The sequence below is a fragment of the Petromyzon marinus genome, unplaced genomic scaffold (genome assembly GCF_048934315.1).
Source record: "Petromyzon marinus isolate PM22_M1 ecotype Great Lakes invasive population unplaced genomic scaffold, UKy_Petmar_22M1.pri1.0 PM_G_Scaffold_39, whole genome shotgun sequence".
NCBI lineage: Eukaryota > Metazoa > Chordata > Hyperoartia > Petromyzontiformes > Petromyzontidae > Petromyzon > Petromyzon marinus.
Window position 1 is genome coordinate 317,529 of NW_027422972.1, and position 72,089 is coordinate 389,617.

Consider the following 72,089-nt stretch of genomic DNA (forward strand, 5'->3'; position numbering starts at 1 on the left):
GCTGGGCGGTCACGTGGTATAGCAGAGCTCTCGAGGAGCCTTCGGGAAAGAGCCGGAGAGATCTGGAAGGTGGGCGGGGCGAGGGGCGGAGCCAACCCCAGCCCAGGCCGATATAACGGGGGCCCCGGGAGGGGCTCGGGGTTCTTCGTGTTACTGGTGATGAAGATCCACGTCGGGTTGAAGAAGCCTCTAGCCACGTGGTCCGGGACCCAGCTTGTGGTCTGGGCCGGGATAGCGAACCGTGTCTAGTTCTGCCGTAGCGTGGCTAGATGAGCATTCAACACCCAAGTGTAGGTTGTGTTATGTTACGTTGAGTTTCTGAATAAAGTGTTGCTCCCAAGACAACGTCTGCGACTCAGTTGAACTCGTTACACTTGGACCTGGCATGCATCCATGATGTTGTGTGGATGTGCCGATGCCGGAACAGCGTGTTGATAATTACAAGCCCATGGGCTGCACAAAAATCTATCAGCCTCTTACCGTTGTTATTGAGCTGATCTGGCCCATGCCCTCCAATCACTCCAGACCAGGTGCTAGCATCATGACCAACTCGGGCATTGAAGTCACCCAACAAGATGACTCTATCCCGAGGGGCCACTTTAGCCAGTATCTTTGACAGGAGGTCATAGAAGCCATCTGACTCATCGGCCTTGCCTGCATCCTTCCAGATGTTCGTCTTCAGTGGGGGCATACATAACCACGACCACCACTCCTTGCCTCTGGTTGATGGGAAGGCGAGCCCAAAGTAGCCTGGGGATTACAGCATCCCACACCTGACCGCCACACTCCCACGCCCCCTTCATTCTTTTGTTCAGAAGAAGAGCCACTCCCTGTTGTTTGGCAGTCTCCTGCCCCGAGTAAAGGACTGTCCACCCCTCATGGTGGCAGGAGCCAGAGCCGGTCCCCTGGACCTCCTGAATACCATAGAGATGCAGGCGGTACCGGTCCAGCTCCCAACAAAAGAATGGAAGCCTCTCCTCCGCAATGAGCGTTCAAACATTCCACGTGGCCATCCGTAGAGGCTTTTTGTTGTTTCTGAAGAAGCCCCGAGGATAAAGATTCAATCTCCTCGCTCCGCCAAATGGGGTTTGGCCAGGAGACGTCATAGACGCCCGTACCCCTGGTGCCTCCGGCACAAACTTAATAAATGCATTACCTCGTATTTTAGTGGTAGTTAATTGAAAGTGGAGGGGTTACCAGTCCCTCGCACCGGTCCAAAGCCCCCTTTTGGCCATTGTGGTGGTAACAAATGCCATGAAGGGAAAGGCCAATCTAAATTGGCCCTCCCCCCACGGCACTGCCCACCACAATTTTGCCGTCCGGCACCTCGAGGAGGTAGGGGGTTGTTTTTGCCGGACAATACACACACACGGACATACATACACATACACATACATCCACACACGTGTACATACATACACATACATAAACAAAGACCCTCCATATAGCCTCAACAGACTGTAGGGGCAAGTGCTGTTAGCGAGCACCTATGAAGAGACCGGAATGGCACATGAGGGGGTTGGTGGCAAGCACAACGCCCGACCACCTTTGTCTGCTCAGTGGCGATGTTTACACACCACACCAGGTACTCAATTGAGGCTGAGTACACCTAGGGGAGGCCCAGGACCATTTCAGATAATCTTCACCGGTGTTGGCCACGAGCGGGAATTGAACCCGGGTCGCCGGGTTCGTAGCGCTAACCACTACTTTACCACTACCCATCTTGGTGTGGGGGTCACCTGAGTCTCGATGTTGTGCCCTTTGAGTGCCGTGCGGATGAAGTGCAGCACGCAGTCCACCAGCCCCTCGCACTGCCGCATGCTCAGCCGCCTGTCCGGGTCTGCCAAGCTCAACTCCCTGCAACGTCACCGCCGTGACGTGAACCCTGACGTCCCCGTCACGTCAACCACGACATTCCCGTCGCGTCCACCGCAACGTCCCCGTCACGTCTGTCTCGGCGCGCCTTACCGCAGGCACGCCAAGGCGTTGCAGAACGCCGCGGAAGGCGAGGCGGGCGAGCTGAGTGAGGAGGGTGAGACGGGCGAGCTGGGTGAGGACGGTGAGGAGGGTTTGTCTCCAACGTTGCTCCTCCAGCCGCTCTCTGGCACCAGCACGAGCTCCACCAGCGCCGGGAGGCAGAGCTCCACCAGCGCAGCCCTCAGAGGCTCGTGGCACGACAGGTTCCACAGCGTGCCTGGGGTAGGGGTGGCGAGGGTGGGTGGGTGGTGAGTGTGAGTGGTGAGTGTGGGTGGTGAGCATGGCGAGAGTGGTGAGCCTGGTGAGAGTAGTGAGCGTGGTGAGAGTGGTGAGCGTGACGAGCGTGGCGAGCATGGGTGGTGAGTGTGGGTGGTGAGTGTGGGTGGTGAGCGTGGGTGGTGAGTGTGGGTGGCGAGAGTGGGTGGTGAGTGGTGAGTGTGGGTGGCGAGAGTGGGTGGTGAGTGTGGGTGGGTTGCTACCGGTGATCTTCTCCAGGGTGTGAGGGTTGTGAGTGCGTCCCAGCAGGCTGGCGAAGGCCGCGATGCCTCCATTGTTGCAGAGGGCCAATGCGCCAACATGGTTGGAGCTGAGGACTTGCAACACCTCACATGCATATGCACGCACCTGTGGGGGCACGGGGAGATGAGGAGATGCACAAACAACAACCGCCATACGCCACCAAGTGGCGGTGATGTCACCACGACGCTTGTGCCAGGCTATGTGCACCTTGAGGCCACGTGAAGTGTCGAACGCCCGCTGGCAGAAGGTCAAGGGACAGACCCAGGTGCCACGGGTCGACTGACTGAGATGACTGGCTGATGCACCGCCTGTGCCCCCTCCTGTGCCAACCTGCTGTGCTTTAGCCACCCGGCGCTCCGCTCGTTGTTCTGAGCGTCGCTCCTCCGCCCTCCGTTGTTGTTGGAGGGCGACTGCCTCCAACTGCCCAGTAGCGTCCTTCACGAGCCTCCTCCACAGAGGCCGATTTTTACACCGCTGGTACCAGTCATCGGGAAGTCGACTCAGCTCCACATCCTCTTGTACCACGTCACTCCATCTCTTCTCTAGCCCGTCCCGCGCACAGACAAAGATACCCCGTATAGCCTTAACAGACTGTAGGGGCAAGTGCTGTTAGCGAGCGCCTTTAAAGGCCGGCACAGCACACGAGGGGGTGGGTGGCCAGCACCATGCCCGGCCGCCTTTGTCTCCCTAGCGGCGATGTTTACACATCCCTCCAGGTACTCATTTGAGGCTGAGTCGACCTACACACACACAGACACATATCCTTGTGCGCCCCACCCGTGGTCTCACCTGGTCGTCGTCCTCACGGTCAGTGAGCAGCGTGAGGAGTGAGCGCGGCGTCCCAGCCGCCCTCACCACTGCCACCGCCCACTCCTCGGGTTGCTCGCAACCACCACTGCCACCACGGCCACCACCCCCACCAACACCACCACCACCGCCACCACCACCAACACCACCACCCCCACCACCACCAACACCACCACCGCCACCAACACCACCACCGACAACACCACCACCACCAACACCACCGCCACCAACACCACCACCAATAACACCACCACCAACACCACCACCAACACCACAGCCAGCGGCGGTGGTGTTGGTGGTGGTGCAGCAGCAGCAGCAGCGTCTGAGAGCGCCCAGGAAGCCGAGCCACCAGCGGCACAGCGGGGAGCCAAGCGGCAGTGCGGCAGTAGCAGCAGGGACAGCAGCAGGAGCAGCAGCAGGGACAGCAGGGGCAGCGGCGGCAGGGGCAGCAGGGGCAGCGGCGGCAGGGGCAGCAGCAGCAGGGACAGCAGCAGCAGGGGCAGCAACAGCAGGGGCAGCAGCAGCAGGGACAGCAGCAGGGACAGCAGGGACAGCAGCAGCAGGGACAGCAACAGCAGGGACAGCGGGGGCAGCAGGGGCAGCAGCAGCAGCAGGGACAGCAGCAGGGGCAGCAGGGACAGCAGGGACAGCAGGGACAGCAGCAGCAGGGGCAGCAGCAGCAGGGACAGCAGGGGCAGCAACAGGGGCAGCAGGGACAGCGGGGGCAGCAGGGACAGCAGGGGCAGCAGGGACAGCAGGGGCAGCAACAGCAGCAGGGACAGCAGAAGGGTCAGGGCGCAGAGCGTGAGACAGGAAGGCCGCGTTGGCCATGGTGGTGACAAAGTCCTCGTCCTGGGGGGGAGGGAGGGGGAGTGGGGGAGTGGTGAGTGTACTAGTGGTGAGTGTACTAGTGGTGAGTGGTGAGTGTACTAGTGGTGAGTAGTGGTGAGTGTACTAGTGGTGAGTGTACTAGTGGTGAGTGGTGAGTGTACTAGTGGTGAGTAGTGGTGAGTGGTGAGTGTACTAGTGGTCAGTGTACTAGTGGTGAGTGGTGGGTGTACTAGTGGTGAGTAGTGGTGAGTGGTGAGTGTACTAGTGGTGAGTGTACTAGTGGTGAGTGTACTAGTGGTGAGTGGTGAGTGTACTAGTGGTGAGTGTACTAGTGGTGAGTGGTGAGTGTACTAGTGGTAAGTGTACTAGTGGTGAGTAGTGGTGAGTGGTGAGAGTACTAGTGGTGAGTGTACTAGTGGTGAGTAGTGGTGAGTGGTGAGTGTACTAGTGGTGAGTGTACTAGTGGTGAGTGGTGAGTAGTGGTGAGTGGTGGGTGTACTAGTGGTGAGTATACTAGTGGTGAGTGTACTAGTGGTGAGTAGTGGTGAGTGGTGAGTGTACTAGTGGTGAGTAGTGGTGAGTGTACTAGTGGTGAGTGGTGAGTAGTGGTGAGTGTTGAGTAGTGGTGAGTGTACTAGTGGTGAGTGTACTAGTGGTGAGTGGTGAGTGTACTAGTGGTGAGTGTACTAGTGGTGAGTAGTGGTGAGTGGTGAGTAGTGGTGAGTAGTGGTGAGTGTACTAGTGGTGAGTGTACTAGTGGTGAGTGTACTAGTGGTGAGTAGTGGTGAATGTATTAGTGGTGAGTGTACTAGTGGTGAGTGGTGAGTAGTGGTGAGTAGTGGTGAGTGTACTAGTGGTGAGTGGTGAGTAGTGGTGAGTGTTGAGTGTACTAGTGGTGAGTGTACTAGTGGTGGGTAGTGGTGAGTGGAGAGTAGTGGTGAGTGTACTAGTGGTGAGTGTACTAGTGGTGAGTGGTGAGTAGTGGTGAGTGTACTAGTGGTGAGTAGTGGTGAGTGTACTAGTGGTGAGTGGTGAGTGTACTAGTGGTGAGTAGTGGTGAGTGTACTAGTGGTGAGTGGTGAGTGTACTAGTGGTGAGTGTACTAGTGGTGAGTGTACTAGTGGTGAGTAGTGGTGAGTGGTGAGTAGTGGTGAGTGGTGAGTGTACTAGTGGTGAGTGGTGAGTGTACTAGTGGTGAGTGTACTAGTGGTGAGTAGTGGTGAGTGGTGAGTGTACTAGTGGTGAGTAGTGGTGAGTGTACTAGTGGTGAGTGGTGAGTAGTGGTGAGTGTACTAGTGGTGAGTGTACTAGTGGTGAGTGTACTAGTGGTGAGTAGTGGTGAGTGTTGAGTGTAAACTCACCAGGCGATGCTGAACCCCCCCAAACCCGGATCCAACTCCACACGACGAACCGGTTCCAAACACAAGTCGACAAGGTATTGATTCAGACTCTAAGTCGATTCCTCATGCAATTCAATGAGCAATCGAATTCTAATACAACTCTTCAATCCGATTCCCCGTGCAAGTCAATAGGAGTCGATTCTTAATGCGTTTAAAAAGGAGTCGACTCCTCACGAAACAATGTTGAGAATCAATTTATACGGTGGCGTCACGGAGGTAAAATAAAATAAAACAAAAGAAAACAATTAAATCACGACGTTTTGGAGGCAACACAAGTCTCCTTCTTCAGGTGGAACAGACACAGCGGTGTACTAGTGGTGAGTGGTGAGTAGTGGTGAGTGGTGAGTAGTGGTGAGTGGTGAGTGTACTAGTGGTGAGTGTACTAGTGGTGAGTGTACTAGTGGTGAGTAGTGGTGAGTGGTGAGTAGTGGTGAGTGGTGAGTGTACTAATGGTGAGTGGTGAGTGTACTAGTGGTGAGTGTACTAGTGGTGAGTGGTGAGTGTACTAGTGGTGAGTGTACTAGTGGTGAGTAGTGGTGAGTGGTGGGTGTACTAGTGGTGAGTGTACTAGTGGTGTACTAGTGGTGAGTAGTGGTGAGTGTACTAGTGGTGAGTGTACTAGTGGTGAGTAGTGGTGAGTGGTGAGTAGTGGTGAGTGTACTAGTGGTGAGTGTACTAGTGGTGAGTAGTGGTGAGTGGTGAGTAGTGGTGAGTGGTGAGTAGTGGTGAGTAGTGGTGAGTGTACTAGTGGTGAGTGTACTAGTGGTGAGTGGTGAGTGTACTAGTGGTGAGTAGTGGTGAGTGGTGAGTGTACTAGTGGTGAGTGTACTAGTGGTGAGTGGTGGGTGTACTAGTGGTGAGTGTACTAGTGGTGAGTGGTGAGTGTACTAGTGGTAAGTGTACTAGTGGTGAGTAGTGGTGAGTGTACTAGTGGTGAGTGTACTAGTGGTGAGTAGTGGTGAGTGTACTAGTGGTGAGTGTACTAGTGGTGAGTGGTGAGTAGTGGTGAGTGGTGGGTGTACTAGTGGTGAGTGTACTAGTGGTGAGTGTACTAGTGGTGAGTAGTGGTGAGTGGTGAGTGTACTAGTGGTGAGTAGTGGTGAGTGTACTAGTGGTGAGTGGTGGGTGTACTAGTGGTGAGTGTACTAGTGGTGAGTGCACTAGTGGTGAGTAGTGGTGAGTGTACTAGTGGTGAGTGGTGAGTAGTGGTGAGTGTACTAGTGGTGAGTGGTGAGTAGTGGTGAGTGTACTAGTAGTGAGTGTACTAGTGGTGAGTGTACTAGTGGTGAGTGGTGAGTGTACTAGTGGTAAGTAGTGGTGAGTGTACTAGTGGTGAGTGGTGAGTAGTGGTGAGTGGTGAGTAGTGGTGAGTGTACTAGTGGTGAGTAGTGGTGAGTGGTGAGTAGTGGTGAGTGGTGAGTAGTGGTGAGTGTACTAGTGGTGAGTGTACTAGTGGTGAGTGTACTAGTGGTGAGTAGTGGTGAATGTATTAGTGGTGAGTGTACTAGTGGTGAGTGGTGAGTAGTGGTGAGTAGTGGTGAGTGTACTAGTGGTGAGTGGTGAGTAGTGGTGAGTGTACTAGTGGTGAGTAGTGGTGAGTGTACTAGTGGTGAGTTGTGAGTGTACTAGTGGTGAGTAGTGATGAGTGTACTAGTGGTGAGTGTACTAGTGGTGAGTGTACTAGTGGTGAGTAGTGGTGAGTGGTGAGTAGTGGTGAGTGGTGAGTGTACTAGTGGTGAGTGGTGAGTGTCCTAGTGGTGAGTGTACTAGTGGTGAGTAGTGGTGAGTGGTGAGTGTACTAGTGGTGAGTGGTGAGTAGTGGTGAGTGTACTAGTGGTGAGTGTACTAGTGGTGAGTGTACTAGTGGTGAGTAGTGGTGAGTGTTGAGTGTAAACTCACCAGGCGATGCTGAACCCCCCAAACCCGGATCCAACTCCACACGACGAACCGGTTCCAAACACAAGTCGACAAGGTATTGATTCAGACTCTAAGTCGATTCCTCATGCAATTCAATGAGCAATCGAATTCTAATACAACTCTTCAATCCGATTCCCCGTGCAAGTCAATAAGAGTCGATTCTTAATGCGTTTAAAAAGGAGTCGACTCCTCACGAAACAATGTTGAGAATCAATTTATACGGTGGCGTCACAGAGGTAAAATAAAACAAAATAAAAGAAAACAATTAAATCACGACGTTTCGGAGGCAACACAAGTCTCCTTCTTCAGGTGGAACAGACACAGCGGTGTACTAGTGGTGAGTGGTGAGTAGTGGTGAGTGTACTAGTGGTGAGTGTACTAGTGGTGAGTGTTGAGTGTACTAGTGGTGAGTGTACTAGTGGTGAGTGTACTAGTGGTGAGTGTTGAGTGTACTAGTGGTGAGTAGTGGTGAGTGGTGAGTGTACTAGTGGTGAGTAGTGGTGAGTGGTGAGTAGTGGTGAGTGGTGAGTGTACTAGTGGTGAGTGGTGGTGAGTGGTGAGTGTACTAGTGGTGAGTGTACTAGTGGTGAGTAGTGGTGAGTGGTGGGTGTACTAGTGGTGAGTGTACTAGTGGTGAGTGTACTAGTGGTGAGTAGTGGTGAGTGTACTAGTGGTGAGTGTACTAGTGGTGAGTAGTGGTGAGTGGTGAGCAGTGGTGAGTGGTGAGTGTACTAGTGGTGAGTGGTGAGTGTACTAGTGGTGAGTGTACTAGTGGTGAGTGTACTAGTGGTGAGTGTTGAGTAGTGGTGAGTAGTGGTGAGTGTACTAGTGGTGAGTAGTGGTGAGTGGTGAGTGTACTAGTGGTGAGTGGTGAGTAGTGGTGAGTGGTGAGTAGTGGTGAGTGTACTAGTGGTGAGTGTACTAGTGGTGAGTGGTGAGTAGTGGTGAGTGGTGAGTAGTGGTGAGTGTACTAGTGGTGAGTGTACTAGTGGTGAGTAGTGGTGAGTGTACTAGTGGGGGAGTGGTGAGTGTACTAGTGGTGAGTGGTGGTGAGTAGTGGTGAGTGTACTAGTGGTGAGTAGTGGTGAGTGTACTAGTGGTGAGTGGTGAGTGTGCTAGTGGTGAGTGTACTAGTGGTGAGTGGTGAGTGTACTAGTGGTGAGTGTACTAGTGGTGAGTGTATTAGTGGTGAGTGTACTAGTGGTGAGTGGTGGTGAGTGGTGAGTAGTGGTGAGTGTACTAGTGGTGAGTGTACTAGTGGTGAGTAGTGGTGAGTAGTGGTGAGTGTACTAGTGGTGAGTGTTGAGTAGTGGTGAGTGTACTAGTGGTGAGTGTACTAGTGGTGAGTGGTGAGTGTACTAGTGGTGAGTGTGCTAGTGGTGAGTAGTGGTGAGTGTACTAGTGGTGAGTGGTGAGTGTACTAGTGGTGAGTGTACTAGTGGTGAGTAGTGGTGAGTAGTGGTGAGTGTACTAGTGGTGAGTGTACTAGTGGTGAGTGTACTAGTGGTGAGTGGTGGGTGTACTAGTGGTGAGTGTACTAGTGGTGAGTGGTGAGTAGTGGTGAGTGTACTAGTGGTGAATGTACTAGTGGTGAGTGGTGAGTAGTGGTGAGTGGTGAGTGTACTAGTGGTGAGTAGTGGTGAGTGTACTAGTGAGTAGTGGTGAGTGTACTAGTGGTGAGTGTACTAGTGGTGAGTGTACTAGTGGTGAGTGGTGGGTGTACTAGTGGTGAGTGTACTAGTGGTGAGTGGTGAGTAGTGGTGAGTGTACTAGTGGTGAGTGGTGAGTAGTGGTAAGTGGTGAGTGTACTAGTGGTGAGTGTACTAGTGGTAAGTGGTGAGTAGTGGTAAGTGGTGAGTGTACTAGTGGTGAGTGTACTAGTGGTGAGTAGTGGTGAGTGTACTAGTGGTGAGTAGTGGTGAGTGTACTAGTGGTGCGTAGTGGTGAGTGTACTAGTGGTGAGTGTATTAGTGGTGAGTAGTGGTGAGTGTACTAGTGGTGAGTGTACTAGTGGTGAGTAGTGGTGAGTGTACTAGTGGTGAGTGTACTAGTGGTGAGTGTACTAGTGGTGAGTGGTGAGTAGTGGTGAGTGTACTAGTGGTGAGTGTACTAGTGGTGAGTGGTGAGTGTACTAGTGGTGAGTGTACTAGTGGTGAGTGTACTAGTGGTGAGTAGTGGTGAGTGTACTAGTGATGAGTAGTGGTGAGTGTACTAGTGGTGAGTAGTGGTGAGTGTTGAGTGTAATCTCACCAGGCGATGCTGAACCCCCCGGACCCGGATCCAACTCCACACGACGAACCGGTTCCAAACACAAGTCGACAAGGAATTGATTCAGACGCTAAGTCGATTCCTCATGCAATTCAATGAGCAATCGATTTCTAAGACAATCTACAATCCGATTCCCTGTGCAAGTCAATGGGAGTCGATTCTTATGCGATTAAAAAGGAGTCGACTCCTCACGAAACAATGAGAATCAATTTGTACGGTGGAGTCACGGAGGTAAAATAAAATAAAACAAAAGAAAATTAAATCACGACGTTTCGGAGGCAACACAAGTCTCCTTCTTCAGGTGGAACAGACACACCGGAACATCAGTGTCAAGTGGACAGCTCAGTGACACAGAATTAGTAAAGTTGGACTACATGTTTATTTCTCGAAAGCATTTTGGCTGTAGACCAGTGTAACAAGTCAAAAATTTAACTGGAGGCTTTATTTCTTCCAGCACAAGACGCATGATATGGTAGCTGCAGTAAGCCACCCACCGCCGACACACACACACCCACGTGTATTTGTGGATGCACTAAGCCGACACACAAACACACACCTGTACTTGTGGATGCACTAAGTCCGACACACACACCGACCCATCTGTACTGGTGGATGCACTAAGTCCGACACACACACACACACCGACCCACTGTACTGGTGGATGCACTAAGTCCGACACACACACACCTGTACTTGTGGATGCGTTAAGTCCGACACACACACCGACCCACCTGTACTGGTGGGTGCACTAAGTCCGATACACACACACACCTGTACTTGTGGATGCACTAAGTCTGACACACACACACACCTGTACTTGTGGATGCACTAAGTCCGACACACACACACCTGTACTTGTGGATGCACTTAGTCCGACACACACACACCTGTACTTGTGGATGCACTAAGTCCGACACACACACCTGTACTTGTGGATGCACTAAGTCCGACACACACACACCTGTACTGGTGGATTCACTAAGTCCGACACACTCACACCGACCCACCTGTACTTGTGGATGCACTAAGTCCGACACACATCCACCTGTACTTGTGGATGCGTTAAGTCCGACACACACACACCGACCCACCTGTACTGGTGGATGTCCTCGAAGGACTTGGAGTTGTTGATGGCGAAGACGCAGAGGAAGCGCTGGCGGTCGGAGACTGAAATGGTGGCGGCTGAGGAGCTTGTTCACTAGCTCACTCCTTGTTTAAAAAATGTTGCTTTGAAGGTCTCGCTCTCAAAATAACGCTCCCAAATAATCAACAGATATTGGTAGTGTGCTGCTATCGACCGCCTAGTGGGAAGGATGTTGAAGCTGCGTCTGCACTGAGAGAGCTTTTTGGGCGCCTCCCTAAAGGTGAAATAGTTTTAGTGGGTGATCTAAATTGGAATTGGCTAAACCCGCCGGCCGTGGCCACACATTTTGCAGATGAATTTAATCTGTTTCAATTAATAAATGTCCCCGCAAGACCCAACCTAAAATATTCGGGACAGTCAACTCTGCTTGACGTCTTATTGACATATGCCCCTCACAATTTCACACTGACTGGTGTTCTGGGTAATAACCTTAGTGATCACTCCTTCATTTTTGGAGTGAGATCATCAGCCAGACCCAAAGCCCCCCTAAATTGGTTGAGAAGCACTCTATGAGACACTTCAGCACTCAGGCATTTGCTAATGATGTGCTTCACTCGGATATTGACAAGGTCTGTGATATCCCCAACCTGATTACGGCTTGGGAGACTTTCAGGTACACGTTTCTCCAAATTCTTAACAAACATGCTCCGTTGGTTAGATTTAAAACTAAATGCAACCGCCCACCATGGTTTGATCATTTGATTACAAAGCTAATGAAAACTAGGGACAAGGCTTGGGCATGTGCTGAGAAAAGTAATTTGGTCAATGACTGGCTAGAATACAGGATTTTAAGGAATAGATGCGTCAAAAAAATACGGCATGCAAAAAATGCCTACTTTTCCTCCACTCTCCTGGAATCACATGGAAATGCCAGGATTTTCTTGAAAACAAATATATCGAAAAGGCATCCAAAACAGACAATCTGCCCGTTGAGCTTAACCGAAATGGGGAATATTTTTCAGATCCCAAAAAAATAGTTGACAATTTTAACCTTCATTTTTCTGAAGCTGGTAATCTTTTTTTATAATGTATTGGGAGTCACCTCTGCTCATGCAAATTCCTACACCCCTGTCCAAACATTAAACGAATTTAGTTTCCAGACAATCCACGAAAGTATTCACAGATGGTTGGAGGTCAAACAGTGTTAAGATAACAAAAGGGGTTCCACAGGGTTCCATCCTCGGCCCCCTTTTCTTCTATCTTTATGTCAATGACTTGGGCACTGACCTGGATCATTCCAGGGTAAATCTTTTTGCAGATGACACAATAGTGATTACTGCTGGCCGCTCTCCGGATGACGTGATTGCTAAGCTACAGGGTGATTTCATCAAACTACAACATCAGCTAGTTGCTCTTAAACTAGTCCTGAATACCTACAAAACCAAGGTGCTATGCTTCTCACCAGGACTAAAGCAGGAAGTCATGTTTCCCCAATTACATTCCTTAAATAATTATAAAATAGAGCAAGTCAAGATCTATAAGTATCTTGGGGTCATCCTGGATTCAAAACTGAATTTTGAAGATCACATTGATTATATTGGTAAAAAGACAAAAATAAAAATTGGTTTTCTGTATCGACACAAGCACTGCTTCCCCCCAATGTTCCGTTTGGAATTGATAAAAGCTACCATACTGCCTCTACTTGACTACTGTGACATCGTGTATAAATCAGCCCCAAGTACTGTACTGAAGAAGCTTGATTCCATCTATCACTCGGCTTTAAAATTTACATTGAACTGCACATATAGGACTCACCACTGTGATCTCTACATTGGGTCAAACTTAACGTCTCTTAATGTTCGACGGCTTGTGCACCAGATCTTATTTATTCACGATGTACTTACAAAAAAATCCACAGACTACTTGCTGGATCTCCACTCTATTTCAAATAACAAATTTGACCTCAGGTCTTCGCTCATTTACCAGCTTCACATTCCCTATTGCCGTAGGAAGGGCCTTTGCTATTGATGCCCCCAGAGTCTGGAATGCTATTGCCAATAAACTGCAACTTGAATCGCTACCAATGAGATCTTCTCTCAAAACTGCTCTCGAGGAGTTGTACACCCCTAGCTGCCACTGCTATTCATTGGCGTAACATAAAATAAAATGTTTCGCTCCGGATGACGCTGCAAAGTATTATCTGTATTTTGATTTAGCGTGCTGATCTTAAAGGTACATTGAGTAATTTGATACTCAGACCGATGCATCTGTTGTTGTGGAGTAACTCATGCAGCCAACTATGGCTCTAGGATTTGGTGTTACATGTTATTTATGTAGTTAATTGTAAAAAATCGGTCACAGTCCCTGTGATCACTGTTACGCTGCAATTATGGCTTTATTTTTTGGTGATTTGGAAAACGTTTTTAGGTTTGGACATTCATAATAAAGGTTTTTGGGTTAGATCGCGTTTATTTATAAATGTGTCGTAACCCTCCACCACCCGACACGGCCAATCAGCAAAGAAAAGTGTCACGTTGACAAAAGACAAATAATTCACTACTTCAGCCCACCGGTGTGTTGAAGAGTTAATCCACATTTACAGTTTGAGTACGACGTTTCGCTGGTAAATACTTCCAGCATCATCGGGCAATTCGCCAGAATGGTAAAGCCCTCGCTTGCTCCCGGTTTTATATAGAGCAGAAGAGTGACGTCATCACTTAACTCATCAGGTGCAGTGATTAGAGGCGGAGGGGGGGGGGTAATGTAATTATATAATCGATTAGTAATCAGTCATTGGTTATGATTAGTAATGAGTTGTAGATTAGTAATTCTTTAAATCAAAATGTAATGTGTATTATTTAATAATACGCTTCCAGGCCGCACTGAGCCGGTAGCTGTCAGAGCGATTAAAGTTATTCTTGTTCCTCTCAATTTCAATGGATTCTCTAATTAGTCTTTGCCAGTAATAATTAGTTTTACACACCACTGCAACATTGTCAAAATCAATTGAGTGTCCTTGTTGACAAGCATGTTCTGCCACTGCCGACAGTTGTGTTTGAGATAATTTAATATTTCTCTGATGTTCTTTTAGTCTTACGCTGATGTTACGTCCCGTCTGCCCAATGTAGCAGCTGCCACATGAACAATTAATCCGATATACACCTTCTGTTGATAGTTTAGGTAATGCGTCTTTAGTGCAAGATACTAGTTTTTGAATTTTGTGTACTGTACCAAATCTTACTGTAATGTTTTGCTTTTGCAAAACGCGGGCTAATTTGTCAGTTACTCCTGAGATATATGGAATTTTTATTGTTTTAACAATCTGGTCGCTTTCAGTAGTATTGCTTTGCGATCGTGATTTGGCATTCAGTGCTCTGTTAATTTGAGCATTATTGTAGCCATTCTGTCGTAGTGCGTCTTTAACGTGTTTAATCTCTCTCACTAGACTCTCACCATCTGACACTGTTTTCGCCCGATGCACGAGCGTCTTAATAAGAGAGGATTTTTGAGCTGGATGATGATGTGATTCTGCATTCAGATAGGCATCAGTGTGCGTTTGCTTTCTGTAAACGCTGTGTGTTATTTTACCGTTTAGGCCATGTCCAAGCAAAATATCTAGGAATGGGAGTGTATTATTCACCTCCATTTCCATGGTGAACTGGATGGCCGGGTTTTGTGCATTGAGATGATTTAGAAAATCATTAAGTGTATCTTTACCATGTGGCCAGACAACCAAAGTGTCATCCACATACCTAAACCAAAAGGATGGTTTTAATGTGCTCGAGGCAAGTGCTCTTATTTCAAAGTTTTCCATGTACAAATTTGCTATAGCAGGGGATAAAGGAGAACCCATTGCTGCTCCTTCCTTTTGTTTAAAGAAATCCCCTCTCCATAAGAAGTAAGTGTTATTTAAGCAATGGCCAGCAAGTTTCGGAATATCTTTTTGTAAACCGGTATTCTTTACTAGTGTATCAAGTAATTTAAGCGATTCGTCCACTGGAACCTTAGTGAATAGAGAAATCACATCAAAGCTTACCAGAATATCATCAGGAGTAAGTTTAATGTCTTTAATCACATTCACAAGATGTTCTGAATTTTTTATGAATGAAGATGTCTTACCGATGTAGGGCTGTATTTGTTTGGTTATATATTTTGCTAATTGATATGTGGCAGAGCCAATTGTACTGACTATGGGTCGTAATGGGATGCCGATTTTATGAATCTTTGGTAGCCCATAGAGTCTAGGTGGTTTTGAGGCCCTTGGCTTAATTAGGTATTGCTCATTTTTAGGGATTAATGAATTTGCAATTATTGCAGTGGTCTTACGTTCTAAAGTATTAGTTGGATCTCGTTTAATTTTAATGTAGGTACTTTCCTCTAGTAAATTTCTAATTTTATTATCATAATCGGCTCGTGACATCAGTACAGTAGTGCGGCCTTTATCAGCTGCTAGGATTTGGATATCCTTATTTACACGCAGCTCTCTTAAGGCTTTTGCCTCGTTAGAGCTAATATTTACTTTTGGAACTTTGCTATTCTCAATTATTTTAGCAACCTCATGTCTAGTCATCTCTGCCTCATTATGTGGAAGGAGTCTAACTGCTGATTCTACCTCAGCAATTATCTCATCCACTGGAATTGTGCGTGGGGTAACGGCAAAGTTAAGGCCTTTAGAAAGGATAGAGACCATGTCACCGGTTAATACAGTGTTGGTCAAGTTCAGTACAGTTTTGTTTTTACATTTTTGGTTTTCAGTAGGGATTTGTTTATTATGTAGTCTAGAAAATTTATTAATTTGGTTAGTTTTTGTTAGTTTAAACACATTATCAGCCGATTGTTGTGTTATGTTATCGATTATATTCCAATAATGCATAGATATACTATTGCTTATATCTAAGTGTAACTGCTTTAGCGATTCCGAAATGTAAGATAATTCACTCCTATTGTGCTGTATTCTCTCTATTAATAATAATTCGCTAGCTTTGTGTAGTATTTGGTTAGCTTTAGAAGACTTTATGTGATGTGTTATTTTAACTGCGTTTGGTATTACCTTTGAATCTCTGCACCTTTTGAGGAACGCCAGTGAAGATATCAATTTCATCCGCTTAATGCGAAGCTTCTCCAATTTTCTGGTTTTAAGAAAAGTATCCTCCCCATAGAGGTTAGTCAGTTTAACACGTAGGCTTTCGCGACCAATATTATTCATAATAAAGGTTTTTGGGTTAGATCGCGTTTATTTATAAATGTGTCGTAACCCTCCACCACCCGACACGGCCAATCAGCAAAGAAAAGTGTCACGTTGACAAAAGACAAATAATTCACTACTTCAGCCCACCGGTGTGTTGAAGAGTTAATCCACATTTACAGTTTGAGTACGACGTTTCGCTGGTAAATACTTCCAGCATCATCGGGCAATTCGCCAGAATGGTAAAGCCCTCGCTTGCTCCCGGTTTTATATAGAGCAGAAGAGTGACGTCATCACTTAACTCATCAGGTGCAGTGATTAGAGGCGGAGGGGGGGGGTAATGTAATTATATAATCGATTAGTAATCAGTCATTGGTTATGATTAGTAATGAGTTGTAGATTAGTAATTCTTTAAATCAAAATGTAATGTGTATTATTTAATAATACGCTTCCAGGCCGCACTGAGCCGGTAGCTGTCAGAGCGATTAAAGTTATTCTTGTTCCTCTCAATTTCAATGGATTCTCTAATTAGTCTTTGCCAGTAATAATTAGTTTTACACACCACTGCAACATTGTCAAAATCAATTGAGTGTCCTTGTTGACAAGCATGTTCTGCCACTGCCGACAGTTGTGTTTGAGATAATTTAATATTTCTCTGATGTTCTTTTAGTCTTACGCTGATGTTACATCCCGTCTGCCCAATGTAGCAGCTGCCACATGAACAATTAATCCGATATACACCTTCTGTTGATAGTTTAGGTAATGCGTCTTTAGTGCAAGATACTAGTTTTTGAATTTTGTGTACTGTACCAAATCTTACTGTAATGTTTTGCTTTTGCAAAACGCGGGCTAATTTGTCAGTTACTCCTGAGATATATGGAATTTTTATTGTTTTAACAATCTGGTCGCTTTCAGTAGTATTGCTTTGCGATCGTGATTTGGCATTCAGTGCTCTGTTAATTTGAGCATTATTGTAGCCATTCTGTCGTAGTGCGTCTTTAACGTGTTTAATCTCTCTCACTAGACTCTCACCATCTGACACTGTTTTCGCCCGATGCACGAGCGTCTTAATAAGAGAGGATTTTTGAGCTGGATGATGATGTGATTCTGCATTCAGATAGGCATCAGTGTGCGTTTGCTTTCTGTAAACGCTGTGTGTTATTTTACCGTTTAGGCCATGTCCAAGCAAAATATCTAGGAATGGGAGTGTATTATTCACCTCCATTTCCATGGTGTTTATTATTACATAATAAACAAATCCCTACTGAAAACCAAAAATGTAAAAACAAAACTGTACTGAACTTGACCAACACTGTATTAACCGGTGACATGGTCTCTATCCTTTCTAAAGGCCTTAACTTTGCCGTTACCCCACGCACAATTCCAGTGGATGAGATAATTGCTGAGGTAGAATCAGCAGTTAGACTCCTTCCACATAATGAGGCAGAGATGACTAGACATGAGGTTGCTAAAATAATTGAGAATAGCAAAGTTCCAAAAGTAAATATTAGCTCTAACGAGGCAAAAGCCTTAAGAGAGCTGCGTGTAAATAAGGATATCCAAATCCTAGCAGCTGATAAAGGCCGCACTACTGTACTGATGTCACGAGCCGATTATGATAATAAAATTAGAAATTTACTAGAGGAAAGTACCTACATTAAAATTAAACGAGATCCAACTAATACTTTAGAACGTAAGACCACTGCAATAATTGCAAATTCATTAATCCCTAAAAATGAGCAATACCTAATTAAGCCAAGGGCCTCAAAACCACCTAGACTCTATGGGCTACCAAAGATTCATAAAATCGGCATCCCATTACGACCCATAGTCAGTACAATTGGCTCTGCCACATATCAATTAGCAAAATATATAACCAAACAAATACAGCCTTACATCGGTAAGACATCTTCATTCATAAAAAATTCAGAACATCTTGTGAATGTGATTAAAGACATTAAACTTACTCCTGATGATATTCTGGTAAGCTTTGATGTGATTTCTCTATTCACTAAGGTTCCAGTGGACGAATCGCTTAAATTACTTGATACACTAGTAAAGAATACCGGTTTACAAAAAGATATTCCGAAACTTGCTGGCCATTGCTTAAATAACACTTACTTCTTATGGAGAGGGGATTTCTTTAAACAAAAGGAAGGAGCAGCAATGGGTTCTCCTTTATCCCCTGCTATAGCAAATTTGTACATGGAAAACTTTGAAATAAGAGCACTTGCCTCGAGCACATTAAAACCATCCTTTTGGTTTAGGTATGTGGATGACACTTTGGTTGTCTGGCCACATGGTAAAGATACACTTAATGATTTTCTAAATCATCTCAATGCACAAAACCCGGCCATCCAGTTCACCATGGAAATGGAGGTGAATAATACACTCCCATTCCTAGATATTTTGCTTGGACATGGCCTAAACGGTAAAATAACACACAGCGTTTACAGAAAGCAAACGCACACTGATGCCTATCTGAATGCAGAATCACATCATCATCCAGCTCAAAAATCCTCTCTTATTAAGACGCTCGTGCATCGGGCGAAAACAGTGTCAGATGGTGAGAGTCTAGTGAGAGAGATTAAACACGTTAAAGACGCACTACGACAGAATGGCTACAATAATGCTCAAATTAACAGAGCACTGAATGCCAAATCACGATCGCAAAGCAATACTACTGAAAGCGACCAGATTGTTAAAACAATAAAAATTCCATATATCTCAGGAGTAACTGACAAATTAGCCCGCGTTTTGCAAAAGCAAAACATTACAGTAAGATTTGGTACAGTACACAAAATTCAAAAACTAGTATCTTGCACTAAAGACGCATTACCTAAACTATCAACAGAAGGTGTATATCGGATTAATTGTTCATGTGGCAGCTGCTACATTGGGCAGACGGGACGTAACATCAGCGTAAGACTAAAAGAACATCAGAGAAATATTAAATTATCTCAAACACAACTGTCGGCAGTGGCAGAACATGCTTGTCAACAAGGACACTCAATTGATTTTGACAATGTTGCAGTGGTGTGTAAAACTAATTATTACTGGCAAAGACTAATTAGAGAATCCATTGAAATTGAGAGGAACAAGAATAACTTTAATCGCTCTGACAGCTACCGGCTCAGTGCGGCCTGGAAGCGTATTATTAAATAATACACATTACATTTTGATTTAAAGAATTACTAATCTACAACTCATTACTAATCATAACCAATGACTGATTACTAATCGATTATATAATTACATTACCCCCCCCCTCCGCCTCTAATCACTGCACCTGATGAGTTAAGTGATGACGTCACTCTTCTGCTCTATATAAAACCGGGAGCAAGCGAGGGCTTTACCATTCTGGCGAATTGCCCGATGATGCTGGAAGTATTTACCAGCGAAACGTCGTACTCAAACTGTAAATGTGGATTAACTCTTCAACACACCGGTGGGCTGAAGTAGTGAATTATTTGTCTTTTGTCAACGTGACACTTTTCTTTGCTGATTGGCCGTGTCGGGTGGTGGAGGGTTACGACACATTTATAAATAAACGCGATCTAACCCAAAAACCTTTATTATGAATAATATTGGTCGCGAAAGCCTACGTGTTAAACTGACTAACCTCTATGGGGAGGATACTTTTCTTAAAACCAGAAAATTGGAGAAGCTTCGCATTAAGCGGATGAAATTGATATCTTCACTGGCGTTCCTCAAAAGGTGCAGAGATTCAAAGGTAATACCAAACGCAGTTAAAATAACACATCACATAAAGTCTTCTAAAGCTAACCAAATACTACACAAAGCTAGCGAATTATTATTAATAGAGAGAATACAGCACAATAGGAGTGAATTATCTTACATTTCGGAATCGCTAAAGCAGTTACACTTAGATATAAGCAATAGTATATCTATGCATTATTGGAATATAATCGATAACATAACACAACAATCGGCTGATAATGTGTTTAAACTAACAAAAACTAACCAAATTAATAAATTTTCTAGACTACATAATAAACAAATCCCTACTGAAAACCAAAAATGTAAAAACAAAACTGTACTGAACTTGACCAACACTGTATTAACCGGTGACATGGTCTCTATCCTTTCTAAAGGCCTTAACTTTGCCGTTACCCCACGCACAATTCCAGCGGATGAGATAATTGCTGAGGTAGAATCAGCAGTTAGACTCCTTCCACATAATGAGGCAGAGATGACTAGACATGAGGTTGCTAAAATAATTGAGAATAGCAAAGTTCCAAAAGTAAATATTAGCTCTAACGAGGCAAAAGCCTTAAGAGAGCTGCGTGTAAATAAGGATATCCAAATCCTAGCAGCTGATAAAGGCCGCACTACTGTACTGATGTCACGAGCCGATTATGATAATAAAATTAGAAATTTACTAGAGGAAAGTACCTACATTAAAATTAAACGAGATCCAACTAATACTTTAGAACGTAAGACCACTGCAATAATTGCAAATTCATTAATCCCTAAAAATGAGCAATACCTAATTAAGCCAAGGGCCTCAAAACCACCTAGACTCTATGGGCTACCAAAGATTCATAAAATCGGCATCCCATTACGACCCATAGTCAGTACAATTGGCTCTGCCACATATCAATTAGCAAAATATATAACCAAACAAATACAGCCTTACATCGGTAAGACATCTTCATTCATAAAAAATTCAGAACATCTTGTGAATGTGATTAAAGACATTAAACTTACTCCTGATGATATTCTGGTAAGCTTTGATGTGATTTCTCTATTCACTAAGGTTCCAGTGGACGAATCGCTTAAATTACTTGATACACTAGTAAAGAATACCGGTTTACAAAAAGATATTCCGAAACTTGCTGGCCATTGCTTAAATAACACTTACTTCTTATGGAGAGGGGATTTCTTTAAACAAAAGGAAGGAGCAGCAATGGGTTCTCCTTTATCCCCTGCTATAGCAAATTTGTACATGGAAAACTTTGAAATAAGAGCACTTGCCTCGAGCACATTAAAACCATCCTTTTGGTTTAGGTATGTGGATGACACTTTGGTTGTCTGGCCACATGGTAAAGATACACTTAATGATTTTCTAAATCATCTCAATGCACAAAACCCGGCCATCCAGTTCACCATGGAAATGGAGGTGAATAATACACTCCCATTCCTAGATATTTTGCTTGGACATGGCCTAAACGGTAAAATAACACACAGCGTTTACAGAAAGCAAACGCACACTGATGCCTATCTGAATGCAGAATCACATCATCATCCAGCTCAAAAATCCTCTCTTATTAAGACGCTCGTGCATCGGGCGAAAACAGTGTCAGATGGTGAGAGTCTAGTGAGAGAGATTAAACACGTTAAAGACGCACTACGACAGAATGGCTACAATAATGCTCAAATTAACAGAGCACTGAATGCCAAATCACGATCGCAAAGCAATACTACTGAAAGCGACCAGATTGTTAAAACAATAAAAATTCCATATATCTCAGGAGTAACTGACAAATTAGCCCGCGTTTTGCAAAAGCAAAACATTACAGTAAGATTTGGTACAGTACACAAAATTCAAAAACTAGTATCTTGCACTAAAGACGCATTACCTAAACTATCAACAGAAGGTGTATATCGGATTAATTGTTCATGTGGCAGCTGCTACATTGGGCAGACGGGACGTAACATCAGCGTAAGACTAAAAGAACATCAGAGAAATATTAAATTATCTCAAACACAACTGTCGGCAGTGGCAGAACATGCTTGTCAACAAGGACACTCAATTGATTTTGACAATGTTGCAGTGGTGTGTAAAACTAATTATTACTGGCAAAGACTAATTAGAGAATCCATTGAAATTGAGAGGAACAAGAATAACTTTAATCGCTCTGACAGCTACCGGCTCAGTGCGGCCTGGAAGCGTATTATTAAATAATACACATTACATTTTGATTTAAAGAATTACTAATCTACAACTCATTACTAATCATAACCAATGACTGATTACTAATCGATTATATAATTACATTACCCCCCCCCTCCGCCTCTAATCACTGCACCTGATGAGTTAAGTGATGACGTCACTCTTCTGCTCTATATAAAACCGGGAGCAAGCGAGGGCTTTACCATTCTGGCGAATTGCCCGATGATGCTGGAAGTATTTACCAGCGAAACGTCGTACTCAAACTGTAAATGTGGATTAACTCTTCAACACACCGGTGGGCTGAAGTAGTGAATTATTTGTCTTTTGTCAACGTGACACTTTTCTTTGCTGATTGGCCGTGTCGGGTGGTGGAGGGTTACGACACATTTATAAATAAACGCGATCTAACCCAAAAACCTTTATTATGAATAATATTGGTCGCGAAAGCCTACGTGTTAAACTGACTAACCTCTATGGGGAGGATACTTTTCTTAAAACCAGAAAATTGGAGAAGCTTCGCATTAAGCGGATGAAATTGATATCTTCACTGGCGTTCCTCAAAAGGTGCAGAGATTCAAAGGTAATACCAAACGCAGTTAAAATAACACATCACATAAAGTCTTCTAAAGCTAACCAAATACTACACAAAGCTAGCGAATTATTATTAATAGAGAGAATACAGCACAATAGGAGTGAATTATCTTACATTTCGGAATCGCTAAAGCAGTTACACTTAGATATAAGCAATAGTATATCTATGCATTATTGGAATATAATCGATAACATAACACAACAATCGGCTGATAATGTGTTTAAACTAACAAAAACTAACCAAATTAATAAATTTTCTAGACTACATAATAAACAAATCCCTACTGAAAACCAAAAATGTAAAAACAAAACTGTACTGAACTTGACCAACACTGTATTAACCGGTGACATGGTCTCTATCCTTTCTAAAGGCCTTAACTTTGCCGTTACCCCACGCACAATTCCAGCGGATGAGATAATTGCTGAGGTAGAATCAGCAGTTAGACTCCTTCCACATAATGAGGCAGAGATGACTAGACATGAGGTTGCTAAAATAATTGAGAATAGCAAAGTTCCAAAAGTAAATATTAGCTCTAACGAGGCAAAAGCCTTAAGAGAGCTGCGTGTAAATAAGGATATCCAAATCCTAGCAGCTGATAAAGGCCGCACTACTGTACTGATGTCACGAGCCGATTATGATAATAAAATTAGAAATTTACTAGAGGAAAGTACCTACATTAAAATTAAACGAGATCCAACTAATACTTTAGAACGTAAGACCACTGCAATAATTGCAAATTCATTAATCCCTAAAAATGAGCAATACCTAATTAAGCCAAGGGCCTCAAAACCACCTAGACTCTATGGGCTACCAAAGATTCATAAAATCGGCATCCCATTACGACCCATAGTCAGTACAATTGGCTCTGCCACATATCAATTAGCAAAATATATAACCAAACAAATACAGCCTTACATCGGTAAGACATCTTCATTCATAAAAAATTCAGAACATCTTGTGAATGTGATTAAAGACATTAAACTTACTCCTGATGATATTCTGGTAAGCTTTGATGTGATTTCTCTATTCACTAAGGTTCCAGTGGACGAATCGCTTAAATTACTTGATACACTAGTAAAGAATACCGGTTTACAAAAAGATATTCCGAAACTTGCTGGCCATTGCTTAAATAACACTTACTTCTTATGGAGAGGGGATTTCTTTAAACAAAAGGAAGGAGCAGCAATGGGTTCTCCTTTATCCCCTGCTATAGCAAATTTGTACATGGAAAACTTTGAAATAAGAGCACTTGCCTCGAGCACATTAAAACCATCCTTTTGGTTTAGGTATGTGGATGACACTTTGGTTGTCTGGCCACATGGTAAAGATACACTTAATGATTTTCTAAATCATCTCAATGCACAAAACCCGGCCATCCAGTTCACCATGGAAATGGAGGTGAATAATACACTCCCATTCCTAGATATTTTGCTTGGACATGGCCTAAACGGTAAAATAACACACAGCGTTTACAGAAAGCAAACGCACACTGATGCCTATCTGAATGCAGAATCACATCATCATCCAGCTCAAAAATCCTCTCTTATTAAGACGCTCGTGCATCGGGCGAAAACAGTGTCAGATGGTGAGAGTCTAGTGAGAGAGATTAAACACGTTAAAGACGCACTACGACAGAATGGCTACAATAATGCTCAAATTAACAGAGCACTGAATGCCAAATCACGATCGCAAAGCAATACTACTGAAAGCGACCAGATTGTTAAAACAATAAAAATTCCATATATCTCAGGAGTAACTGACAAATTAGCCCGCGTTTTGCAAAAGCAAAACATTACAGTAAGATTTGGTACAGTACACAAAATTCAAAAACTAGTATCTTGCACTAAAGACGCATTACCTAAACTATCAACAGAAGGTGTATATCGGATTAATTGTTCATGTGGCAGCTGCTACATTGGGCAGACGGGACGTAACATCAGCGTAAGACTAAAAGAACATCAGAGAAATATTAAATTATCTCAAACACAACTGTCGGCAGTGGCAGAACATGCTTGTCAACAAGGACACTCAATTGATTTTGACAATGTTGCAGTGGTGTGTAAAACTAATTATTACTGGCAAAGACTAATTAGAGAATCCATTGAAATTGAGAGGAACAAGAATAACTTTAATCGCTCTGACAGCTACCGGCTCAGTGCGGCCTGGAAGCGTATTATTAAATAATACACATTACATTTTGATTTAAAGAATTACTAATCTACAACTCATTACTAATCATAACCAATGACTGATTACTAATCGATTATATAATTACATTACCCCCCCCCTCCGCCTCTAATCACTGCACCTGATGAGTTAAGTGATGACGTCACTCTTCTGCTCTATATAAAACCGGGAGCAAGCGAGGGCTTTACCATTCTGGCGAATTGCCCGATGATGCTGGAAGTATTTACCAGCGAAACGTCGTACTCAAACTGTAAATGTGGATTAACTCTTCAACACACCGGTGGGCTGAAGTAGTGAATTATTTGTCTTTTGTCAACGTGACACTTTTCTTTGCTGATTGGCCGTGTCGGGTGGTGGAGGGTTACGACACATTTATAAATAAACGCGATCTAACCCAAAAACCTTTATTATGAATAATATTGGTCGCGAAAGCCTACGTGTTAAACTGACTAACCTCTATGGGGAGGATACTTTTCTTAAAACCAGAAAATTGGAGAAGCTTCGCATTAAGCGGATGAAATTGATATCTTCACTGGCGTTCCTCAAAAGGTGCAGAGATTCAAAGGTAATACCAAACGCAGTTAAAATAACACATCACATAAAGTCTTCTAAAGCTAACCAAATACTACACAAAGCTAGCGAATTATTATTAATAGAGAGAATACAGCACAATAGGAGTGAATTATCTTACATTTCGGAATCGCTAAAGCAGTTACACTTAGATATAAGCAATAGTATATCTATGCATTATTGGAATATAATCGATAACATAACACAACAATCGGCTGATAATGTGTTTAAACTAACAAAAACTAACCAAATTAATAAATTTTCTAGACTACATAATAAACAAATCCCTACTGAAAACCAAAAATGTAAAAACAAAACTGTACTGAACTTGACCAACACTGTATTAACCGGTGACATGGTCTCTATCCTTTCTAAAGGCCTTAACTTTGCCGTTACCCCACGCACAATTCCAGTGGATGAGATAATTGCTGAGGTAGAATCAGCAGTTAGACTCCTTCCACATAATGAGGCAGAGATGACTAGACATGAGGTTGCTAAAATAATTGAGAATAGCAAAGTTCCAAAAGTAAATATTAGCTCTAACGAGGCAAAAGCCTTAAGAGAGCTGCGTGTAAATAAGGATATCCAAATCCTAGCAGCTGATAAAGGCCGCACTACTGTACTGATGTCACGAGCCGATTATGATAATAAAATTAGAAATTTACTAGAGGAAAGTACCTACATTAAAATTAAACGAGATCCAACTAATACTTTAGAACGTAAGACCACTGCAATAATTGCAAATTCATTAATCCCTAAAAATGAGCAATACCTAATTAAGCCAAGGGCCTCAAAACCACCTAGACTCTATGGGCTACCAAAGATTCATAAAATCGGCATCCCATTACGACCCATAGTCAGTACAATTGGCTCTGCCACATATCAATTAGCAAAATATATAACCAAACAAATACAGCCCTACATCGGTAAGACATCTTCATTCATAAAAAAATTCAGAACATCTTGTGAATGTGATTAAAGACATTAAACTTACTCCTGATGATATTCTGGTAAGCTTTGATGTGATTTCTCTATTCACTAAGGTTCCAGTGGACGAATCGCTTAAATTACTTGATACACTAGTAAAGAATACCGGTTTACAAAAAGATATTCCGAAACTTGCTGGCCATTGCTTAAATAACACTTACTTCTTATGGAGAGGGGATTTCTTTAAACAAAAGGAAGGAGCAGCAATGGGTTCTCCTTTATCCCCTGCTATAGCAAATTTGTACATGGAAAACTTTGAAATAAGAGCACTTGCCTCGAGCACATTAAAACCATCCTTTTGGTTTAGGTATGTGGATGACACTTTGGTTGTCTGGCCACATGGTAAAGATACACTTAATGATTTTCTAAATCATCTCAATGCACAAAACCCGGCCATCCAGTTCACCATGGAAATGGAGGTGAATAATACACTCCCATTCCTAGATATTTTGCTTGGACATGGCCTAAACGGTAAAATAACACACAGCGTTTACAGAAAGCAAACGCACACTGATGCCTATCTGAATGCAGAATCACATCATCATCCAGCTCAAAAATCCTCTCTTATTAAGACGCTCGTGCATCGGGCGAAAACAGTGTCAGATGGTGAGAGTCTAGTGAGAGAGATTAAACACGTTAAAGACGCACTACGACAGAATGGCTACAATAATGCTCAAATTAACAGAGCACTGAATGCCAAATCACGATCGCAAAGCAATACTACTGAAAGCGACCAGATTGTTAAAACAATAAAAATTCCATATATCTCAGGAGTAACTGACAAATTAGCCCGCGTTTTGCAAAAGCAAAACATTACAGTAAGATTTGGTACAGTACACAAAATTCAAAAACTAGTATCTTGCACTAAAGACGCATTACCTAAACTATCAACAGAAGGTGTATATCGGATTAATTGTTCATGTGGCAGCTGCTACATTGGGCAGACGGGACGTAACATCAGCGTAAGACTAAAAGAACATCAGAGAAATATTAAATTATCTCAAACACAACTGTCGGCAGTGGCAGAACATGCTTGTCAACAAGGACACTCAATTGATTTTGACAATGTTGCAGTGGTGTGTAAAACTAATTATTACTGGCAAAGACTAATTAGAGAATCCATTGAAATTGAGAGGAACAAGAATAACTTTAGTCGCTCTGACAGCTACCGGCTCAGTGCGGCCTGGAAGCGTATTATTAAATAATACACATTACATTTTGATTTAAAGAATTACTAATCTACAACTCATTACTAATCATAACCAATGACTGATTACTAATCGATTATATAATAACATTACCCCCCCCCTCCGCCTCTAATCACTGCACCTGATGAGTTAAGTGATGACGTCACTCTTCTGCTCTATATAAAACCGGGAGCAAGCGAGGGCTTTACCATTCTGGCGAATTGCCCGATGATGCTGGAAGTATTTACCAGCGAAACGTCGTACTCAAACTGTAAATGTGGATTAACTCTTCAACACACCGGTGGGCTGAAGTAGTGAATTATTTGTCTTTTGTCAACGTGACACTTTTCTTTGCTGATTGGCCGTGTCGGGTGGTGGAGGGTTACGACACATTTATAAATAAACGCGATCTAACCCAAAAACCTTTATTATGAATAATATTGGTCGCGAAAGCCTACGTGTTAAACTGAGGTTTGGACATGTTTGTTTTGTTGTAGTACGGAGTTAAACTGATGGCCTTAATCTAAGTTTTTGTGGTTGTTGTTTGACTTGCATCCCACTGGGATTTTTTGCACACAGCGTTGGTGTACGGCTACTTTTTTCAGGAATATTTTGCTGTTTTTTTCATGGATTTTCTGTTTGCACAGTCACATAGTCACTTTAAGATGTTTTTCTTGTTCGTGTTTTTGTTTTTTTTGTTTGTTGTGGTTGCACCCGATTCAAGAGCCGAATCGCTCACAGGGCTAAAATAAACTGAAAACTGAACTGGGCCTTCAAACCGTCACGGAGAGACGTGGGTGGAGGAGGGGCGGGGTTTGAAGGGGGCGTGGTGGAAGGAGGCGGGGCGGGGTGGAAGAGGGCGGGGCGGTGCAAGGGGGCGGGGTGTAAGGGGGCGGGGTGGGGGTGTAAGGGGCGGGGTGGACGGGGGGCAGGGTGGGCGGGGTGGGGAAATGCCCCTCGGTTTAAAAAAACGCCGCGTATTTCTATTGGTCGAGAGGCATGCACGTGACCCGCTTTATATTTCATGCAGTTCACATTCCTGGTTCTTTCGGTAAAGTCACGTAGATAGAAAATAAAAATTAAATAAAAAATGACTAAAATGAAACACAAAGCAAAAAACCCACGACGTTGAGCGGAAGAGAAACAAATCCCCCTCCCCCCACAATCCCGCCCACTTGGCGCTACCCAGAGTGCATTGCAGTGCCAGTGGCGTGTCCGTGAACACGTGGGGGATACGCCGTGAGTTGTTGCCATCATCATCAACACCATCATCATCATCAACAACACCACCATCATCATCAACATCACCATCATCATCAACACCATCCTCATCAACACCATCAACATCATCAACACCACCATCATCAACAACAACACCATCATCATCATAAACACCACCATCATTAACACCATCATCAACAACACCACCACCATCATCATCAACACCATCATCATCATCAACATCACCATCATCAACACCATCATCATCAACACCATCATCATCATCAACATCATCAACACCACCATCATCATCAACATCACCATCATCATCAACACCATCATCATCAACACCATCATCATCAACATCATCAACACCACCATCATCATCAACATCACCATCAACAACAACACCATCATCATAAACACCACCATCATTAACACCATCATCACCATCATCAACAACACCACCATCATCATCAACACCATCAACATCACCATCAACAACAACACCATCATCATAAACACCACCATCATCATCAACACCACCATCATCAACACCACCATCAACACCACCACCATCAACACCACCATCAACACCACCACCATCAACAAGACCATCATCATCAACACCACCAACATCATCAACACCATCAACAACACCACCACCATCAACACCACCACCATCAACACCACCATCAACAACACCACCATCATCACCATCATCAACACCACCACCAACACCATCATCATCATCGTCGTCGTCTCACGATCCGGGCCAAGTTCCCCCCTCCTCCTGCCCGGCCCCACCAAGGCGGCCCCACCAGCCCCTCTCGTCGCCCGTAGCCAGAGCCGGCGACCATGGCCACTTGGGCGGCCTGCATGGGCGTCAGGATGAGCTTGCTCTCCATGGCGGGCATCCGCTACGAGGGCATCCTCTGTGACATCAACACGGACGACTCCACCGTCGTCTTGGCGAAAGGTTACGCACTGGGGGGTGGGGGTGGGTGGTTCACGGGATGACTGTGGACACCGCGAAGCTGCGGGTTAGGGGTTTAATGAAGCCGCTTGAGTCGTCCTAACAGGCGACTCGCTCGGGCAGCAGCAGCAGCAGGAGGAGGAGGAGGCCTTGGGACTGGGGAAAGTTTGCCAGGAGGAGGTGAACGTGTCGGCGACGTTGTCGCCTTCTGGACAGATTGGTGTGGGTGTCGTGGGGTCAATGTGTGGGGGGGGTATTAAAGAGGGGTTTGACCCTTTTCAGGGCAATCAAACAGGAGGTGTTAAGATGCTCAAACGACAAATAAGATAGTCTTTGGTTTTTTTCGGTAAAGTCACGTAGGTGAAAAAAATCAATAAAATAAATGAAAAGAAATAAATGAAATCATGATTGTATTGGATTGCTGTATGTACTTTTGCGTTTTCAATTAACCTGGATTTGTAAGAGAGTCCTTAATCTCAGTGGGAATTGCCCAGAAATGTTTAAAATAACAGCCATTGATACGTCACGTGGGGGTCAGACATTTGTGACGATGTGTGACGAGGGGCGGTGGGGAGTTGAGAAATGTGACGTCACATCAAAATTCGCAACTTTAAATATAGACAACACGTTCTACTTATCTTGGTTATTTCGGTAAAGTCACGTAGAATGGAAATAAAATAATAAAAATAAAGCAATAACATTTAATTTTCAATAAAATTTTATTATGTTTTATTATTTACTTTATTTGATTTTTTAATAAAATGTTATTTTATTATGTTTTATTTTATTTCCATTCTACGTGACTTTACCGAAAGAACCAATAAGATGGATCCCTGCAGTCACGAAAGCTTTAAATCAAAACGTTCTACTTAATTAAATAGACTTTTTAATAAATGTTTTCACCTACAACATCAGAGTGCAGCGCCACATTAAATACGCGCTACAATGATAATAGTTTAAAGAGATTTGAAGCATGTTTTATATTTTTTTTTGGGGGGGGGGTGGCAAAAATCGTCCAAAATCGCGCGACGTCATTTATGGCCGGCGCCTCTAGCTGTACTGGGGCAAAGTTCTTCAACTCGTCACCCGCTTAATCACGAATGTTCTGAGGTTGTTGTTCTTGCTGGTTCTGGGTCGCAGTGGTTTCAAGTATTTTTCAACGAAGGTTATTGGGTGCACAGCCGTTTCAATACGGGCACACATTGTTTCGTCCATCTGTTTGCGTTTCTCCCTTGGCAACGGGACCTCGTTGGCTAAACGTTGATGTTTATAAGGGCAGGGGGTGACCAATAAGGGTTTGAATCGATCTGTAACAATCTAGGGGCACTGATAAGGGGTTGACAGCTATGCCAACACGAACGCGCGATTAACCCCGTTGACCTGAAAAAGTTCGTGGTTTCGGTGCGTGCGCGTGTTCAAGTTTCAAGTTTCATTTATTAGGTATACCCCTGTGAGCCATGCGGCTCTTAAGTCGGGTGCAACCGCAACAAACAACATTTGAACACAGAACATCTTAAAGCGACAACGCGTAACAGAAACATTCTGGAATAAACCAGCAAATATTCCACACAAAAAAAACTTATTAAAACGCTGTGTGCAAAAATCAAGTGTTGAAGCCGGGTCGGTAGTCACAGGGCAATGAGACGCGGCTGGTCATAGACGGCGCGTGACCCGGCCAAAGAGCCCGGCGGTGCCACATAAGGGGCCGTCCATAAATGACGTCACGTGATTCTGAACGATTTTTTTGACCCCCCCCGCCCTCAAATATGACGTCACAAAGCTCTGCCCCCTCCCCCCTCACCCCCCCCCCCCCCCGCAAAAAAAAAACACGCTTCAAATCGCTTTAAACTATTGTTGTCATTGTAGTGCGTATTTAATGTGCCGCTGCACTCTGATCTTGTAGGAGAAAACATTAAAAAGTCTAATTAAGTGGAACGTGTTGTCTATATTTAAAGTTGCGCATTTTGATGTGACGTCACATTTATCAAACTCCCCCCCCCCCCCCAGTCGTCACACATCGTCACAAATGTCTGACCCCCCCCCCCCCCAGGTGCGTGACGTCATTTCTGGACGGCCCCAAAACAGTTAATTTGGAAATGTTCCAGATTCATTTTTGCCTTCATTCACAGATTTGGGCCAACGGCACCTGTCGGGATTAAATTGGCACAATGGAGAACTTCTTCTTTGCGACGGTGATGATAGCGATTTGTGATGTTGATACCCATAAACATTCAATACCTGCAGGCATATGGCTAATGGATGACAGGCTATTGGTTTTAATACAGCTAAGACGTAATAAAATAAAATACATATAAAATAAATTTCATTTATATTTTATTTAAATAAAAATAAAATAAATTTCATTTTGAGTTTATGTTTTATTTTTATTATTTTATTATTTCCCTTCTATGTGACTTTACCGAAAGAAACCAGAATATTTAATACAGCTTGTTGCAGGAAATAAATGAATCTCAATTTTTGGCTTGCAGAGTTGAGAAATGTGTGCAGCTCGAAACCCCGCGAGCTAGATTTGATTCCTGGCTACAGACAACGTCGTCGGTGGTGGCTTTGTATCCCAACACATTCTGGGCTTCGCGTAGGTAGACTGCCTTCAAGTGAAGTTACCTGGTGCGGTGTGTAAGTGAAAAAGATGATTAAATCAGCACTGGGGAGAATGAAGGTAGCTGAACCAGCTAGAAACTATTTTAAAGAATTGTTTAGGTTGCGGGTAAGGCCCACTTACTATATCGCTCTTTCAGAAGCGACCTGCCCACAAATGGTAGGTAGCGCAACGAAGTGGCTTAGCGCGTGGGAACGTTTAGCCGCCAAATACTCTAAACGGATTCACAGATTTGGGCCAACGGCACCTGTCGGGATTAAATTGGCACAATGGAGAACTTCTTCTTTGCGACAGTGATGATAGGGATTTGTGATGTTGATACCCATAAACATTCAATACCTGCAGGCATATGGCTTATGGATGATGGGCTATTGGTTTTAATACAGCTAAGACATAATAAAATAAAATACATATAAAATAAATTTCATTTTAATTTTATTTAAATAAAAATAAAATACATTTCATTTTTATTTTATTATGTTTTATTTTTATTATTTCCCTTTTACGTGACTTTACCGAAAGAAACAAGAATATTTAATATAGCTTGTTACAGGAAATAAATGAATCTCAATTTTTGGCTTGCATGGCTTGCAGAGTTGAGAAATGTGTGCAGCTCGGAACCCCGCGAGCTAGATTTGATTCCTGGCTACAGACAACGTCGTCGGTGGTGGCCTTGTATCCCAACACATTCTGGTTTTCGCGTAGGTAGACTGCCTTCAAGTGAAGTTACCTGGTGTGGTGTGTAAGTAAAAAAGATGATTAAATCAGCACTGGGGAGGATGAAGGTAGCTGAACCAGCTAGAAACTATTTTAAAGAATTGTTTAAGTTGCGGGTAAGGCCCACTTACTATATCGCTCTTTCAGAAGCGACCTGCCCACAAATGGTAGGTAACGCAACGAAGTGGCTTATCGAAGGACCTGGAGGGGGGGGGGGATCCGCTCGACCCATGGGAAGAGAAAACCTCGCTGACTCCAAATATACAGCAGGTGTTGTCAGGGTTGGGATGAAACGCATGACCTTCGATATATACCAGGCGAGGTAGTTAACGTCTCACCACAGTGGCGCCCAAAACCCACAACCACGCACCTGCTCCGACCTGCATAGGTGCTCTCGACCGTAACAACGCTTGACCAAACGGGTACGTGGAGGTCTGTACCGGCGGCGGGCGTCTTTGTGCGCGCGCAATGCGCTTGCGCGGGACGGAGGGGCGCCCCGCCGACCGTCCCATTGCCCCTCGCGAGGAGGTCTTCGAACACATCGTCTTTCGCATCAGCGAGATCAAGGACTTGACCCCGTGCGAGTACATGCTGTCCGCTCTGCACCACGACGTGGCCATGGTGCAGGTGAGAGGTGCAGCCGCTCTTTACCATTAAACTCTTTATTTATTGTACCATGTGAGGCCCACCGAGCTACTTAACTCTCTTTTCAGAAGCGACCCGGCCACAAATGATTTGCTCAACGAAGCGGTTTATCGCGTGGACATTTCCAGCAGCCAAATACTCCAAATGCACGTCGGTTCTAAAACGTGGAGGTAGAAACTGGATGACCCAGAGAAATCCACGTGACCACGGGGGAGGACGTTGAAAACTCCAAAAATATGCAGGCGTCGGGGGTCTGGATCAAACCCCACGACCTATTGTACTCCAGGCGAGGTAGTTAACATCTTGCCACTGCAGCGGTGCCATGGTTTAGGGGAGCGGTGGCACAGTGGTTGATGCGCTGCACCACAAACCCGCCTACGACCCACCGGGGTTTGATTCCCACTTACGGCCAACGCCAGGTGACGATTATCTGAAACGGTCCCGGGCTTTTCCTCAGGTCTATCCAATGAGCACCTGGTGCGATGTATAAACATCGCCACTGGGGAGAAGGCGGTCGGGCGTGGTGCTGGCTTCCCCACCTCCTCCGTGTGCTTTGCCGGCCTCGTAGTTGCTCGCACTGCACTTGCCCCGAACGTCCGTTAAGCCTTTAAGGGACATCTTTGGCAACATGTTGACAAAATGTGGAAAAAAAAGTCAACGCTGATCGGCCGCATTTCGGGCAAATTTTCCCTTCACGGCACTGGAATCGAGGAAGCCAGAGATGGTGGAGAATACGAGGTTGGAGACTGCACTTCACACTCGGGGGGCTTGATGAAAGTTGCATTTGAGAGTTACAATAGTTAGCTAACAGTGGTAGCTGTGGATGGTTTTTACAGGTTGAGGAGGAGGAGATGGAAGAGGCTACCAAGATCCGAGCCTGGGTGCCAGCGTGCCAGTGGCTGAATTGCACAACCCTTGGCACCTGATTGGCTCTCGGGTGATGACATCGCAATTATCCCTCCTCCTAAGACCGAAACGGGAGAATCTCTCATGGTAGCCTGATGGCTTACAGAGGTTCTCTGTAAGCCATCTGGCTACCATGAGAGATTCGTTCATGAGGCTATCCACATATACAAACACAGAGACAATTTCAACCGAGAGGAAGGAATTCTGGCTTAGCAATCATTGGAAGGATTTGATAAACCATTCCGGGTCTTAATTGATTGTTCACGCTTACGGTGGCTTTCAGACCGCATCCATCATTTTCGTCTCCCCCCTCCTCTTTTCCGAACATAGATGGACTCGTCCATCTGAATAACTGCCAAATCGCTCTCCGTGGTGCTAACGTTAAAAAAAAACCCGCCACTTTTTAAAAAAAAATGTCTTGCTGTGGTTTTTACACCTGATGATGATTGCTTGTCTTGCAGTCGAAACGTCGTGAGAATTTTAAAGTTTTATATTTTTATTATTTTATTGTTTCCCTTCTACGTGGTGGTGACTTTACCGAAAGAACCAAGAAGGTGCATAAGAAGTTTGACATGCGTACGTCGTCCGTCGTGATTTGTTCTAATCGCTGCCTAACCCACCCTCACCCCCCGTCCAGTCCTCGCCGGGCACCCCGGGGGGGGCCGCCGCTCGCTGCCACACGTGCGGTATCGGAGCGGCGGCGAGCTGCCACTCCGCGCCGGGCACGCCGACCGGACCCCCCCGCGGTGCCACGGGCGGCCACCCGGGCCACGCGCGGCACGACGCCTGGGCCACAGCGGTCGGGCACCGTCCCTTCGTGCAGCCTGCGTACGGAGGAGCTGCGGGTACGGGAGGGGGGGGGTGCGGTGTGCGGTAAACATCGGCACTGCAGGGCTGCACCTTTGCCCTCTTAATGCCATGTGGTTTCCGTTGCCCAGTGGCCTTGCCTCGGGTCGTTTTCGCCTTTTGCTCGTTTAGAGGCAACTGCGTGATTTCAATGCGATCTTAATTGAACGCAGTTGAGTTGCAGCTATCTTCATGGAATTATTTCCGTAAGCGCATGCAGGAAAATAAAAGGCTCTGTGTATAACAGCTCGATGATGATGATAATGCGTAGTGCATGCGGACGAGCATTTTTGTTTTTACTTTGCGCTTGATGGTGATACCCAGTGATTGTATTTTAAATTGTCGCCTTTTCAAAATAACCCGTCATTTAAAGCGTTATTATTTGGTGCCCTGTCAATGAACTGCTCGGCGAAGGCCGCGCTGTCTTGTCATGCGGGGTGGGGTGGTTATTTCACCTGCCACGCTTCACTTGTGCGGTTGTGGTGAATGGGAAGGTGGGGAGCCAGCCACCGATTTGGATATAATTCGCTCGTGATGTGGCTGAGAATCGAGTTATTTTTTGCGTTGTTGGGTTCGTAGTTGTGCGAGAGCCACTCTTCTACCACGAGATAATACAAATGTGGTGCTAAATGGGTTTTGTTGTTTGCAATAACGGCGTTTATCAAGAAAGCCGCTTTATTCAACGATCATTTGTGGTAAAGTGGCTTCTGAAAAAGTGCAAATATAGCTCGGTGTCTTGCCTGATAAAAAATAAAAACGTTTTAAAATTACCCCTCTTCCACAACTTAACCCAATTAAGATTTGCACCAACAAAATTTAATTGCGGCTTCAAGGTCCTGCACGATGCATTTCTCCATGGCGATGATGAACGAAGACTTTCTTTTTTAAAATCTGTGGTTTTGTGAGAAACGAGGTTGCCAGAGGCAACTTGCTATATTGATCTCAACGAGGTGCTATCGTGGTGCTGAGGTTGTGGCCACCCTGTTCACTGGCTGGGTATTGAGAGAAGAGAGGATTTCTGATCGGATCTCCACCTGCATCTTTTACCAAACACCTGATGCCCGATTTTGTAATGTCCAATGAGACGTCGTACGGAAATATGATTGTTTTTTGGGGTTTTTTTCAACATTCTGGTTTGCCAAAACCACATAAATTGGTGTGGTGCTCCAGGTGACAAATTTGATTTGTTGGGTGGCAGATGGTGTAGCAGAACATTGGGCATTGTAGAGCAGTACCCCAATTTACATTGGTGATGCGTTCCTGAAATGTGCGACGTAAATTTAAGCAATTTTTTCCCAAAATACCGTACATCAATGTATTTTGTTATCGAAAGCACAGTACATGTCGTCATGCGCGTGACACCACAGGGTAGTTTACAGGGTAGGTGAAGCAAGAGGCGATGGGGATACGAGAAAGGATCGATGCTGTCACCGACGTAAATTGTGTTAGCGGTGTTCATAATAAAGCGACGACGTGAAAGGGGTGTGAGTTGTAAATTGATATTACTGTGTTACCCCACGATCGTCTCGCCCAGTGGTTCTTAACCCAGGGGTGCACGCACCCCTTGGGGGTTGCAAGATCCCCTTTCTGGGGATTTCTTTCGAAGGTATATCATCGAAATACAGATTGGGCGCGGGCGCGCGGGCCGAGTGCAACCGCTTTGTTTCATCAAACCCCTTACGTCTGTTGACGTTGCACGTTGTTTGTGAACGATTGGGAACCAAAGGGGTTGCAAGGCTGCGGCAAAGGTTACAACAGCCACCGACTTTAACGGAAGCGTCGTGAATCCTCGTGCCGCCCGTGTTGGTGCAGCCGAGGCCTCCCTCTGCAGGCGGGAGGACGAGTTGTGAAGTCTGCCGTGGCTTGTGGACAAGAGCCCCGGTGACCCTCGTTCCACCGTCTCGTTTATTAATGTTAACACCCCCCCAATGTAATGCTGCCCGACCCATAAAAGTTGCGCGCAAACGCCCCTAACGACAAACGTGTGCTAATATTTTTATATTTTAAACCCGTGCGAAATCATCATTTTTGACAAAATATATGAATGGTGGTGCTATGGCAATTCTAGATTTAAAGCTTTCGTGACTGCTAGGATCCATACTCTTTGGTTCTATTGGGTAAAGTCACGTAGGTAAAAAATAAAATAACAAAAATCACGACGTTTCGGCCACAACACAAGCGGCCTTCCTCAGGTGAAGGGACGAGACTGTCTGGAGGACAGCGCTGTCTTCCAGACAGTCTCGTCCCTTCACCTGAGGAAGGCCGCTTGTGTTGTGGCCGAAACCTCGTGATTTTTGTTATTTTATTTTTTACCTACGTGGCTATGGCAATTGGTTGCATCAAGAGCAAATGAAAGCGGAGTTTCCTTTTCGAAAATGTTGGAGACGCAAACGGGGTGGTCGGCAAACGCTGCGCTTGGCCGCTGAGTGATCTGTGCGGTTTTGACGGCCTCGCTCGAAGCGACGTAAAAATGGCACGCTCGGATACGCTGGGATTTGTGTGCGGTGAGCCCCTCTGCCTGGTGACAACACAAACGTGTGACCTGCAGTCGTGAGGAACGATAGGGGGGGAGGGGTGGTGGTGGTAATTATGATGATGACACTGACACCACGATGGGTGATGGAGGGCTATGGCACTTGTGTCTTGCCCACACAGCTGTTGTAGAACGCCCCCCCCCGCCCCATAATACCAACAGCCGCCTTTCGCCACTAAGTGACGGTGACGTCACCACGGCGCCCGTGCCAGATGAAGTGTCGCCGGTCGTTGCCGGGAGGCACCGGGAGGGTCCCACGTGGCCCCCCCCCGACGGGTTGACGAACCGAGACGACCGGTGGGTGCGCGCCGGCTGTGCCCATCGCCCACAGGTGCGGCAGCGCCCACGGCCGGCGCGGCCGCTGCGCGTGTCAACGCCGCGCCGCAGCAGCCGGCGAGGAAGAGCGGCACGGTGGAGCGGGGGGTGCAGACGGCGCCCCGGCGGCGGCGGCGGTGGCGGAGGGCCCCCGTGAAGCAGATTGCAGGTACGGCTACGGGTGGTGTGGGTGGTGTTCGCCCTCCCCACCCGCCACCCCCCCATGCCGTCATTCATCTTTTCATAAAATTTGTAAGTTCGTTTTGAAGCAACGTGTCCCAATTTACAGTCGGCGTCTCGTACCGACGGAGACTAATTAATGCGTTTGCGTATTGAAGGCTCGCCGTGCACAGCTTCTGTGGACGCATTCGTCGTGGGGCTTTGTAAATCGCGGTGGGAAGGCAAAAACCCCTTGCCGCTTTTATCACTGACGTTGCCTCAAAGGCGACGCGGTGCATTAGCCTGGACTATGGCAATGGCTTTTTGAACATGTGCAGAGGGCGGAGAGAATAACAGATTCTTGGCCGCTGGTGCCGACCTGAATACCGGGCAGCCGGTGCGCTATTTTTTTATGGTCGTGAATATTTACCCAGGAAACCTGGGTCGAAAGTAAGAGACTCACATTTGTCCATGAGGGTACAGCAAAAGTTTTTTTTTCTTTGCAGCAGGGTGTACTCATTGATGCATTATTCCAATGGAGAAAGTTTGCAGGAAATGTTTCACATTTGGGGAGAACATGCAAACTTCCAAGTATACAGCAGGGGGTCGGGATAGAACCCACGAGCTCTTGCGTACCAGGCTAGGTAGTTAACATCTCACCACCGCCACCACCGCGGCGTTGGTGGATCACAAACCGAGCTGCCGTTTATTTTTCTCTCCCCGCAGGCTCGAGCCGCCATGGGCGCCCCCAGAAGGCACAGGCCCTGAACCTGGGCGATGAGTTTCAGGCGGAGTTTGACTTTGAGAGCAGCAACGCGCAGCTGGACCGCGAGGAGCTGGACAAGGAGTTCCAGGACAACAAGGCCAAGCAAGGTGAAGGTGGTGGACCTTTTTTTTTAAAGGAGCACTTTGAGGGACCCGGTTTCACACCACCACCACCACTCCTGTGGGATATCTCCTTTTAGAATCAGAATATTTATTTGTCCACTGGGGGATTTCGATGCGCTACAAAGGTTTTTTTGTCCACAGATGTTCAGTAGGGGCGGGTCAGAATGTAACAACATACAATACAAAAACACGATGGGAGTGCACAGTCTATAGGTCAAGTGAACATATCACTTGAAAAAATAAAAATCAACTAATCTTGTCTTACCAGGTAACGATCACTGAGCTAATCGCTTTTTCAGAAGCGACCAGGTCACAAATGATAGCTCAACGAAGTAGCTTATGTGGACATTTATATTAGGCCCTTTTTTTCATACGAGTTAGAGTAATCATGAGGAATGATAACTTGAGAAACTCTCTGCATTTGACAGCCTTTAGTAAGCTTGGCTGTCACTGCACTTGTGGGTGAGGGCCTCGCATCACTCTGGTCAGGTGTGGGTTGCAGAAAGAGTGGAGCTTGGACAATGTACAGCATGGATGTGCAGTGCAACAGTGGATTTGTCTTACACCACCTCTCTTGTCCCAACAAATTTTTAGGCGGCTGTGGGGGGGGGGGCTCCCTTGCCTCATGGGATTGACCCAAATCCTGACCATTGTATATTTGGAGTTTGCAAGCGTCTCTCTCCCCGTGGTAGTGTGGATTTTTCTCTGGGTCGGTTTAACATGTAGGCTTTTGCGACCAATATCCATGATAGATTTTTTTTTGGGTTGGATCACGATCTAACCCAAAAAAACCTGTTTTCTCTGAGTCATCCGGTTTTTCCCTCCACATTTTAGAATCAACGTGCGCTTGTTGGAGTTTACCTGCTATAAATTTTCATGTAATAAGCCACTTCGTTGAGCTATCATTTGTGGCCAGGTCTCTTCTGAAAAAAGAGCCATATAGCTTGATGGGCCTGAAATATAATGCAAAGTTTATGGTCGTATTGTTTTAGCCCTGACTCGCATTGGTGAATGGTTGTATTTTAACAAATGGTAAAAAAATTTGGAGACTCCCCTGTACTTAATGTTGTTCCCTTTAGGACCATGATGCACTTTTGACAATTTTTGTTCACGAGGAGCAATCTCCACGAGCGTCCATCACGGTGGCCTGTTGCCACTGCTGCCACTGCGTCTTCTGTTGAAAAGTTTGGTTCAACAAATCTGTACCGTCGCCCCCCTCTAGTGGCTCACCTCAGCCATCGCCATGAGGGAGACAAAGGTGGCCGGGCATGGTGCTAGGCCCACCCATGCCTTCGTGTGCCGTGCCGGCCTCGGGGTGCCACTCACTAAGAGCACTTGCCCTGATAGTCTGAAGCGAAACGGGGTTGGGATCTTTGTCTTTAATTGTCCAGGCCATCCCTTAATTAGTTTCTGACATTGACGTCTCCCTTTGTGCTGCAGACAAGCAGAGGGGTCCCAGCAGCAGGAGCTCTGCCGTGTTTCCTGACAAATGCTTCTACGACAAAACAAGATGCTTCTTTGACAACATTTCCATAGATGGCGCAAGGTAATGGCGTTTCTGCCATCTGTGATTTTTAATTGGGTCTCCTTGCTCATCGCGGGGTTGATGGTCTCGGACGGGCAGTGGTGGCGGCACACCTTTTTTATATACAGCGCCTGGAGGAGGCAACGGGTTGGTGGTTCACAATCTTCTGCCATGTGCACTGACTTGCCAGGAGGTAGCAGTACAGCAAGTTGATTCATCTCCATCTGTACGGAGATGGGGTTGCTGTTCCCCCCCCCCTTCACTCTCCCACCTTTGCACGTGTGGGTTTTCTTTGGTTTCGTCCCTCGTGTAATAAAAACTCACAAATGGAGTTGGCCTAACCATCCCAATATAGGATGACAGATCTCGGGCAATTGTTGGTGCCGTTGCTGGCTGCCTTCTCACTTGTATGCGGTTGACTACGCCTCCTGAATATCTGGAAACTTTGGGGCGTTGCAAATGTGTGACGTTAACTTTAATTACTCTGCGCAGAAAATGCACGCCACGTGAATTGCGGTGTTGCGCTTGATTCGGGAAAAAATCCTAGCTCGAAAGTAAGAGGAAGAACCGTGTAATTATTTGACTGGGCATGAGGCGAACATTTCTCTAAAACGCAGGATGGTGTGGAACCGTGCAGGGAACCTCTAATGTAGGGTTTAACGTTCACTCGAGCAATTCTGTAGTACCGTGATCTGTCGTCATCCACAGGCCACTCTTCAACATGCTGTGGGGTGAGCCACTGCTCGGAGCGTCAGACAAAGTCGTTGTCGCATAACAACAAAACTATTCGCGGTGCAAATCTAGTGGCTGCTCTGATTTATAATACTGCGGGCGCATTAACCGTAGGGATGTACGCCTGCTGCTTGGCAGGGAACGTTCAAAGAATCCCGTGACATGTTTTACAAGTGGCAGGCATTTTTCGTGTGCCGGCGTAAAAACTGCGATATTTGCCAAAATGAAAATGAGTGACTTACTGTCGCCCTTCTGCCAGTAGTAGTGGCACGAGCAAGAAGTTGTAGCGCTGCGTCTTTATCTCCTCCCTCCCCTCCACCTCCAATACCAACACGCGCCATTCACTACTCGGTGAAGGTACACGTGGAATCTCGAAGGCTCGCTGACAGGAGGTCATGGGACAGACCTCAAGTGGCCATGGATAGACTGAGATGACTGGCAAGATGCACCAGCTGTGCTCACAACCCCAGCCCCCCCCCTTCCATCTTGTAAGGAACTGCCGCATGACGTTGGCGGAGGAGCAGCGCTTGAACATGCAGACGTTCGGGGTGAACCTCCCGGCCGCGCGTGCTCGCCGCTTCTGGCACAGCTGGGGCCACGCGTCCTGGCTCAACCGCCGGACCCTGTGGGGTGGGGACGGGCGGCCGGGCATGCCCAAAGCAGGGCTGCGGTCTCCTCTGCCGGCCAAGGTGCAGGCCTAGACAGATGATGATGATGAGGATGAGGAGCACATGCAGGTAAGGGCAGCTCCCGCTCCTGCACTCCCGTTAAGCTGCAAAACAATATCGAGAATCTGCTCGTGCCTCCCTGAGGAAGTCACGTGACTTGTGTGGCCATCCCTGCTGAATCCCTTACCCTCTGCCCCCAAAATCCCCCCCCCCCTGTGAAAATACCCTGCTCCGTGGAGGATGATAAAGAGACCCTTTTAAGGTATTGTCTCTGATCCCATTTTTCCATTTGTCTCCTCTACCCCTTTCTATTCCTCTTCCCATTCATTACGTCCTTGACTCTACTCGCCTTCTCGTGGTTGTAGCCATGGGTACACTTCTAGATTTAAAGCTTTCGTGACTGCAAGGATCCATACTCTTTGGTTCTATTCAGTAAAGTCACGTAGGTAAAAAATAAAACAACAAAAATCACGACGTTTTGGCCACAACACAAGCGGCCTTCATTGGGTGAAGGGATCAGGCTGTCTCGAGGACAGCGCTGGAGTGACTTTACCGAATAGAACCAAAGAGTATGGGTACACTACCGCATTTGCTCACGTAATATAATTTGCGTATTATATCGGGAACAACTTCTCAATCATCATTTATATAAAATCTTAAACATGACTAGATCTGACCTGCTGGAGGGCTACATGTGTAGTGGCCTTATTGACGTCGGAGACTGTTTACTTGAGGCAACACGTATTTATTACAGATACTTCTGTTACAGTTGCGAGTCTTATACTTGAAGAGGTAACGGCCTCTTCACCCGTACTTTATAGAGGGAAACGTTCCCCGAGCTTTAGCCCACGCTAGCTCCCTGGTTCCCTCTATCCTGTTCCTCTCCCGGGAGGCTATCTGACCTGGCCCAGCTTCGGCGCAGGTCCCGATCACCAGCCACACGAGTTCGGCCCTCAGAGGGACATCGGCCCTCGCGGCTCCGGTGTCGCACCCTGGCTTGCTTTGCCCGGCCCTCAGAAGGTCAGCAAATCAAAGGAGTTCCAGGGTCTGGCTAGTCAATCTTCGTTCTTCACTGGCTCTTCATCTTGCTTGAGTTGAACTGCCTCTCAGCTCCCCGGGTCCCACCTTTTATACTGTCTCTCACTGAGGGGCGGGGCTGGGAGTGATCACAGCATCCCCCACAGCCCCCCAGGGTGGTGACCGTAGCGGACGTGTTTGTGGCCACCGTTATACAACCGCGTGTCACCCTCCCGTAACACCTCTACACATGTTTGGAAGATCAAGAGGTACAAGAATGGTTATGGCCAAGATTGGTACAGGTTTTCTTCAAGTGTCAGAATGTCCTCTTGACGATTCTATTTGGATGCCACGGTGGCTAGGAGATGTTAACTCACTTTGCCTGGTATGCAGCAGGAGGTCTGGGGTTCCATCCCAACCCCGACGCCTGCTGCATATTTGGAGTTTGCAAGTTCTCCCCGTGGTCATGTGGATTTTTCTCCGGGTCCTCTGTTTTTTTTTTCCCTCCCACGTTTTTAAAAGCATGCGTTTTAGAGTATTTTGCTGCTATAAATGTCTACACGATAAGCCACTTCGTTGAGCTATCCATTTGTGGTGGCTGTCTCGGCCTCACTACGCTGCGTTGCATCACTATCCGAGTAGTAAACCTTCAGAGCCAGGGTGACCATCCGACTCCAACGTATTTAACGAATAGAACGACATAAAACTCATGGGAAAACACAGCACAAAATAGAGCATCTGTTAATACTTGCAATATCAATATAATTAATTAACACTGCAGCATCATAACATTGTCTTGGACAACATGAATCTCAATCATAGGTCCTGGATGGACCAGGCACCTACATTAGCACTGAATAGCTCTACAACAAGAGAATAAGCTACTATGTTCAATAAGGTCACTTTGTGTAATCACCATACTGCAGCCCAAATGTACAGCGCTGCTGCACATAACACTGAACTGTAGACGAGATACATCTTCATCCTTGCTCTCAAGAATGCATTAAAGTTACATGGGCACAAGTCTGGCTCGACTTATCTAATTACAAACAACTATCCACAATAATGCAAGTGGCAGGCTTCATTGTTAACCAGGCCTCCATATTTATCGTAACAATTTAACAGCATTATAAAGGCATTTACAGCATTATAACGGCAATCCTAACATAACACGAGTCCCAGTAATTATAAGAACACGAAGGGGTTTGGTGGCCAGCAGCACGCCCTGCCGCCTTTATCTCCCCAGTGACGATGTTGACACCCAAGCAGTTACTCGTTTGGTGGCCGCGAGCGGGAATCGAACTCGGGTCGCCGGGTTCGTAGCGCAGCGTAGCGCTAACCACTACACTGCAATGCGTTACGCTTCCACATGCGAGGGTCACGTGACAGATTTGACGCCACAGCTCACTTGCCGTGCAAAAAAAATATGCATTATTGAGCTCCCTGCCCCCCCCCCCCTAAAAAAAAAAGTGTATTTTTTATCATTTTTGCGTGGTGTACAGTCTGGTAAGTACCCACATGGCCAATTTCCAGTTGGTTGCAAGTCGGGAAGTACGCTAAACATTTTGAACAGGCACACATTCACAACTTTGCCTTTTATATATATGGAGATAAACGAACTTGCAGACAATGATTCTTAAATTCCCACAATGAGCAGATGCTCCCGTCTTCGCTGAGATGCTAATTGTGCCTCCATTTTGTACTCTTTGTAATGACTGACACCCCTGCCTTGCCTCGTCGCTTCGAGACCCTTAACGCGTCACTTCCAGGTCACGTGACCAAACTCGACACCATCATATCAGGAAGTTCCTGTGTAAACACAGCCCCATATCTGCCGTGGGGCAGAACAGTGGCCATGTCTCTCCGGAAAGAGCGCTGCATAGCTCCGTGGGCCTTACCTGGTAAAATACAAATGTAGAGTAGTTTCTTTCAAATGGAGTTGGTTGGCAACGCTCTCGTGCCCAATTTTAGAGATTGACGAAGGGAATTGGATGGTTTGGAGAGGCACCTTGTCACCAAATCTTGGCCTAAATCGGGACCACGCAAACCAAATTCTCCAAATGAGAATGGAGCCCTTTGTGGGGTCGACGATGATCTGTTGGTTTTGCTTCTTGATGTCGGCAATGCTTGCTTTTGTTGTTGCAGGTTGCAGAGAACTTCCTCCCAGAGTGTACATATATTGGGGGTTTGCTTGATTTAAAAAGTTAAAATTTGTTGGGTCTGAAAAAACGTTACGTAGAGGGGTAGTGCAAGGACTGTATGTTGGTTGTGTTAATTGATATGCGATTCTTTTAATGTCTATGGTGTGTAAATAAGATACACACCTCGTTTAGTTGAACACTTTACACATTTATAATTGTAAGTATAGTTTTCAACTTTAGTCTAATGGGTGTGGTAAAACATTTCTGTAAAGTCGGACTTAACTTTAAAGCTTTAATTGTCTCCTAAAATTGGTTATTTTGTGCGACCGGTCTTAAGCTGTAATGAGCATGGACATGACAATTTAATTGAGTTGTGTTTGTATTTCACAAGGCAGCATTAAATGTTGCGGAATTTATATCGGTGCATTCGCTGTGGTGAAATGGCCGGCAAATAATTAAGTTGGCCAACTGTTAGCTTTACAACATTGCTTCGTTGAATTTTTACTGCATTGCTTTAGATTCCTGTAAACTTTGTCCGTAATGTAGTACAATGCATGGCTTTAACAGGATCGGGGATGGTGGGAGGGGGGGGGGGTTGCTGTATTTGAAAAAAGTAAAGTGCATTTCAATAAATTGAGGCATCTGTTCCAGCTTGAGGGCCGATTTTGAAAATTGAATCTGTGCTTGGTATGTTATGCAGCGTGGTGTGGCAGCCCAGCCACAGCCTGCCAAGGTGCCACCTCGGCCGGCTGGGCAATCTAGGTGAGGCCGGGGGCTCTGCACGAGACTAGGCCTCACCACGGTACTCTGAGTAAGAAGTTAACTGCAATAGAGTCGGTATATACTACTGTTGAGTCGGTAGATACTGCTGCAGAGTAGATGCTACTTTAGAGTAATTAAATACTGTTATAGAGTAAGCAGACACTGCTATAGTCAGCTGATAATACTATTGTCAATAGATATGACTATCGATTCCATAGATACTGTGGTGCCACAGCAACGGAGCAACTCCGCCGGCGCCACCATCCCCTCGCACCCCTCCACACGAACGTACACACACTCCCACTAAACACACACACACACTCACGTAGGGTCTCGAAGGGGGGTGCCTGGCCCACGGGCTTTCATCCGAAGGGCCCCTAGCAGGGATGTCCCCCGGTTTCCCGTTGCCAGGAGATTGGCTGACCCCCCCCCCCCCAGGCCGGATTACACGGCGGCCCCCCCTAAAATCAGCTTTAAAAAGTCGCAGGGGCGCATAGAGCTTTGAGCTTTACAGGCTGGCCGCAATGAAGCACACGCAACACGGGAGATGGGGCCTCGAGGGCAGAACACTCCGCTGGCAGCGCAGACGTGGAGGTGGGAGGGAAGTTCCTAGCCACGCCGCGGGGTGGGGAGGACCGGGTGGGGAGGAGGGGGTGGGGAGGAGGGGTGCGTAGACAATGGGTCAAGGCGCAATGGAAAGTCACGCTCCAGGTAAGGGCGGGGACATCGGTTTAAAATCGATAGGTAGGCGCTCGATTGGTCTGCGCAGGATAACACCACGTGACCCTGGATCTTCGGATTCCCAGGGCGTCAAAGGGAGGGAGGTGAAAAAGCGTTCAGGTGGTTCTCCTCCAGCCGTCCAGCCACCCCAGTCTGACTCCCGGCCGCTCGCGGCGTCCGAGGGACGCTGGCGAGCACTGCTACGACTCGACCCCAGGCGGAGACCTCTTGGATCATCGTCCCTCCGACTCCCGCAGCTTCCGTGCGACACCGTGAGTGCGTCTGCGAGTTGAGAAGTAGAGTGTGGGGGGTACACCCAGGGATTGAATAGGGATAGGCTACACGCTGCTCGTGGAATATTTACTACAGGGCCGCACAGGGTTTTCTTTAGACGCGTCATTAATAAACTTCAGTTCAGAAGATCGGTGTGGTGCGATTTCTGTGTGCGCGTGTGGGCGAACTTCGGCGTGGTGTCTGTGATTTTTGAGTGGAGCGACTGCGTGCGGGGGGCGGGGTGCGTGAGAGAGCGAGCGCAGGGCTGCAGAGTGTTGGCACGGGGTTGGTGTGTGAGGTGCGCATCTGTAGTGAATTCGAATTAGGTGCACACAACTTCTTGGGAGGCAACACTTTTTATTAATGAACACAACAGTTAACTCTTACATTACGCATAGGGTGGTGACCACCGACTTACTCTAGCTAACACACACTTCTCAGATACCCTAGGGAGGTACAGCCTCCTGTCTTGGCGGGACTTACACGTCTACCGCTATCCTAGAGTCCTCCGGCTGGGACCTACACATGGATCTCTTGGCGTCTTCACGATGCATCTTCATTCTTGATACGGGCAGCCTCGAATCTCGTGAGGAGGCTGCTTATATGGGCCTCGGCGTGCCCCGGCTCCGTCCTGGCCACGCCTCCCTTCGAAGAACCCTCTCGAAGCCTCCCCCCCCCCCCTGCTGTCCACATGCCCCCCGAGGTGCCCCCTAGGCCCCCGGCCCCCACTGGGGTCCAGTCACGTGTCCAGCCTTGGTCACAGAGAGGGCCACGACCTCACACCACCCTCGTGGCCTCCCGAGTCCAGAACCGGCCCTGACGTCATTCCCGCCTCCAGCCGGGATGACGTCATGTGTGTGTGTAGACCGGCGTGGTAGTGACGCTCCCCCGCATAGTGACGTCACACGTGTGCGTGTGTACGCAGTAGTGATGCTACCATCACTACACATCTATTACCGTCTATACGACCGCCACTGGTTACACGGGGTATCGCGCGGTGTGTGTGTGTGTGTAGAAGACGCGCATCTGTAGCGCAGCGTGAGTGATTAAGGTGGGGTTCGGGGTGCGCTAAATCCACTCCACTGCCGTGCGCGTAGATCGCCATCTCTACGACCCGCTACGGTTTACGCGAGGGTTTCGCGTGGTGTGTGAGACGCGCGTCTGCAGCGCCGTGCGAGTGATTTGAGCGCGGTGCGCGTGAGGCACTCCGTGTACTGCAGCACACGGAGCGGCCGTGCTCGCGTTAACGGTGAGGCGTGCCCCATAGCCTGGTCCCAGCCATTCCTTTCCCGCTTGCATTAGCACCTGTGCACAGCGGATTAAGGCTTATCCACGGTGGGGGGGGGGGGGGGGTGTGCATATTTGTAGTGCTCGATTTCACTCGGCCAACTTTTGTCTTTCTTCGAACACCGCTTGCTTTATTTACAACTCTCCACATGCCCTCAATATTTCACAGTATCCATGTCGCCACGGCTCGCTCGCCACCTTTATCTCTCCACTCCCCACGATTACTGCGCTTACTCCACCGCTAACTTCTTCGTCTCCGCTATCACCGTCACGATGCTCTCTCCACTGCTAACTACTTTGCCTCTGCTCTCCGCTATCACCGTCACGATGCTCTCTCCACTGCTAACTACTTTGCCTCTGCTCTCCGCTATCACCGTCACTATGTTCACTCCACTGCAAACTGCTTCGTCTCTGTTTACCGCTATCACCGTCACTATGCTCTCTCCACTGCTAACTGCTTCGTCTCTGTTCAGCTCTGCTATCGCTATGCTCTCCACTCCTGGCTGCTTCTCTTCTTCAGCTCCGCTATCGCTACGCTCTCTCCACTCCTGGCTGCTTCTCTTCAGCTCCGCTATCGCTACGCTGTTTCCAAGCTCCGTCTCCAACTCTGTCTCTCCAACTCTGTCCCTCCAACTCTGTCGCCAAGTTCTCCACCCTTCAATTCCCCGCTGCTGACTCCAAGCTCTCCAACTTCAACAACTTCGCTCCAATTTCCGACTCCCCAATTTATCCCCGCTCTCATTACTCCCCAATTAATTAGTCCGTGCCCCAACGACGCTCCGCGTCGTTCGCACCTGTTTCTCACCCAGACCGTTAGGCGCCACTCTAGCCTTAACAACAGCTCCAGACAATCACAGCCATCCTTGGCTCTCCCAGCTTAATTGCCCTAACATAACCTGCACTGTATTTGCCTTCGCTACAGGCTGACCCAACATAACCCGTACTGTCTGTGTTATCATGTAATCACGCTGTTTGCACTACACACCTTCCTGCTCCACTACATATTCATACAGCCGCCAGTTATTTTCAGTTAGCATTGCGGGCACGCGGATTAGGCCTTAATCCCAGGAGGTGCGCGCGTGTTACTGACAACAGCAGCCGATTTCTTTGTTTAGCGCTCGGCGTGCGCGGGAGAATGCCGGCGGTGGTGAGCCGGCCGTGTAGAGATGTCCCTCGGAGCTGGTGCGGGGGGGGGGCGATCACTCGATCGGTGGGGGCCCGGCGAGAGGTGGCCAACGAGGAGGAGGAGGGGGGAGTTGAGGGGGTGGACGTCACGCCCTGCCTGCTCACGGGGAGTGGGGAGGTGGGCGTCCACCCCCACAAATGATGCTGTGCCAACTCCCTTCACCGTGGGCGTCAATCGACAAGCCACGCAGCCCCCCCTGGCTCGCCAGGAGATGACGACATGGCAACGAGGCGTGGACTCCACCTGTTGCCTCTCCACAGGGAGGCAAATCCCCATCACCTCCCCGATGTTGCACCGCACACTCGGCTTTAGGGTGTGAAAGAAGTTTCGACGTAACATGGGGGACTAACAGACGACCCGTAGACTCATAGACTCACCCATGGGTGTCTGTTGTGTGTGGGTGTCTGTTGTGTGTGGGTGTCTGTTGTGTGTGGGTGTCTGTTGTGTGTGGGTGTCTGTTGTGAGTTTATGGGTGAATCTATAAGTCTACGGGTCGTCTGTGAGTCCCCCATGTTACATTGAATCTTCTTTCACACCCTACACGCGTAAATATACACATGTAAATAAAATGGTCCGCACCTAGAGAAAAAAATGTTTATTGCCAAAATAATCCTGCGGACCCACCCGAAGTGAGACTTGGGCTGGAGGGCCCACCGTGGGCTCCCTGGATGCGCTGAATGGAGCTCTCCTGCACGTCTCACTTCATTTTGATTCATTCTTGCTCCAAAGGTATCATTGCCTTGTGACGGACGCCTTTTAAGGGCGTACGAAAGGCGTGCCTGTTGTGTAGATCAGGAAGCCGATTCACTGGACGTCACCTTGCGGGTGCCCCTTTCTCTGACGCGGGGCCACACGCCATGCGTTGCCGTGACGTCGATAACAAACGGCGTGAAATAATGGAAAACAACAGCAAAGGTGGCAAACAAAATAAACGTTCTGATATTATTTTAATGTGACCATCACTAAAGGATTCGTGTACGACGGTGTTTTACCTTACTTGTTGGCTGTGTCGGGTGGTGGCGGGTTTAACGACATTTAGATATTTACGCGATCTAACCCACACACCTCTGTTATGGATGAACTGCATCGTTTTGCAAGTCGTCAGAGTGGACGAAACGTTTGCAGCTTGACGTTAATTGCAAGACAATTCACACAGGGTGACTGTAGCAGTGTGACACAGGGTGACTGTAGCTGTGTGTCACACACAAGGTGACTGTAGCTGTGTCACACAGGGTGACTGTAGCAGTGTGACACACAGGGTGACTGTAGCTGTGTGTCACGTGACTGTAGCTGTGTGTCACACAGGGTGACTGTAGCTGTGTGTCACGTGACTGTAGCTGTGTCACACACAAGTTGACTGTAGCTGTGTCACACAGGGTGACTGTAGCTGTGTGTCACGTGACTGTAGCTGTGTGACACACAGTGTGACTGTAGCTGTGTGTCACACAGGGTGACTGTAGCTGTGTGTCACACAGGGTGACTGTAGCAGTGTGACACACAGGGTGACTGTAGCTGTGTGTCACGTGACTGTAGCTGTGTGTCACACAGGGTGACTGTAGCTGTGTGTCACACAGGGTGACTGTAGCTGTGTGTCACACAGGGTTACTGTAGCTGTGTGTCACAGCTACAGTCACCCTGTCAGACTGGACGAAACGCAAACGTTTCGTCCAGTCTGACGACTTGCAAAACGAAGCAGTTCATCCATAACAGAGGTGTGTGGGTTAGATCGCGTAAATATCTAAATGTGTCGTTAAACCCGCCACCACCCGACACAGCCAACTAGTAAGGTAAAACACCGTCGTACACGAATCCTTTAGTGATGGTCACATTAAAATAATATCAGAACGTTTATTTTGTTTGCCACCTTTGCTGTTGCTTTCCCTTATTTCACGCCGTTTGTGTCATCGACGTCACGGCAACGCGTGGCCCCGCGTGGCCCCGCGTCAGAGAAAGGGGCACCCGCAAGGTGACGGCAAGCGCCGCTCCCCCAGTGAATCGGCTTCCTGATCTACACAACGGGCACGCCTTTCGTACGTCCCTTAAAAGGCGTCCGTCGCAAGTCAATGAAACCTTTGGAGCGAGAATTTATCCAATTGGAAGTGAGACGCACAGGAGAGCTCCATTCGGCGCATCCAGGGAGCCCACGGTGGGCCCTCCAGCCCAGGTCTCACTTCGGGTGGGTCCGCGGGATTCTTTTGGCAAGAAACATTTCATTCTCTAGGTGCAGACCGTTTTATTTCCACGTGCATATTTACGCGTGCGTGAATTGCACCTTCAATATTTTTTCGTAAATGCTTTGTATATCTTCTTTGGTTCTTTCGGTAAAGTCACCACGTAGAATGAGAATAAAATAATAAATTGATAAAATAAAATAACGCAATAATATTTTCACGACGTTTCGGCCACAACACAAGCGGCCTTCATCAGGTGAAGGGACGAGACTGTGACTTTACCGAAAGAACCAAAGAAGATGAATCATTGCTGTCACGAAAGCTTTAAATCGAAATGCTTTGTATATGTTTACGCATATATATATGGTAAGCGGTGCAAAGAACCACCGGACCAATGTGAATTTGGATCGGGTAGATATGTAGCGTTCGATTTCACTCGGACAACTTTTGTCTTTGTTCGAACACCGCTTTATTTACAACTCTCCTCAATATTCCACAGTGTCCATGTCGCCACGTGCGCGATGTGTGTGCGCAAACACAGTACCATGTATACACGGAACACACATGCAGGATGTTTACAATGATTATGAATTTAACGTCTTACACAGCACAAGCACTACAGTACTGTTGAGTCCTTGTCGTACTTCCCAAAGCCACATTTACTACACCGTCATCAGCAGCTATGATCGATCCACTGCTGGGTGAAGGCCTAAGGTTAGAAAGCAAACATTAACCCCCCCCCCCTCTGCCCCCATCCCAACTCACCAGGCAATTTCAATGAATTGTCACAATTCAGGGTCGCGAATTGATTAAATAATCCATTCTTCTTTTATATAAAAAATTGCGGTGAATGTATCGGCCACTAGTGGCTGCTGCGAGGGTTACACGATCCCATGACATGCAACATACGTATACGATTTCACCAGAACAAATATTATTCTTACATGTGCACGTACACACGATGATGCATCGTGAGGTTAATAATTCAACATGAATCAGTGCATCATCTCTAAGAGACCGTTGTTTTAGTCACGTTTGAGGAGCTGAAGAACGTCTATGAAAGCAAATCTCAGCAAGCTCTCCAATGGACTTGGCGGTCCCGCTGTGGTTAGAAATGGAATGTTTACGTCAGCAGTGGCAGGTGGTGTGCTCCTCAACACACTGTGGTGCTCACTTCTGGCTTTACTCTGAAAAAATTTTTCCAACACCAACTTCTCTCCCTCTCTCTCTCTGCCCCCATCATGTTAATCCGCTGTTCTTTTACGTCGATCAACTGCGGGATGAATGCCTCCCCATGCCGAGCGGTCCGTGTGCGTTATTTGAACACATTTCATCGCGCCGGTCAGTGCGGGTTGGTGAGAATGGGGGTGCGTATGAAGTTGGGAGCGTAGAAGAACGCTACAACAATTAACTTTCCTGTACTGCCTTCTCCTACCACAGCCCTCTTGTACACGGTGGTTACTCATCCATGCACTAGCCGGGCTCAAACCTGCTTAGCTTCTGAGTGTTTTGATGACCTGGTGCATTCCGAGAAAATTGGTCACACGCCCTCGAGGCATTCTGTCACCAAGAACACGATTTTTTATGTTGAGCCCCACAAGTCATCACAGTCAGCCAATTTTTGCAGTCCTCTCTTTCTCTCCTTCTTTCCTCCCACTGCTCGACTTTGAAATAAACTAAAAACGAAACTTTGAACTATTTTTCATTTCACCAGGAAAGGCCCCACTGAGCTAAACACAGGCAGATATTTTTTTGTCAGAAGCGAGCAACCTGGCCACACATTATAGCTCAGCGAAGTGTGCTTATGTTGTGTGTGGTGGACATTTATAGCAGCCAAATATTCCAAATGCATGTTTCAAAAATGCGGAGGGAAAACCGGACCACGGGGAGAAACTGCAAACACCAAATATAAACATAAAATACCCCTCGTCACTTTTCTTAAGTTCTTATTACCTTGCTTATTGCAGGAAGTGTGTTGACGCTTCTCTTTTTAATCTTCTAGTGCACTGTTTGTTGCTGGCTCATTGACATTTTGAGCACAAGGCAGGATTGTGACCACAGGCTTACCCCTGCCTTGAATGTCACACGTGCACGTACAACAAATGACTCTGGCTCAGATCAAGAACCGCGTTCCACTCCCATCAACCACAGCTCCCATCAGAGTGCTGTTTGTGCCTGGCCGCCTCGCGCGTTGGGCCTCTACTCAGCAACTGTTTGCACGCAAAATGTACAGGCAGAAACCATCGCTTTTATGATTTTATTATTTTTAATGTTCAATTTATTATTTTTATTAGAAAATGTTATTTTATTATTTTTATTTTCTATCTTCCTGACTTTACCGCAAAGAACCAAGAATATTGTAATACATTTACACTGTCAACTTTAGCTGTACATTGTGAATACGAAGTGTATATGGTATATTTATATGTTTTATATAACGTAACACAATCAGCCATAGATCGGCGGGGTCGTGGTTCAAGCGCGGGGTCAGAGGTCGGCAGGAAGCGCGCGGCGGGGTCAGAGGTCAGCAGGAAGCGCGCGGTGGGGGCAGAGGTTAGCAGGAAGCACGTGGTGCTGGCGGCAACGCGGCCCAGTTCAGTTCCATGTATTTGGTATAACCCTGTGAGCCATTCAGCTCTTGAATCGGGTGCGGCCCTTCCCTCTGCTGCTGCCCTCTGCTGCTGCTGCCCTCTGCTGCTGCTGCCCTCTGCTGCTGCTGCCCTCTGCTGCTGCTGCCCTCTGTTGCTACTGCTGCCCTCTGCTACTGCTGCCCTCTGCTGCTGCTGCCCTCTGTGCTGCTGCTGCTGCCCTCTGCTGCTGCTGCCCTCTGCTGCTGCCCTCTGCCGCTGCTACTGCTGCTGCCCTCTGCTGCTGCTGCCCTCTGTGCTGCTGCTGCCGCCGGTGCCCGCGGGCTGCATTGAGCTTCGCGTGCGAGCCGAAGGGCGACGCGAAGCGGCGCTTCTACGGAGAGGAACAGCAGCAGGAGGAGCACAGCGCCCTCGACTGGCAGGTGCGGTGGTGGCGGCCTGGGGTCGTGTTAGTGCTGGCTATGGTGGTGGTAGTTGTGGTTGCTATGGTGGTGGTTGTGGTGGTGGCTGTGGTGGTGGTAGTGGTTGTGGTGGCTATGGTGGTGGTTGTGGTGGTTGTAGTGGTGGTGGTGGCTATGGTGGTGGTTGTGGTGGTGGTTGTAGTGGTTGTGGTGGTGGTAGTGGTAGTGGTGGTTGTAGTGGTTGTGGTGGCTATGGTGGTGGTTGTGGTGGCTATGGTGATGGTTGTGGTGGTTGTGGTGGTGGTTGTGGTGGTGGTGGTTGTGGCTCTGGTGGTGGTGGTGGTTGTGGTGGCTGTGGTGGTGGCTATGGTGGTGGTTGTGGTGGTGGTTGTGGTGGTTGTGGTGGTGGTGGTGGTTGTGGTGGTGGTTGTAGTGGTGGTGGCTGTGGTGGTGGTGGTTGTGGCTCTGGTTGTGGTGGCTGTGGTGGTGGTGGTTGTGGTGGTGGTTGTGGTGGTGGCTGCGGTGGTGGCTGTGGTGGTGGCTGTGGTGGTGGCTGTGGTGGTGGTGGTTGTGGTGGTGGCTGTGGTGGCTGTGGTGGTGGCTGTGGTGGTGATGGTTGTGGTGGTGGCTGTGGTGGTGGTGGTTGTGGTTCTGTGGTGGTGGTGGCTCTGGTTGTGGTGGTGGTGGTGGCTGTGGTGGTGGTGGTGGTTGCGGCTCTGGTTGTGGTGGTGGCTGTGTAATTGGTTGACAATATTTTGTATTTCTCTCAATTTCAATAGATTTCATAATTAGTATTGGCCAGTATTAAGACTAAAATAACACCAAAGAAATATGTTGACGTTTGCGTAAAACGAATTATTATTGGCCACGACTATTTAGATCATCTGTTGAAATTGAGAGAAATAAAAAAACAATTTCACCGTTCTGACAGCTGCAGGCTCAGTGCTGCTGGGAGCGTATTGTTTAGTAATACATTTAACGCATGCTTATATCCAGGTTATCGTATGGTTACTCTTTGGTTCTTTCGGTAAAGTCACGTATGTAAAAATAAAATAAAACAAAAATAAAAACAACTAAATTAAATCATGACGTTTCGGGCGCAACACAAGCGTCAAATATTGCATTCACTTGCAGAGAGTTGTACCTGTACATATCCGCCCTGAAGCCAATACAGTCTTTTGATTTTGGAGAGCTTTTGTTTTTCTGTGAGGTTTACCTGAAATGGAATTGTGTAAAGTGTTGTGCATTTTTAACGCGAAGCTCTCTGTGTGTGTGTGTTTTTACGTAAATGTAATCACAGGCCGAGCGATATCAGACTTTTCGTCCCGAGACGGCGGTCTAGAGATTTGATCCAGACGTCTTGTCTCCTTGCACGCCTCGAAGGATGATGAAGCTACGCCTCCCGGTCCTGTTCCTCTCGCTGCTGCTGCTCAGCGTCTCATTGCTGCTGAGCGTCTGGTACATGTACAGCTGGAAGGGCTTCCTCGTTCGCGACCTCGACGCACTCGGCAACTCGTCCGTCTTCAGGCCAAAGCCGGGGTCTGCTTCCGATAAGATCAACCACGTGACGCTGTGCGGGCAACGGGGAGCGCTGCAGAACACGTCGATGATGCGCGTGCGCGACACCAAGATATTCTTGGTGTCGGCGTACCACGACCAGCGCGAGGCCGGTCAGAGCACACGCATCATCGGCATCGCCAACCAGTATGAGCCGAACGTGCTCTCCTGCCACTTCTGCTGCCGAGGGCACTCGGAGATCCTGACGGTCACCGCCAGCGCCTACGTCCACTCGGATCACTTTGACTTCCCGTACGGCACGGCCGACTTCCTGTGCACGGAGCCGCTGGACTGCGAGCCGGGACACGTGTCCGTCCAGCGCATGCGCACAATACCGGACGAGGAAGAGGCCGAGTGGGTCTTCATGCCCGTGCGAAATCGGCTCTACATGCCCCCCACCATCACACAGGAATTCAGCGTCTGCATCTCCACGCTCTTCGGGAACTACGGCAACGTCCTGCAGTTCGTGCAGGCGATCGAAATGTACCGCATCTTGGGTGCGGGCCGCGTGACGGTGTACAACACAAGCTGCAGCTCTGAGCTGAACAAAGTGCTCCTCTACTACATCAAGACCGGCCTCGTCGAGGTCGTTCAGTGGCCCATCACGGACTACGTGCGGGTGTCCAGAGGGTGGCACTACCCCGAGCACCCAGGCGAGCTGCACTACTATGGCCAGATAGTGGCGCTGAACGACTGCGTGTATCGGCACATGTACAGCACGCGCTACCTGGTCCTCACGGACATCGACGAAGTGATCATCCCTTTGAAGCACACAAACTGGAAGGACCTCATGCGGTACTTGAACGACAAGTACGGCGCCGACATTTACACATTCGAAAACCCACGTGTTTCCCTACACGGTATCGGAAGAGTTTGGGTCGAAGTTCCAGGCGTGGAACGCCATCCCGGGCGTCAACATCATGCGCCACATTAGACGGGAGCCAAACCTGCCGGAGGTCTTCAACCCGACCAAGATGATCCTGAACCCACGCGCGGTGCTGCAGACGTCGGTGCACAGTACGCTCAACGCTCTGGGCATCTCGCAGACGGTGCCCGGAGACATCGCGATCATGCACCACTACCGATCGCCCAAGCAGCCCGACCTGCTGCTCGACTCGCTGGTCGTGGACCTCACGCTGTGGAGATACAATGCCACTCTGATCAGAAATGTCAACAAGGTCCTCAACAGGGTCTTCTGGAATGAGTAGGCACAACGGGCGGCGGTGGCGGCGGTGGCGTTGATTGTCATCTTGCGTTTTTTGCGGTCTTGCAATTTGAGTTAAACACCGGTGTTTGTGAGTTTTCCGTTTGCGAATGTGGTCAATGTATGGGACATATTTATTTGCTAATCTTATGATTGCGTTTACAGTTAAAATTTGTTATCTTCATGTTTTTCTGCATTTGAATCCACCAGGGCACAATAGGGGTTGTATTGGTATGTCTTATGGAAGCTAGGGAAGTTAACATTGGTTTATTTTAAACCAATCCTAATTATTTCTATTGCTTTTGGGAGTACCACTCGAAATGTTTTCAGGTTAAAACATTTAAAATGTGGCACAAATTGATTTAAATAAATGTTCAGTGTGCATGTTCTACCAGTCTCTAATGAGCTTATTGTTTTCATGACTCGTGTCCACGGAGGATAGTCAAATCCCAGAGGATGGTGGCAGGATTTTAAAAAGTAAATCCTGTGGTGATAAAAAAAATGTACATACGATATTAAACTTTTAATTTGAGTGATAATTTGAATGACAGGTGTGTTTTGGGCCAAATGAGCTAGTAAAGACTCACATTAAACATAATAGATTCAGTAGGAATATATTTATACATCCAAATGTATATAGTTGTGTATTTGAATATGTATCAACACCAGCTGTTGATACATACAACTCATTTTAAATTATAAAGCCATGTTAATGTATTCCTAAACAATACATGGAGTTGACATTTCTGAATTGTTGCATTAGATAGTTTCGCGATGTATTCAGCAGAAATCATCATTATCACGTATTATCAATCTTGCAAACCAGTTTTAAACATATACAGCAAAATGCTATTACCATTCTTTATCTACATATATAATATCACAGATCTGTCCTGTCATTCTGTGACTGTGATTAACGCCCCCGGATTGGTTTAAGTGCGTCACGTGATCCCGAGCAAGCAGCCAACCAGAGGTGCGCCCCCCCCCCCCCCAAACATGTACGCCCCCGGATTGGTTTAAGTGTGTCACGTGACCGCGAGCAACCATCCAAGCAGAGATGAGCCCCTCCCAAACATGTATGCCCCCCGATACTGCCCTGAGGCAGAGCCGTGCTCGGGCCGCTGCTGCCCTGAGGGAGATGGGTGAGGAGACAGGTAACAGGAGAAGGGTGAGTGAGAGTGAGGAGAAGGGTGAGAGTGAGTGAGGAGAAGGGTGATTGAGAATGGTGAGAGTGAGGAGAAGGGTGAGTGAGAGTGAGAAGGGTGAGTGAGAGTGAGAAGGGTGACAGTGAGAATGGTGAGAGTGAGGAGAAGGGTGAGTGACAGGAGAAAAGTGACAGGAGAAGGGTGAGTGAGCGTGAGAAGGGTGAGTGACAGGAGGATGGTGAGGAGAAGAGTGAGTGAGAGTGGAGAATATATGTAATTTGTACGTGTTTATCTTAGGGATGATTCTTTGGTAGAATACGTCAATACAAAACTTCCATAAATCGTTAACAAGTTTATATGCTTAACCCAGATATCATGGCACTTATGTATTTGTAATGAGAGTGCGCCACCTACAGGACGACCGGGGGGTTATTGCAGACACGTGCTATGTTGTCTCACATCCAATCAGTAAGGGGGATCCCATCTGGGTGAAAGGTAAATGGGTAGAGCTAGCGGGAAGCCTCGAGAGCCCTCTAAAATGTTCCGAGAGGGGCGTGGCTAGAGGCGGAGCTTAGCACCGCCGAGAGGGATATAAGCAGAAGCAGCAGAGGACTCTGGGTCGTCGGTGTGAAGAGCCTGGGTCCGAACGTCGTCACCACCTGCGCTACCACCCATCGGCCACGTGGCGGGCTCCACCAGCTGAGCCTCCCCTCTCTCCGACACGCCGTCAGCCAGCGGCGAGGCGGAGAGAGAGCGAGTGCCACGGCGGCGGGAGGCAAAGCGTGCGCCGCCGTCCAGAAAGCAAGAGAGAAGCCAGCCGCGAAGGGAGACACGTGCTGTACTGCAACTTGAGAATAAATACAACTGAAGTTTAACCCAGGTCGGAGACGCTGATTACATATTGATAAGTGAATGTTAATAAAACATGCAACTAGTCGTATTCAAAACCTTCTGTATTGTCATGTAACCATGTATCCTTTCACAAAAGTTAACATTTAAAATCATGACGTTTAACAATATTCACATGCAGCGGGTTGGCATTTTTACGTTTCAACTTTCCAGGCACTCGGGTTTGTTAATTCAGAGAGTGAAACAGCAAGGGACATTCTCATCTCTTTGTCCTGTGTTTGCCCTCGGGTGCAATGAGTTTATGGTGTTTTGCCATGGGTCCTCCCTTGCTCTCTCAGAAATTCCCTGAGTCACTCCTTGCCCATGGAAGAGTTATTCCTTTATGGCCTTTCATTAACGTTTCACCTTTTGCTACATGAGTTAGGTTTATTCCTGAGAAGCGAAATATTCGACGGCTTTAAGGCCCTCCTCAGCTCTGGTTATTCTCATCATGCCCATCTGATCAATGTCTCTTGTATTATGTTTACCCGTTTCTCATTATAGTGTTGTTTTGGCTTCGTCATCTGGTTTTCCCAAGCTTCAGCATGCAGGGAACGCATATTTGTCTCCAAGGAGCCATGATATAAAAAATAGACAATATTACACAATAACATTTTTTTTGGAAGAGGTATATATACAACAGGTGTGGGAGCATGGCGCTGAGGTTTAGGAAACTGTAAGTCCCAGGCTTCTATGGTCTGGCTTTCCCATAAACAAAACGCGAGGAATGGTAATGGTGGTTGCTTACGCCTCAACCGACTATTAACACCAGTGGAGGGATGGTGGCAAGGCTGGTGAGTCAGATGCCTTCTATGACCTGTCACAAGTACTAGCTAAAGTCGCCCCTTGGGATGGAGTCATCCTGTCGGATGACTTTAATACCTGAGTGGGTCATGACACTGGCACCTGGGCCAGAGTGATTGGAAGGCATCGGCCAGAACAGCTCAATAATAACGGTAGGAGGCTGCTAGACTTCTATGCAGCACATTGGGCTTACCAACACGCTGTTCCGGCATCGGCGCATCCACACAGCATCATGAATGCACACTGGGTCCAAGCAGGAACATCTGCTGGACTATATAGTAACAGAACACCGAATGCGAGCCCATGTCCTTGACACCAGGACCTACTGTTGAGGTGATCTGCCCGCTGACCATATGCTTGACATCTGTAAGATTTTCCATTCCGGTGGTGGGTGTCCATCTAGGACACCATTCAAAGCCACAGTGGCCTGGTCTCAGCTAGCTGATGAAAGTTGCAAGTTAGAATGTCATCATCTCTTGCAGGAGAATACAAGTTAGGAAGCAGTAAAGTCAGAACACAGATCAGAACATTTAATTAAATGACTGCGTGTTGTCTTGGTGTGGTCTGGGACTGTTTTGTTGGTGTTTTACTGCCTTGCCCTAGCTTGCGTTCGGTATTGATACATCGGCAGGCATGTATGTACTCATTTAATTTGTACTTAGATACTATATTTATATTCGTACATTTTTAGTGACTTGCATTACTTTTTTCTATTTTGTACTCCTAACAAAATTGTATTGCTTGTTGTAACTTGATCCGCCCCTGCTGGACATTTGTGAAAAAGACCAGAAACCTTCACATTACAGGCATCGCAGAGTCCAATTCCAGTTGTCTCCAGACACTCAGACCGCCACACGCAAGCCCGCACTTTGTTGAAGGAATTGGTTCCCAGAGAGTTGGCTGCAACAATCCAATGCAACCGATTTAACGGGGTTCAGCAGTTACATGAGGTGCATCCGAAGTCAACGCTACATATTGACAGAAATAATTGAATCACGCTCTATTGGGGGGCAGTGGTGCACCAGAATGGGTCTGGGATCGATTCCAGACTCGTGTGCTTTTTTGGGTGGGGTTGGCATGTACTCCCCTTGTTCTGCATGAGGGTGAGTGAGCGTGTGAGTGGAGTTGGAATGTACTCCCCTTGTTCTGCATGAGGGTGAGTGAGCGTGTGAGTGAGTGGAGTTGGAATGTACTCCCCTTGTTCTGCATGAGGGTGAGTGAGCTTATGAGTGAGTGGAGTTGGAATGTACTCCCCTTGTTCTGCATGAGGGTGAGTGAGTGAGTGGAGTTGGAATGTACTCCCCTTGTTCTGCATGAGGGTGAGTGAGCGTGTGAGTGAGTGGAGTTGGAATGTACTCCCCTTGTTCTGCATGAGGGTGAGTGAGCGTATGAGTGAGTGGAGTATGAATGTACTCCCCTTGTTCTGCATAAGGGTGAGTGAGCGTGTCAGTGAGTGGAGTTGGAATGTACTCCCCTTGTTCTGCATGAGGGTGAGCGTGTGAGTGAGTGGAGTTGGAATGTACTCCCCTTGTTCTGCATGAGGGTGAGTGAGCGTGTGAGTGGATTTAGAATGTACCGTGGCGAGGCCCTAATCCGCTGTGTACCAATGCTAATGATAACGAAAAAGGGATGGCTGCGGCAGGACTCTGGGTGCACGCCTCGCCGCTAAGGCTGTTTTTACTATGCACACGCTGTGTAAGTGCGCGCGATTGCCAGCAAGCGGGCCCCACGCCGAAACCTTGCAGCACCGCGCACACCTCATGCACACCCTCTCATGCACACCGTCTCCCCACAAAAATCACAGACTCCACGCCGAGGCTCTACCCACACCTAGCCTAACTCTGCCTATGCCCCCAGTTACACAAACGTCCTACCATGTACCTCGTAGCTGTACTCACGGCATCGCACGGACGCTATGAGAGTCAGAGGGAGAAGGACGAGCGAAACCCTTGCCTATCGCTGCCTCATAGCAGCACTTGCTGGCATCACATGGATGCTGCGAGCGGCTCGAGGAGGCAGGACAGCAGGCAGTGGGTCTGGATTGCCCGGAGGTTGAAGACAACTGCCCCAATCGTCCCGGGGCTCCCACCTTCATTCTCTAAACTTAAAAGGCCCAAGGTGGAATTGTACCGCGCGGCCAATCGCGCGCTTAACCTGCGCCGTCTAAATGGAGGGCCACGGGGTCTGCTGCCGCTCACCCATTGTCCTCCCGTGCTCATTAATTCTAACCCACTGGTCTGCTCTTCTGGCCAATTATTCCACACTCCGCCTATCCCAAGGTCGTGAGTAACTCATCGCGGTTGGTCCAGTGAACCTTTCCCTTCTGCGCCCATAAAATCTTCAGCCAATTTAGGGGCACCGCAATGTAACCTGTCCTGTGGGGGGCTGGCCAATCTCCTGGCACCGGGAAACCGTGGGACTCTCCCTCTAGGCGCCCTTTATATTAAAACCGATGTGCCAGGAAACCCCCCGTCAGGACACTACTAGGGGGGTGGCGCTGTGTGCGGGTTGTGCGCTTAGTCGGGGGCCGGGAGGGGATTGTGGTATTTGCGGAGTTGCTCCGTGGTCGTGGCACCACAACTGAGATGACTGGCCAATGCACCACCTGTGCCTCGTACAGTGTACACACACACTGTTTGTACACACACACAGTGTACACACACAGTGTACACACACACAGTTTGTACACACACACAGAGTGTACACACAGTTTGTACACACACTGTACACACACACAGTGTACACACACACAGTTTGTACACACAGTTTGTACACACACAGTGTACACACACAGTTTGTACACACACAGTGTACACACAGTTTGTACACACACACAGTGTACACACACACAGCTTGTACACACACACAGTGTGCACACAGTTTGTCCACATACACAGTGTGCACATACACAGTTTGTACACACACACACAGAGTGTACACACACACATACAGTTTGTACACACACACAGTGTACACACACACAGTTTGTACACACACACATACAGTGGACACACACACAGTTTGTACACACACACACAGTGTACACACACAGTTTGTACACACACACAGTTTGTACACACACACAGTTTGTACACACACACAGTGTACACACACACACAGTTTGTACACACAGTTTTAACACACACAGTTTGTACACACACACAGTTTGTACACACAGTGTGCACACACACAGTTTGTACACAGTGTACACACACACAGTTTGAACACACACACAGCGTACACACAGTTTGTACACACACAGTGTATACACACACACAGTGTACACACACACAGTGTACACACATACAGTTTGTACACATACAGTGCACACATACACAGTTTGTACACACACACAGTGTACACACACAGTTTGTACACACACACAGTGTACACACACACAGTTTGTACACACACAGTGTACACACATACAGTTTGTACACACACAGTGCACACATACACAGTTTGTACGCACACAGTTTGTACACACACACAGTGTACACACATACAGTTTGTACACACACAGTGCACACATACAGTTTGTACACACACAGAGTGTACACACACAGTGTACACACACACAGTTTGTACACACACACAGTTTGTACACACAGTGTACACACACAGTGTACACACACACAGTTTGAACACACAGTTTGAACACACACAGTTTGTACACACACACACAGTTTGTACACACACACACAGTGTACACACAATAATATCCACGTTCTTGTTGAGCTTACGCACCCAAGGGGTCTCTGTTGAAGAGAGGGAGCAATGGAAAATTAATCTAAATAAACAAACTCGAACTCCGCTCTGTGACGTCACCACTCAGCATTATCTCATCGGCGTGAAACGCCAGGCGGCGGTGGCCTTCGCAAGTGACGTCATGTCACCGAGGTATTCGGTGCGCTCTTGAGCGTGACGTCACCTCCGCTTGGTCACTGGCGAAATCTGTTCCGGTACAATCCTTATTTGGGTAAAGCTACGCCCAGTGACTGGCGGATCATTAACATCCTCGACAAATGGACCAAACTAGTTAGCATAATTTATTCAGTTGTAGAGACTCATTGTGGGAGGAGAGTATTGTCTCCCGGAAGGGACGTCATGTCACCTGCTGCCGCGTGACGTCGCGAGGTAACAGGGAGTTGCCTCCGCCCGTGCACTGACATCTGAGGTGAGAAATTCGCATCGCGGTTGTCGTGGTGGTGGTTGTTGTTGTTGTGGTGGTTGTTGTTGTTTACCAAGGTAGATCCTCCCTCTCTCTCGTAGGGATGCCAATTGAGTAGCAGCGAGCATGGGAATCGATGTCCAGGTTGGAACTTTACAACGCGGGGCCTAGCCACGCGGGGCCTTGCCTCCTGCCCTCGCCTGATTGCGTTTACTTTAATTATCTCGCTTAAGTTTCATTTGTTTTCACCCGGCTCGCCACTTTGTAACTTTGTTTTCCTCTAAATATTCACGCAGTTTTTTTTATATTTTACCAGGCCAAGCCCGCTTGAGCTGCTATACCGCTCTTGTTATCAGAAGCGACCTGCCCACAACAACACAAGGTGAGGCTTTGTCAACGTGTGTGAATGTTTTGACTTAAAACTTTGGTGACTGCAGGAATGAATATTCTTGGTTCTTTCGGTAAAGTCACGTAGATAGAAAATAAAATAACATATTATAAATTAAATGAAAAATTGAAAATAAAGCAAAAAACCCACGAGGTTTCGATCGCAACACAAGTGGTCTTTATCTTATTGAATTTAATCTGTTATTTTTATTTTCTATCTACGTGACTTTACTGAAAGAACCAACAATACGTGCGTCAATGTATCTATCGGTCAAAGACGCTAAGCGCGTGCCGCTGTTGACTCTGAATGTGTGGAGGGGAACACCTTCACCACGGGGAGAGAGAGACAGAGACACGGATAGCCTCGGCTATGTTTATGATCCTCGATTCATTACTTGGTGGAGTGAGGAAGAATTAATGCTGAGCAGATGAAGGTGGCCAGGCATGGTTCTGGTCACACCACCACCTGTTTACTCATGGCAGTGTGTGACAGTGTCAAGTTTGTGTTTGCGGTAAAGTCTATTAACTCTGTTGAACACGGAGGTTATATCAAAACAATAGTTTATTTTTGTTTTCCTCTGGAACTCTTACTAAGAATGGAAACGGAGTTTACACAGCACACACATTCAGCTGAAGTCGGAACTGTTCATCCCCAGCATTCAAGGACATCTGAGCTTGGATTCACACCTCTAAGTTGCGATTGAACATTAATTCATGCATTTCTGCATAACACAGATAGTATTGTTTTCAACACCCTTTGCTATGTCAGCTGAATTTTGCTTTCATAAATATTCCTTTTGTAGTCAGACAGCCGAAATTGTGTGCTTAGAGTTTTGGGTTAACATTCATCTTGAAGATATGAAGCCTTCCAGGCATATTAATGACATCTGCCCTCTCATTGTGTGCCCTAACAGCCCGTGGAGAGAAACCCTTCAGGTGCACTCTGTGCGTGAAGGCGTTTGCACGTTCATCAAATCTGATGAATTTGGGAAACTTTTTCACATCATGAATATATTAATAAGTATAGACGTGTAAGTCACGTGTGCATTCCTCTGTGCCTGACGTGTAGATGGTGTGGATATTATTTTTTTCTGTCTGCAGCTGACGCTTCCTCTGCAGAATTGGTCTGATGGAGCAAAGGCACTCAGCGGAGCTCGGTACGACAAGTGAACAATGCGACCAGCGTGCATACAGCACGGACCGGACTGGAAATTTGACACGGCACCAGAGAACTCGCACAGGAGAGAAACCCTTCAAATGTACTGTGTGTAACAAGGCATTTGCATGGCCATCAGTTCTTCAGACCCACCAGAGAACACACACGGGAGAGAAACCCTTCAGGTGCACGATGTGCGGGATGGCGTTTGCACAGTCATGTAATCTTGTAAAACACCAGAGAACACACACGGGAGAGAAACCCTTCAAGTGCAGTGTGTGTGGGAAGGCATTTTCACATTTATCTATTCTTAAAAAACACCAGAGAACACACACAGGAGAGAAACCCTTCAAGTGCAGTGCGTGTGGGAAGACATTTTCAGATTTATCTACTCTTAAAAAACACCAGAGAACACACACAGGAGAGAAACCCTTCAAGTGCAGTGTGTGCGTGAAGGCATTTTCACAGTCATCTGATCTTGTAAAACACCAGAGAACACACACGGGAGAGAAACCCTTCAGGTGCACGATGTGCGGGATGGCGTTTGCACAGTCATGTAATCTTGTAACACACCACAGAACACACACAGGAGAGAAACCCTTCAGTTGCACTGTGTGTGGGAAGACATTTTCATATTCATCTCATCTTCAAAGACACCAGAGAACACACACGGGAGAGAAACCCTTCAATTGCAGTGTGTGTGGGAAGACATTTTCATATTCATCTCATCTTCAAAGACACCAGAGAACACACACGGGAGAGAAACCCTTCAAGTGCAGTGTGTGTGGGAAGACATTTGCAGATTCATTTGCTCTTAAAACACACCAGAGAACACACACGGGAGAGAAACCCTTCAAGTGCAGTGTGTGTGGGAAGGCATTTTCACATTTATCTACTCTTAAAAAACACCAGAGAACACACACAGGAGAGAAACCCTTCAAGTGCAGTGTGTGTGGGAAGACATTTTCAGATTTATCTACTCTTAAAAAACACCAGAGAACACACACAGGAGAGAAACCCTTCCAGTGCAGTGTGTGCGTGAAGGCATTTGCACAGTCATCTGATCTTGTAAAACACCAGAGAACACACACAGGAGAGAAACCCTTCAGGTGCACGATGTGCGGGATGGCGTTTGCACAGTCATGTAATCTTGTAACACACCAGAGAACACACACAGGAGAGAAACCCTTCAGTTGCAGTGTGTGTGGGAAGACATTTGCAGATTCATTTGCTCTTAAAACACACCAGAGAACACACACGGGAGAGAAACCCTTCAAGTGCAGTGTGTGGGAAGGCATTTTCACATTTATCTACTCTTAAAAAACACCAGAGAACACACAGGAGAGAAACCCTTCAAGTGCAGTGTGTGCGTGAAGGCATTTGCACAGTCATCTGATCTTGTAACACACCAGAGAACACACACAGGAGAAAAACCCTTCAGGTGCACGATGTGCAGGATGGCGTTTGCACAGTCATCTACTCTTGTAACACACCAGAGAACACACAGGAGAGAAACCCTTCAATTGCACTGTGTGTGGGAAGACATTTTCAGATTCATCTACTCTTAAAACACACCAGAGAACACACACGGGAGAGAAACCCTTCAGGTGCAGTGTGTGGGAAGACATTTTCACATTCATCTACTCTTAAAAAGCACCAGAGAACACACACGGGAGAGAAACCCTTCAGGTGCAGTGTGTGTCGGAAGACATTTTCAGGTTCATTTGCTCTTAAAACACACCAGAGAACACACACAGGAGAGAAACCCTTCAAGTGCAGTGTGTGTGGAAAGGCATTTTCAGATTCATCTCATCTTCAAAGACACCAGAGAACACACACGGGAGAGAAACCCTTCAAGTGCAGTGTGTGTGGGAAGACATTTTCAGATTCATTTGCTCGTAAAACACACCAGAGAACACACACAGGAGAGAAACCCTTCAAGTGCAGTGTGTGTGGAAAGGCATTTTCAGATTCATCTGCTCTTAAAACACACCAGAGAACACACACGGGAGAGAAACCCTTCAAGTGCACTGTGTGTGGGAAGGCATTTGCACAGTCATCTGCTCTTAAAAAACACCAGAGGACACACACGGGAGAGAAACCCTTCAAGTGCACTGTGTGTGGGAAGACATTTTCAGATTCATCTGCTCTTAAAACACCAGAGAACAAACACGGGAGAGAAACCCTTCAAGTGCACTGTATGTGGGAAGGCATCTGTACAGTCATTTGCTCTTAAAATACACCAGAGAACACACACGGGAGAGAAACCCTTCAGGTGCAGTGTGTGTGGGAAGGCATTTTCACAGTCATCTGCTCTTAAAACACACCAGAGAACACAGAAGCATCAGAAGATCCACAAGGAGTACAGTCTGAAATCAGCTTGTGAAAGTCAAAGTGCCGCAATGAGCCCATCCCTCATGAAACACGAACCGGAAGAAAATCCCAACTTGGACACTTTTAAAGGTATCGAGGTGAAATGTGAAGAAGTGATGGTGAAGAGGGAAGAAGTGAAGGTAAAATGTGAAGATGAAGATTCAACTCCAAAATGGGACCTTCACATCGATGGAGGCAACGTAAAGCAGGAGGAGAATTCTCACTGTGAGGCAGAGCGAGGCAACTCTCAGCAGTTTGTGGAAGTGGAGGTGTGGGTGGACTTCCTCCGAGACAATACAAAGTCAAGTGAAGACTCGATAGATGTGTAAGCTTGAGATGATGTCGCTCCAATAGATGCACCTTTGTCACAGGCCTTTAATGACAAGAACGTGAAGTTGGACACTCAGTTGCTAGGTTCAACCTGCAGAGTAAGAGCGGCCAGTCTTTATAGACCTGTGGGTTGGGTAGATCTTTAACCAGGAGCGAGAGACAATAAGCCCCCAAGCATTCACGATGTTATAATAATTGCATTTACACGCTTGCTTGCCTTATCGCCTCGGCAACTCGGAGTTTTATGTCGTACCTCGTCTGAAACACTCGAAGAGCATCCCCAAGTAGCAGCTGCCCCTGTGTGGCACAAGGTGGTGGCCCTGCACCAGCCTGCATGTGGACAAGAGCCTGTCAGTAGGGGGCGATGATTGATGCGTCATCTCAGTTGTGTAGTTTGTAGGCAATCTTGATTCGAAGCTTTGGTGACTGCAGGAATCCACACTGTTGAGTTATTTTGGTAAAGTCACCACATGGGTAGAAACATAACAGATCGCGGCGTTTAGATCACAGCCCAAAGAATCGTCATCAGGTGGGACAACCACAGCAAGAGAAACTGCTGAAGTAGTAGGCGCCTACTCCAGTAGTTTCTTCTTATTGCTGCTATGCTTGTCCCACCTGATGACGATTGCTGTGTTGCCATCGAAGTGCCCTCATCTATTATTTGTAGTGTAATGTTTAGATTTTGCTACATTTTGACCCAGACGCCAGCATGCAACGGCCTACTCGTTTTGAATGATGCAACAATAGTACGTTGTACATACACTGTTAAGCAGACGGTGCGTATTTGTTAAATAACTTCTTGTTAATACGATGTAACGTCATGCAGTCAATTTCGCTGCAGTAATTAAATTTTGTTAATATGCCCGTCAATGATTTAGAATTAATACTTGTCTGATTGTGCGCGTGCATGTAACATTTTGTCTGAGGGTCACACATTGAATAAGTGATGTTAGCACAAAGTGTGTGTGTGTGTTTGGAAGTAACCTGTACAGAGAACTCAGGTGAGACCCGTTGTTCTTGTGATACAGGTCAAAGGGTACTTTTGTGTTTCACGAAGCGTCTGCCTCTGGAGCAACTCATTGTCTTTGAAATAGGGAGCACGCTCGGATCTTTCATCAGTTACAAGGCATACCACTTAAAAGTTACACGTATAGGAGGAGGTACATTCTCTACAACACGAATTGTAGTTTTGTCTTACGTGTTGACGTAGATTTTGTCTAACTAGGACTAGAAATGCACCTCGCTGATTCACGTCTGGATGTTCGTACCTATCGGTTGAAGCAAACCCCACTGCTGTTGTTGAGACGCTGTGCACCAATAAGGGTCCAACACATTGACGGCCTACAGGCCAAGAAAGTCACAACATTTGCACACGATGGACGCATTCACGCAAGTACCCCATGCTCCGTTTTGAAGTTTTAAAATGAAACATCTTTGAATTGTGTTGTGTTTTGAATGAGATGATTTTATTTCTTCATTAAAAGCTTGTATCAATTTACATCTGGATGACTCCATTGAAAAGGACATTTCGTGTGAATTTTCTCTAGTCATTAAGTAGATGGCCTTGCCGGGGGTTCGGTTCAATGCGGACACAAACAGTGTACACACACACAGTGTACACACACACAGTGTACACACAATGTACACACACACAATGTACACACAGTGTACACACAGTGTATACACACAGTGTACACACACACTGTACACACAGTGTACACACACAGTGTACACACACACAGTGTATACACACACAGTGTACACACACACAGTGTACACACACAGTGTACACACACACAGTGTATACACACACAGTGTACACACACAGTGTACACACACACAGTGTTCACACACTGTACATACACAGTGTTCCCACACTGTAAACACACAGTGTATACACAGTGTACACACACACACACAATGTACACACACAGTGTACACATACACAGTGTACACACACACAGTGTACACATAGTTTACACACAGTGTACACACACACAGTGTACACATTGTGCGTAGTGTAGAGGTCAGCGCTACGCTGCACTAACCTCTACGCTACGCAAGTGTGCGTAGCGTAGCGGTTAGTGCACTCGGGAGACAAAGGCGGCCGGGCGTGGTGCTGGCCACCCACCCCCTCGTGTGCTGTGACGGCCTTCATAGGTGCTCGCTAACAGCACTTGCCCCTGCAGTCTGTTAAGGCTACACGGGGGATCTTTGTTGTGTTTGTGCGTGCGTGTGGCGTGTTGGCGGAAATCAGCGAAGCGGTCAGCGCTGCTGACCTGGTGACGACACCGAGTTCGATTCCCACCAACGCCCGGTTAGCGATAATCCGAATTGGGGAAGACAAAGGCGGCCGGGCGTGGTGCTGGCCACCCACCCCCTCGTGTGCCACAGTGCCGGTAGCCTTCACAGGCACTGCTGTTCGCTGACTGCACTTACCCCGACACCCTGTTGGGGCTATACGGGGGGGTGGGGGGGGGTGGAGTGGTGTCTTTGTCATTACCCACGCAAGAAGTGGGAGCGCCGCAAACTCACCGGCCTGGGTTTGATTCCCCGGTCGAGGGACGACGCCATCAGAATGGCGCCACCATCAGACACTCGTTCTGGGCCTCGTCCCCTAGGTTCAGCCGTCCGTCACCACGACGACGGAGTGAGTGAGTGGTTTACCCGTCACCATGACGACGGCGTGAGTGAGTGGTTTACCCGTCACCATGACGATGGCATGAGCGGTTTACCCGTCACCATGACGACAGAGTGAGTGAGTGGTTTACCCGTCACCATGACGACGACGTGAGTGACTGGTTTACCCGTCACCATGGCGACGGAGTGAGTGAGCGGTTTACCTGTCACTATGACGATGGCATGAACGGTTTACCCGTCACCATGACGACATGAGACTGCCAACCAACAGGGAGTGGCGTTCTAACCCAAACCTGTGTAGGAAGCTGTAAGCCCCAGGCTACTTTGGGCTCGCCTTCCCATCAACCGGAGGTGAGGAGTGGTGGTCGTTGTTACTTATGCCCCCACCGAAGACGAACATCCGTGGAGGGATGCAGGCAAAGCCGATGAGTCAGATGCCTTCTATGACCTGTCACAGGTGCTGGCTAAAGTGGCCCCTCGGGATAGAGTCATCTTGTTGGGTGACTTCAATGCCCGAGTTGGTCATGATGCTGGCACCTGGTCTGGAGTGATTGGAGGGCATGGGCCAGATCAGCTCAATAACAATGGTAGGAGGCTGCTAGATTTTTGTGCAGCCCATGGGCTTGTAATTACCAACACGCTGTTCTGGCATCGGCGCATCCACACAACATCATGGATACATGTCGGGTCCAAGCAAGAACATCTGCTG

General features: G+C 47.1%; 3 protein-coding genes across 3 annotated transcripts; 2 read left to right on the forward strand and 1 right to left on the reverse strand.

The window, feature by feature from the left end:
- Positions 1-2,514: 2,514 nt before the first annotated feature.
- On the reverse strand, positions 2,515-31,873 carry LOC142916493 (uncharacterized). The gene is made up of 4 exons (XM_076061623.1): positions 31,864-31,873; positions 7,434-7,533; positions 3,286-4,155; positions 2,515-2,601 (listed from the first exon to the last, which is right to left on the reverse strand). Exons 1-3 carry the CDS (start codon positions 31,871-31,873, stop codon positions 3,348-3,350), a joined length of 918 nt encoding a protein of 305 aa, XP_075917738.1. The 3' UTR covers positions 2,515-2,601; positions 3,286-3,347.
- Positions 31,874-33,414: 1,541 nt separating this feature from the next.
- Positions 33,415-45,998, forward strand: LOC142916499 (protein LSM14 homolog A-like). The gene is made up of 7 exons (XM_076061629.1): positions 33,415-33,589; positions 35,151-35,358; positions 38,224-38,376; positions 39,093-39,239; positions 40,695-40,800; positions 42,005-42,248; positions 45,342-45,998. The coding sequence occupies exons 1-6, from the start codon at positions 33,431-33,433 to the stop codon at positions 42,210-42,212; spliced, it is 981 nt and encodes a 326-aa protein (XP_075917744.1). The 5' UTR covers positions 33,415-33,430; the 3' UTR covers positions 42,213-42,248; positions 45,342-45,998.
- An 8,266-nt stretch (positions 45,999-54,264) lies between these two features.
- LOC142916500 (beta-1,4-galactosyltransferase galt-1-like) lies at positions 54,265-57,875 on the forward strand. Its single transcript, XM_076061630.1, has 2 exons — positions 54,265-54,746; positions 56,026-57,875. The coding sequence occupies exon 2, from the start codon at positions 56,110-56,112 to the stop codon at positions 57,214-57,216; it is 1,107 nt and encodes a 368-aa protein (XP_075917745.1). The 5' UTR covers positions 54,265-54,746; positions 56,026-56,109; the 3' UTR covers positions 57,217-57,875.
- Positions 57,876-72,089: the final 14,214 nt, after the last annotated feature.

Bases quoted from the DNA above. Each gene is read 5' to 3' on its own strand.
- LOC142916499 (XM_076061629.1), top strand. From the start codon at position 33,431: ATGCGCTTGCGCGGGACGGAGGGGCGCCCCGCCGACCGTCCCATTGCC. The intron at 33,590-35,150 runs GTGAGAGGTGCA...CCCCCCGTCCAG, and splicing joins ACGACGTGGCCATGGTGCAG to TCCTCGCCGGGCACCCCGGG. The intron at 40,801-42,004 runs GTAATGGCGTTT...CCATCTTGTAAG, and splicing joins ATTTCCATAGATGGCGCAAG to GAACTGCCGCATGACGTTGG.
- LOC142916500 (XM_076061630.1), top strand. From the start codon at position 56,110: ATGATGAAGCTACGCCTCCCGGTCCTGTTCCTCTCGCTGCTGCTGCTC.
- LOC142916493 (XM_076061623.1), bottom strand. The intron at 4,156-7,433 runs GTGAGTTTACAC...CCTCCCCCCCAG, and splicing joins GGGGGGTTCAGCATCGCCTG to GACGAGGACTTTGTCACCAC.